This window comes from Cajanus cajan, chromosome 1 (assembly GCF_000230855.2).
Source record: "Cajanus cajan strain Asha chromosome 1, NIPB_CcT2T_4, whole genome shotgun sequence".
In the NCBI taxonomy this organism is placed as follows: domain Eukaryota; kingdom Viridiplantae; phylum Streptophyta; class Magnoliopsida; order Fabales; family Fabaceae; genus Cajanus; species Cajanus cajan.
The window spans coordinates 38,842,189-38,905,980 of NC_138517.1; the positions used below are offsets into that span (position 1 = coordinate 38,842,189).

Consider the following 63,792-nt stretch of genomic DNA (forward strand, 5'->3'; position numbering starts at 1 on the left):
TGTGGGTTAAAAACAGCAGTGAAATAGTAAAACTCATGATAACAGAAAACACGAAACCCTAATGGGCATCCCTATTCAGGCGGTCTTTCAACAGCACCGTTTCACGACCTTTAATCTTCATGCTTGGGGAGCGGCTGCTTATCGATACTGGGCGTGTCCATGTCAAATTTTAACCACACGGCATCAATCAGGCCTTGGACACGAAGCTTCAAGGCCTTACACCGCTCCACAGAATGTCCTAGGGAGCCAGAGTGATAATCGCAATGTTCCTCGGGGTTGTACCATGGAGGGAAAGGGGGGCTAAATTGCTTCGACGGCGGGACTCGTACCAACATGGAAGCCTTTAAGAGTTGAGGTAACAGTGCCACATAAGTGGTAGGAATTTTATCTACCGTCTTCTCTTTCCACGACTTGGTTTGTGTCGCGCCTCTACTCTTTGGAGGGGTGGTGGCTATGGTGACTGCATTGATCCCATCCTCCTTCTTTCCATAGGATTTCTTGTAGTCATAGCTCCCTAGAGCCTTTCCTATTTTACCGCTCTTCAAACCCTGCTCCACCCTTTCACCTATGGTGACTATGTCGGAAAAAAGGGTCGAGGTATTCCCTATCATCTTATCATAATAGGGGCCAGTTAAAGAGTTGATGAACAAGGTCACCATCTCCTTATCGGAAAGCGAGGGCTCTACTTGTGCAGCCAGCTCCCTCCACCTCTGTGCATAAGCTTTGAAAGGTTCATCCCCCTTCTTGCTTAACCCTTGCAAATCAGACCTGTCGGGGATAAGATCAATATTGTACTTGTATCGCTGCAAGAAACCATCAGCGAGCTGCTTCCATGTTTGGATCTTTCCTCCCTCCAGCTGCATGTACCAGTTGAGGGTCGCATCCGATAAGCTTTCTTGAAAGCAGTGTATCAGGAGCTTCTCGTTGTCCACATGGGCAGCCATCTTTCGGTAGTACATCGTCAGATGCATTTTGGGGCAACTGGATCCTATATACTTTTGGAAGTCAGGACTTTTAAACTTGGGCAGAAATTGGATATCTTGTACCAAGCACATTTTAGCGGCCTCCTGAATGTCAAAGCTATGACCTTCCACCGCTCTTAACCTCTCTTCAAAGCATTTAGGTGATCCTTGGATGCGTCTCCTAAGTGACTAGCGCTGTTGTCATCATGTTGGAGCTTGCTCATGGTTTCGCACATTCGAGCCATTTGCTCCTTGAGTTGCCTAAGCTCTTCATTCAGCTCGCGGTTCCTTTCCATTAGTGCCTCCATAGCCTTTCTTTTTTGGGTTCTCGTGAGTACGGAGCGTTGAGAAGCCACCTTCGAGGGATAACAATGGATTTCTATTACGCTTATTTATAGACTTATTGAAGGAAATTCCTGACAGGATGATGCTTGCCCTTATGAAGGTAGGTGTCCCTTTTCGTAATATTTTACGATATGACAAAGGTTACCTTGATCCTTAGAAGGTTGGTCATCATCGGTGCCCCTTTTCGTAATATTTTATGATATGACAAAGGTTGCACTGATTTTTGTCGGGTATTCCTACCGTATATGTATAGCATATAAGCGCTTCACTATATTTTTGTTTATATTTTTAGACAAAAGAAAGGGATTATGACAAAAGGCAGGCAAACTTTTTATAGAAACAAATATGCAACAATCATATGCTCAAACAATTATACATCCACGAGCAGTATGAACCCACGGTCTGTGGTCCCTGTCGAGAAAAGTGCATTGTATAGGACGGTTCTAATCTCATTGGTCTTAAGGCCCCCAAGGTGCCCCCTTTATAGGGACCCAGTATCTCTATCACCGTCACCTGGCAAACTCTAAGGTCTGTCGTAGTATTTCGGGCTAGAGTAACCGGTTATCACCTTGAGTGTGATTTCCGACAACGCTCGCAGGCTCCAAGGCCAAACTTGGGCCGGTCGTACGTCAACCACTCCCTATGTTTATTACCCTCATGCCCCCGGGTATAGGGAGAACTGTTGTGTGCAAAGGATTGTGTACAGTTTTATTCAAATAGGTGCAGAATTTAAACAAACAAACATATATTAAAGCCAAACAAATAAAACAAACAAAATAAAGGGGAAAAATATTTAAATTATTATTTTTTATAATGCTAATTTCATCATTTATATGGATCTGACCCTCTTAAAACGTCCCGAGTGGAGTCCCCATCTGTCGCAACCCGAAAATTTTCGATCTTGCGACCTATGGGTTAGACATCCTTTTAAAAGTCTCATCAATTAAGGAATGCCCGGACACCAGACTAATCCTTAATTAATGATTTTGAAAAATGCGTTCATGGAGTCGTCACCAATGTTTTACTCAAAACATTGGAAAAAGAAAAGGTTTTTAAAAATTCTAATAATGGCCTTGATAACCAGAATTGGGTTCGGGGATCGGTTACGTGTAGGGAATATATTAAGCACCCTACAACGCCCTTAATTGGTACCTTATGGTGAAGTTAACATTATAAATGATAATAATAGAAATATTAAATCCCCTTTTATTAATAATTATTTACATGCTTGAAATTTAAATTATACAATTAACCCTAAAATGTCTACATGATTATTTTTATTATAACAATATTTATTATAGATAAAAAAGGAGAGAAAAGAGATTAACTGAAATACCTCTTGAATGAGCTCTATTGAATCTTCAAAATAGGAAGATTTTAGGTGTTTTGTGGTAACCTTTCACACTACAATGCCTCACAAAATCTCAAGAAATACAAAAGAGGGAAAGAGGAAAAAGAGAGAAATTTCGAACTCTAAGGAGTCTGGACGAAATTTTGGAGTCCTGAGAACTGTGCCCAAGCTGTCTATTTATAGGCATCAGAAGGGTTTCCAGAACAGCCCGTTCCAAAATCGGAACGGCTCGTTCTGGATCCGAACGTTGTGGGTTAAATTTGTAACTGGAACGGACCGTTCTGAAATTGGAACAGCCCGTTCTAGAGACAAGATTAACACACACTTGGCTAGGCTGGAACGGGCGTTCCAAACCAGGATTTTTAGGGCCTTTTAATAATTTGGAACGGCCCGTTCTCATTTGGGAACGACCCATTCCAGTGTAGGTTTTAATCCTTTTTTAGGAGTTTGGAACGGTCCGTTCCAATCTTGGAATGGCCCGTTCCACTCTTGGAACGACCTGTTCCAATCTTAGAACGGCCCGTTCAAAATTAGGGTTTTAGGCCCTTTTAGAAACTTGGAACGACCCGTTCCAAATCTAGAACGGCCCATTCCAGACCTAGGAACGGCCCGTTCTGATTTTGGAACGGCCTGTTCCGGGCCACTAAAAACAATTGTTTTGGGCTTTTGGGCCCTCTGATGTCCTACCCTGTTGTTTGCATGTTTCGGGAGCTCCTTCCCTTCATAATAGAGGTTCATTTCCTTGTTCGGATGCCCCCAGACGAAATTGAGTGTCTACATTGGGCTTTGAGTCTTCAAATAATTTGTGAAAATCAGGGTGTTACACTTAAAATGAGAAAAGTCATCTCCTTTCTCTCTTTCATGCTTTCTAAACCATTTCTCCTTTCTAAGTATTTGTTTTCCAAACCTCTTTCACCACTCTCACCTTCCAAACCCTAACCAAAGAAACAATGACCCATGAGAAAGTTGAACCTACTAAATGTTGGGGTTTCATGAGTAGTTTTCAAAAGAATTTTCATAAAATAATCCCATGAGTGAAATAAATCCTTTTCCCATGGATCATACTTTGTCTAGATTTATGCTAAAGGTTTCAATGTTTTACCTTTGTAGGGCGTTATATGCCTTTCTGGAGACTTCTCTATGTGATTAAATGATGAACACCTTCTTCCTTCTAATCACCAAACACTAAAGGGTATGGTGCCTCTATTTATTTCATGTAAGAAACATTAGAGGGAGTTTTGGTGTTAGCCATAGGTGGACAAGATTAGGGTTTTGCACGTCTCACAAAACCCTCAAAGAATCCTTTGTTTTTCTCTCTTAGAAAGATACATAAGCAAGGCTAGGTTTACTTGTTTATTAATAGATTATTATTGACCTAATTTTCCTCCTTATTGGGTTTATCCAATACAAGTCCAATATTCTCTCATTTAATTAAATTAATTATCAATTAATTAATTAAATCATAATTAATTAATTAACCATTAAATTAAAAGTTTGCCCCAAAATGTTTACCCTATGCTTGTGACCATATAGGTTCTCACTTAATTGAAAATAATATTTAATATCTTCATATTAAATATTATATACATAGATTGATATCTAGCAATGCATCATAACTACCCAATGAAAGAAAATAAATTAGTGATCTAATTTCATCCTTTATGCAACCATAATTATTGTAGGGTAATCTATCTTTTTGTTTGTATGTCTTTGATTGAACACAAGACATAAATGTATCATTCTTGTATGACTACACATATTTCACACCTCACTCTACCGTGATATCCAATGCACATGTCCTATTATGCAGGAGGGACAAATCCTCTCTACATTACTCACATCCCTCACATGATTCATCATAGACTCAAATAACTACCTTTAGAATCATCTTGTTACATATAATGTTTGATAGCATCAAAGCCTATAACTCCATATGCTAGAATTTTAGTAACTACTCTACTATGGTTGTCATAAGAAGCACTTTTGACACTTTCATAACTTATTATGAAGCCTTATCACTATGGATCCATACAGTATAAATATCTACCTCCAATTTTTATACCTATATGTATGAATTGATATCACCATATCCATGATTAAATCTCATACAATAATTTTAATGTATTAGTGTTGTTCTAGTTAACAATAATACTTGTATGTGGATACTTTGAGAATAACATTCTTTTGTTTAAAGAATTTCATAATTATTTACACCTAATATATCTTTGAACGAACTAATTATTTTAAAGATGTTATTATGCTTATTAAACACCAACAACAATTAGATAATAACTAAAATGTCTCTATCAAAGCCATGATACAAAGAAAGGATTTTCATTAGGGCTAACTTCAACACTAAAAAGCCAAAAACTCCTATGGAAGAATTCCTTATAACAAAGTTTCTACATCGGAAGTGGCTCAATCTGAATGGGTTGGAAGAGGATGAATTCCTTGTGAAGCATTTTCTAGAGAGAGTTGGTTAGTTTCCATATGCCAAGATGTAGTGGATGTGGTACCATGGCCTTGTGCTTCCCTTAGGGATAATGCCTACATGAAGGAGAACATTTCCAATTCGATACATGGTGTCTAATTGAAGTTGGAGGAGGAGAAGACCATTTCCATAACATCTAGTTGTGAGCATAAGGGACTTATCTACAAGGAGGATTGGGAAGATGTAATGACAATAAAGAATATGGACGTAATGTTTATCGTCAAATAGAAAAGGAAGCTCTAAGGAAAATCTTGAAGGCCTCAAATATGAAACCTATCTACAGGTTACTTCATAACTTGCTTTGTAATATCTTTGCTCTTAGGTTTGACTTTAGATATAATGTATCAGATTTAAATTTTAGAGTTTAAGGGGGGAAGACATATTAGAAGAGATGAGTATCATTCTCAAGTAAAAGCATTTATCATTTAGTATTTGAGAGAACGATTCTAAACTAGTTTTTGACTAATTCAAGATACAAAATGTATCATATTAAATTCATCTACATGAAACATATGGAACTCAATTAATACATGAGCCAAAAAAGGTTCATAAACATCATGAAACTTGGGTAAAAATTGAGTCCTACAAATAATTAGAAAAGAATCTAACATTAAAATTTTCATTTTTTTTATTGCTCATGAGACTCACTTTTCAAACAATTTATAACACGTATATAAATCTTTGTGGTTTGAATATTAATTGAGTTTCATAGTTTTCATGTAGGTAAATATATTAAAAAAGGTTCAAAATTGCATTCTAAAATTGAAATCGATCAATGTTGTGGAATGACAACATTAACTCAAAATTAAAAGTTAAAAACCAAAATGAATCTTTTAAAAATAAAAACTAAAACAATTTTTTAAAAAAAATAAAGAACCAATCTATATATTTAGCCTTAACTTTTCCATTTCTTTGATTTTAAGAATAAAGCTAATTGTAAAATTCAGTCCTTTTAAAATCTTATTTTCAAATACATTTTTTTTAACTCTTATTTTCAAAATCCATTCTTCCAAACACATTTTAAGATATTTGATAATATATATTTTTAGATAAATAATAGAAATATTATCATATTAACAAAATATCATTTATTAAATCTCTTTAAGTTGAATTGGGTTAATAAAACATATTGAATTATAAACATTTCTACTATATATACTAATGTGCCATATCAAATAAGTTGTTAAAGTAGATGTCACCATTCTATCACACTAAACAACGTCAATATATTATATCTACAAATATCATAAGGAAAAAAGAAAAATATTAAAGAAACAAAAAGTTTAACAATTTTTTTTTATAAAGAATATAAACAAAATAAAGAATGGTGAAGAGAGAAAAAGTAAATTGTGAGGAAATTACAAAGATAAAACTGTCGAAAATAATATGTATATGAAATGAGATAATACTTTTTATTATTAGTAAGAATATAGAAGTATGAATTAAAAATATGTTTAAGTCTAAACTATATTTAGTGTATGCTTGGAAATGTGTTGATGTAATTAATTTTGAATCGATGTAAATTTGTGAAAATGATTGTAAATATATGAGTTAAAAGTAACATAATTTTTGTTTAGATGACAGAGAATATGAATGTGATTCTCATATTAAATGTTGTTTGAAAACTTGTTATCAAAATTGATTTTGAGTATATAATTACTAAAATGGGTATTCATGTTTATATATTATTTACATATAGACATATTTTGCTTAGAATAATAAAATAAAGTTTGAATATGTTTGTAATACTAGTTTGAATAAAAGAAAAAATATGTTTGCAATACTAAAAAAATAAAGTAAATATAATTTAATATATATATGTTTAATAATAAGAAGTAGCAATTAAAATATACAAATAAGTTATAACACAATTTTTAACATTAAATTTTTACGTAGTTTATGGAAAATATGTTTTTCCATACAAAATATCTCATAATAATGAATAAGATGACCTTGTAAAATTTCATACACCCATGAATGACATGTATGTTTAATAGTTATACATAACTCTTTACATAAATATTTTACTACATACTCACCTACGAGTGCACTCACATAAGTTTCTTTTTCCATAATATCATCATCTTCATCAATATTAGTTTTAAAACCTCCATACCAATGATTCATATTATTCATTTTCACATATACAAATATAATAAAAAAATTTATGAACAAGTGTGAAATGATGCAAACATAATTTTCATATGGGGTTATAGTCATACCTCAATATAAAATAATTCAGTGTTCAATAATCATAAAACAAACCCATGATGGTAGTCATTCTACTATTACACAAACATAACAATAATTCAGAGTTCAATATACATAAAACAAACACAAGAAAATAAGTTGATCCATCAAGGCATCCAAAATTTCCTAAATTAGTGTTCTTTACACAATAATCGCTTCGTTGAGTCATTTGAGTTATCTACTACAATCATAAGTCAATCCATCAAGGAATCCATATTTTTTTTAAATCAAGGTTTATTATAAAACAATCATTATGTTAAGCCATTTGGGTTATCTATTATAATCATAAGTCAATCCATATCATCTTCCAATGCAAGGAACATGTCTTTGTTTGACTTGGGCACCATCAATTGAACACACTTGCCTGGAAAAATACAACCACATTTATTTCATGGATTTTTTGAAGTTCTGCCACTACATCACCAATGGATGTACTAGTTGTAGCATCAACATTTGATTTACATGATTTAACTAGTACACCAATCCTATCAACTATTCTTGGTTAGGCATTTTCCTTTTTGTTACCTTTCATAACAATATTATTATTTCTTTTTCTCGTCTCCCCGTTATTTTGAGTTCATAATCCTTGGGAAGCAATTTCTTAAGAAAACATTGAAATTAAGGCCTTTAAATTCATTTACTATACCAACACTACCATCTTCATTGTCACTTGAACCTTCCTCCAAATTAAGGCTAATGCCCTCAAGACTTGGATGGTACACATCATTGACATCATTGTTAAAACCAATAGGCAACACCTTAGTTAAGGGAGTCTATTCTGAAGTTAGACATGAAACACATAGAAGGGGGGTTGAATATGTGTGTGTGTGAACAAGGATATCTTAAAAGCCATTTTCGCAAGAGTAATATTTTTCATCTATTGCACTTTTAAATACCAGACGGTTATGCAGAATTTGCTTAACACAAGGGCACTGCGTCTGAACTATTTATCGATTGCTGAGGGAAAATGTTTCATATAACAGTAATGAGTACGGTTCATGAATTTTCCTTTTCAAAATAGTTTCAATTAAAGATAGGCAGTAGATAAAGCTTTTCAATGTACTATGTTTGCTAACCAAAATCTGCGTCTTCATCTGGAAAAATAGTTTCAATGAAGAATAAATAACAGACGAGGTTTTCAACATGATTTATCAATTACGAAGAGTTTGCGTCTGAAATATAAATAAAACAATGCAATCATATTTATACTGGTTCGCTCAACTGAGCTACGTCTAGTCTCCTTCAACTGAAGGGTTCCACTAGATAATCAATTAAGTACAAAAGTATTGTCGACCACTTCTGGCCCGTTGACTTCACTCATCAACGTTAGTATCTTCTTTTCAACCTCTTCAGGCTAGCATTGAGTATTATCGTCCACTCTTGGACTAGAGTATTCTCGACCACTCCTGGCCCGTCAACTTTACTCATCAACGCTAGTATTCTTAAACCACTTCTGGTTCCCCAAGTATTCTCGACCACTCCTGGCCCGTCGGCTTCACTCACCAACGCTAGTATTCTTAAACCACTTCTGGTTCCCTAAGTATTCTCGACCACTCCTGGCCCGTCGGCTTCACTCACCAACGCTAATATATTCTTTTCAGTCTCTTCAGGCTAGCATTGAGTATTCTTTGACAAGCCCCTCTGGGCTTTACAAGTATTTTTTTTCTTAGCCTCGTCTGGCTTTACAATGTTAGACATATAATCAGGTTTGAGTGTTTGGTTTACTCTTCTAGAGAGGATACATAAGTTGGTACACTCACTAAGGTTTTGTTCCTAAGTTACACATGTTTGGAACTCCTTAGTTTACAAAGATGAATACACTATGGCATATTTGACTCTATATGCTCTATCTCTACTTTCGTTGCATCATGGGTTGGATATCACTCTTTTTTCTTGCTTGAACCATTTTGGGCCAAACAGCCAACCTTTTAAGGTTTGATGTTGAGACCTATATATAGTCTTGTGAAATCTGCCCATTGCAAGTGTTCGTTGAAGCAGATATAGTCGTTCACGACTAGTTTGATCCTCTCATTTAATGCTCAGATTCTTGCATTAAATGTTGTCTCTTGTGATAGACCTTGCGTGAAATATTCTTTGTCTTGGTAGCAGCAGTGTCTAAGTTTAGTAGAGACCTAGGAACCTTTTTTTCCTTTTTCTAGTCTCATAGCTGTGGAATTTTGTCCTTGTCTGAAAAAGTAATGTACTTTTTCTGACACATGCATGCTTTTAGTTTTGTGCTTGATTTTCTCCTTTCTTCTTTTCTTCTTACAATTTAGATGACTTCGTGTGTTCTCCTATGAGTGTGGACGACATTCAAATTGTCTTTTGAAGCTTGATTCTTCAGGTGATTGCGTGACAATTTTCGTTTGCATCTGCTAGTCTATATGTGGCTCATGCCTTGACCTTTGCCTGAGCATTTGTCATTAACGTATTGACTTTTCCTTTTGTCTGGTCAACTTGTATATGGTCAGACTTTCTATTTTTTCTGGATTTTCTTTTTGGTCGTTGACCACCTTCCGTCTGAGTTCTTTTGCTTTGACTTGTATTTGTCTATATGAAGCTTCCGACTGTCGTCTTGTATCGTCTGATGCATATGCTTGTTCTTCATCTTACATGTTCTTATATTTTTCTGAAACACTAACACACTTGTTAGAAATAACAACATGTATTATATTTATCGCATTCAAAACCTTGTTGGGAGGTTCTTCGTATGACTTAACATATTCATACTCTCCATTAACCACAACATCCTTAAAAAGTGTGGTCAACTACTAAGCAAATGCATGCCTATAGCGCCTAAATTTTGCATATTGAGGGTTTTCTTCCATGTTTACAACCTAATATCATCATGATAGCAACACTAAACATAAGCCTAATCCTTATCAAAATGCACACTTATTTAGCACATACCAATATTTTCCTTTCCCACCAATCATTTGGTACCTCAATGATATTCTTTGTATTGTCCCATCCCAAGCCCGTTTCTTTACTAAATAATTTATACCATGCTCATCAATCTCTTCTAAGGTTATCATACCTATTCTTAAACTTCGACTTTAGATAGTCTCTTCTAGTTAACTCCTTAAATTTGATTGAAATTCTAAGCCACCCGTTCTTGCTAAAACTAGTACTAAGGTGTTCTGTATTAGTCAGGTGCTCTAAGCATGCTATAATGAAACTCTCATTTGCTTCCCAAACAACCTTGTCTATTTTGGTATTTGTAATTCTAAACATGAACATAAACTCAATCATATTAACAAACATAAAGTTTGGATAACAAAGAAAATAATGTGTTTTAAGAAGCATAGATTCATAATCAATATATCTTCTTGTTAAATGTGAAAAACAATCAATAAGTAGAATATAAATTATGCAGTAAGAACAACAAACATATTTAGAGAGATTAAAAGAACAAAGAGAACTGCAACTTACTTTGAAAATTAGAAAGATCAAGAGTAGATTTAGTGAGAATAAAAAGAACAAAAACAATGAACGTATATTAAGCTTCCTTCAGCATAACCCATAAAATTTGATAGTAGAAATGAATTAATAAAATATTAATAATTGTCAACAACCAAACCTCAATATTTAATGTTTGTACGACTAGAAAAGAAACAAGATTAAAAGTTAAGTCTAAGAGTAACTTTAAGCTTTATAAAATATGGTAAGAAGAGGAAGAAGCTATATGGTAAGTGACAAAAAAAAATGATTTGAAACATAAATACGGGGGTTAGTTCCATAATATAACCAATCTAAAACTCTTTTAACTTCATAAATACATTTGGATGGTGGTTGCTTCCTAAGCTCTAATCAATTTTGTTTGATGGAGAAAATATTATAAGTTGCTTCTTGGAGGACATGAATTTTTGGCAGCTTAAAATCTTTATTTTTTTGTCAAACAACCAAACATGCAATGACAACATTCCAAGAATTTCAAACCCAACAAAACTAATTTTGGGTATATGGAACATGAAACCAAATGTTCCCTTATTTTATTCAATAAATAAGATTTATAAGTTGGTATATAAAATAAATTGACTTAAATTAATTTTGGAAATTATGTAATTTTGATCTCTTAAAAAGATTTTATTACAAATTTTGCCTCTTACTTTTTAAAATTAAATAATATTGGTTCATTCCTAACATATTATTCAAAATTAATATATATATATTTCTTTCATTTTTTTATTGTTGTTTAAGGTTATGTACAAGAATTAAGAAAATGATTGATATTTTAGTTTTTCAAAGTATTTATTATCTATTTTCCTGTTATACCCTTTAGATGGTTGAAGAAGAAATAAGTATATTAGAAAATGAATAGACACATTATTCAGTAAACATATATTAATTATCAAGAATAAAAATACATAAAAAAAATTAATAAATCATTAGTTTTAGAAAAATAACAATAAAAAAATAATAAAATACTAACAAAACAATTAAAAAAAAAATAAAGAAAGTATATATTAATAATGTCCATAATGGTGCTGCATTGTTGGTCATCATTAACATGTTACTATGTTTAATATTAGATGACATGCTTAAAATAGCTAATATTATTTAATTTTAAAATTAGAAATTTGATTTGCAGATTTACACAGTGTAGTAACAAAAAAAAAATGTAAGTCAAACAAATTTAAAATTATTAATGACAACGTAGGTAGTAGTCAGTTGTTACCTTCCTCGGTCATTGTGTGCATATTTTGTTTCAGACTTTTACAATTTCTTGATTTCAGTTTTACCACAGAGAAAGAGTTTATAGCCCCTAAGATTCCTTTACCATGGCATCACACAGAAATTAAGAGAGAGAGAGAGAGGCACTGTCTCAGCACAGAAACAGCATTTTCTTCACATTCGTTCCTAACCTTTTCCTAATTTCCCTCTGTTTGACGCATGCTTTCTGTGGCCACCTTCTATATTCTTCATTCTCCCCATCTCTCCACTTCCAATTTTGCCTCTCTTCTCTTCCTTTCAACTTCCCATCACTTCTGATGCAAACATCTTTCACCCTTCAAAACACATGTGACATTGAGCTCTTGGCCCGTGTGAAATGATGCTGCAAGGTTGGATTTTGCAATTCTGGGTTGCTTCCCCTTGATTTCAGTGTTGATTCTGCCCTCCTTGCTGGTTTTGGGTATGCAGCTGTTGTTTGGATCCGTGTGGGGTTTATTGTTCTTGTTATTTGGTGTTACTGGGTGAATAAAGCTAGTGTTTATGGTGGTAGGGTTTTAAGTCTGGGTGTTTTTGCTGTGATTTCTCCAATTGGGTGTTGTGTTCTGGTGGATTTGGAATCTGGGTGTTTGTGATTTTGCTGATTTTTTTTTATTGTGGAGGTCTTGATTCATGGAGGCTCAATTAGAGGGGAAAAGTCCATATTTTTATGGACCTGTGGTGCCGGAGATGAAGAGTGTTGGAAAGAGAAGTTTAGAATGGGATTTGAATGATTGGAAATGGGATGGGGATCTTTTCACTGCTAGGCAACTGAATTCAGTGCCATCAGATTGTGGGAGTCGTCAATTGTTCCCTACTGATCCTGAAATTCTTGCAACTGCTGATGGTACTAACAATTTGTCTCCTGCATATGATGGTGTTAACCTTGGGGAAGAAAAGAGAGAATTGGAGAAGAGGAGGAGAGGTGTTATTGAAGAAGCAGGGGTGGAAATGAATGATGGAACTGGTTCTGGTTCTCTTAATTTGAACCTTGGGGGTCAAGTATACCCTATCATAGAAGGGGAGGAAAAAAGTGGAAAGAAGACAAAGATAGCTGCGAGTAGTTCGAATCGGGCTGTTTGTCAGGTGGAAGATTGTAGGACTGATCTTAGTAATGCGAAGGATTACCACCGTCGCCACAAAGTTTGTGATATGCATTCCAAGGCAAGCCAGGCTCTAGTTGGAAATGTTATGCAGAGATTCTGTCAACAGTGTAGCAGGTTAGTTAGGTTATGAAATGATAGTTTCATGGAGAGCTCATTTTGTATTTATGTATTGTTCATCACATTAATATTTTGGAACATATTCTAAAGAGGAAGATGAAAAATCCAGGGTCTGTGTGGTGTGAAGTTATTAATCCCTAGCCCTCCATGTTACTTGTCGTTGTAGTTGATTGCTTAAAGCCTGCTCTATGTGCATTTTTAGTTTCCAGAACATTTTCTTCAGCACCCCAAGTTGGTGGTATAACTTGTTAAAATTATGGCAGGTTTCATGTCCTTGAAGAATTTGATGAAGGGAAGAGAAGTTGTCGAAGGCGTCTGGCAGGCCACAATAAGAGGAGGAGGAAAACACATCCTGATGCTACTGTAGTTAATGGAGGCTCTGTGAATGAAGAAAAGGGCAGTACCTATCTGTTAATGAGTCTGCTGAGGATACTATCCAATATGCATTGTGAGTTTGCGTCTGTTCAGAAGTTTATCTGCATGGCATTCTTCATAACCATAACTTATTTATTTGGCTATTTATTGTCTTGTTTTTGTCTGTATATCCTCTCTGTATGGGTAATGGACTACACCTAACTGACAGGATTTAATTGATATCTTTGAACTTGTGATTTATGCTTTCATGTCGAAACTTTTGTACCATAAATAAATTTTCCGAGGAGGTAACTTGAAAATAAATAATTATTATCTTCAAGAAATGGTATCTATAATATGTATAACTAACAATTATTAACTTCCGAGTTTGATGGGAATTGATTCTCAAAACTCCTGTAATTTTCTTGTGCTTTTGGGTGGATAATTCTGGAAAAAGATTCTCTCCAGATTAGAAAAAACCGGACGCAATCTCAGCCCTTGCTTAATTTTAATATTTAATAAAGTTAATATATAAAGTATAAACAAAGTATGTATGAATGGTGAGATTATTAAACTGGACACTCTCCAGTTTTTATTTTAACTGGAGAGATATGTGTCTGGATAATTCTCTAGAAATATTTCTAGGTGTCCCTTTGATAATGTTAAGAGGTTGAACCTTAACCGAAATTTTAATATCCTTTGGCATGGCTAATCTGATATGTTACACTGAGCACTTGTAACATTTTACCTAAGTTATGTCATTGAGACTGCAGAAGTTTGCACTTAATCTTAATACCTGGGATTTTCCCCCCAAAGATATATATCTGTGGAAACTTCTCTTTTTCCATTGTTTGTTGCATTGTCTGGGTGATATTTCCTCCTTGAAGAATAGGATGATTTGGTGTTCTTAATAGTAGAAGTGAAAGGGCAGTCCTTTGCTTGGGTAAAATAATCTCTTGTGCACCATTTATCCACCTACTAACAACTTTGGTTAGTTCCCTAGTGATTCTCATAACAGGGTAACATCCACCCTATGGACAACATAATGGTAATATTTGTAGAGGCATGTTTTCAGGGAGGCAAATCAGGTTGTGGATTTGTTGGCTAAGCATGGGATGCAAATCAATTGTCAGAGACATGTTTATGATGTTGTGCCAGAGTTTATTTGTAATGCCTTGAGGACAGATTTTACTAGGACTAGTTTTCCTAGAGGTTTTTAGTTTTGTTATTCTGTATTTCACCAAAACAAAAATACCCACCAAATCACTATTGATGTTTGGAATTATAATTCTTTTAATTTTAATTTGAACTTTATGATTGCATTGCACAATGAATTGGGTTGCCTGGTGTGTGGGATACTATTCTGAGGTGTGGGGAGAGTCAAATGTATGCAGCCTTACTCTCACAGGTGGAGAGGTGATTTCAGTCCCTGGAACCCACGACCACCAGGTCGCATGGGTAGTACCTTGCCGTTGTGCCAAATGGCCCAAATCACAATGAATTATGAAATAAAATTATAGTCTGATTTTAGTTCTAATGTTCTTGTTTGATATATATGTATGTATGTATGTTGCCAACACATTTAAATTAATTAATAATACTGTGACAGTAGATTATATAGCGGTGGTGCAAGTAGCCAAGTAGTGGTGGCAAATTGGAATGGCGGCTGTGGAGGTGATGGTTGTTGAAGTATTAAACCTAGGTGGCTGGAGTTGTTATATTCATATATGTATTGTGGGATGTAGAGTGCATCTTATTTATTCTTGTTTCTTGGAATTAGAATTGGTGAGTTGAGAAGGGCTATAGTAGATAGTTGTTTTTCAAGTCTTAGAAATTATCATTCAGAATTAGAACTCTAATTCTTAAATTGAAAAGCATACCAAATATGAAATTTAGTACTGGCCCCACTTTAATTCTAAGCACCAATGCGATTTTTTAGGTTGGCTGTCTCATTGATTGTTTTCCTAATTCAGGTTGCTGGAATTATTACTAGTATTTGTACAAAAAACCAGAAAAATTTAACATAACATAATGCTGGATATTTATAAAGTTCCTTTTATTGTTTGATATAATTGGCCCTTTTTTGTTACTCCAGCATATGATCTTGGTGCTTGGATCTCTTTATTTCGTAGTAATTTAGTATTATAGTAGCTAGTGAGTTTACATGCCCAACATTCATGACTTGAAGGTGGATTAGTAAAGTCTTAAAAGGTAATTCAGTGCTGAATTGATAATGCTAACATGGATGATTTGGGATGTGTTATCTTATGGTATGGATTAAATGTGTGTCCTGATTGTAATGATGATTTAGTGATGCTAATAGGCATTATTTAAATGAATGTCTTGCTTAGTTGCTATGGTGATTTTATGAATCTATTTTTCTCCAATGGTATTTAAGAATTTCTTCACCGTTAGGTTAACTCTACTTGAAACCTTGGTGGTTGTCTTGAACAATTTAGCTCGACTCCTATTCTCTACCATGGATTTTCAATAGCCAAAAGGATGGGAAAATCATTTGGGTAATGGAAGTTACCCTGGACTGATCATTAGAATAGTGATTTTGTTTTGTTGTCTTTCTTGGCTGTACTATCATATTATCATTTCATTTTTTTATTCATATTCCTTCCAAGTTTTGGGCACATAAATATTGGATCACTAGAAAGCTCGAAGCCTTACCCTTATAGTGAGAACGTGTTCTGCTGAAACATTTGTTGAAAAAGGATGAAAGCTGCCTTTGAGCTTATTCTAATTACCTATGGTTTTTTGTAGTTTTATGTCTATCTATCATAGTGTTGCATTTCATTATTGGCATACTTATTTGGCACATATTTTACCTTCTACAAATTGCAGCAAATGGCTCAGATAATATGAGAAACCAGGATGTTCTATCTCATCTGTTGAGAAACCTGGCAAATCTAGCTGGTACAATTAATGGAAGAAATATTGCGTCTTTATTGGATGGATCTCAAGATTTGTTAAAAGCTGGGACATCTGGAACTATGCATAATGTTCCAAACACAAATTCAAATGGTCCCGAACCATCCAGACCTTACAGTTCTTCTATCAAGATGGATGATGGTCTAATCCATCACGACCCTCAAGAGTCTACGTTACAATGTCAGATGACTCCTGCTCATGATATGGCTAAAAAATGTATAGCTTCAGGCAGTGATGGAGTAGTAAAGCTAAAATCTCTATCTCCTTCAGGACCACAGTCCTCAAATGTACTTCTGTCAAGAGATAGCCTTCCAACCCAATCAGTTGCAGCAGGGACTACAGTTGGAAGAATTGGGTTAAGTAATATTGACTTGAATAGTGTATATGATGATGTACAGGATTATGTTGAGAACCCAAGGAATTCTCATCCGCCGTTGCCTTCAGGGCTTGGATCTCATGATCACCCTTTATGGGTTCAGTGTGACTCTCTCAGGTCAAGTCCACCACAGACAAGTAGAAACTCAGATTCAACCTCTACCCAGTCACCATCTAGTTCTAGTGGAGAAGCTCAGGTATATTATTTTAGTATTTTGATTTCATTTCCTTATTCCGTATAATTTGATAATGTTCCTATTTCTTTTATATCAAAGAACAGATAAGGCACTTGTTAATTCATTTGTTATCATATAGACTATAAAGCATGCTTGGATGAGTATATTATGTTAGATTGTTAGTTAGCAAACAATCTTTTAATTCATTTGTTTCTTTTTAGTTTTAATTTGTCTATCAGCTAAGCCAAATATTCTTGTATTGTAGATTTCTCAGCCATAGCAAATCCATGGAATTGGTTACCTGATGTAAATTTTTGAAACTTGTGCTTTTGTATTTCTCAACTCGTGTATATAATTGATTTATTTCTTACTAATTGATAAAGTAATATACTTTGGTGTTCATAAAAGTCATAATCTATGTAGAGATAGAGCATCCATCCTCCTCCTCCATAGTTTAATAACTTTTTACTTATTTGAGTGTAATGGTGGCTGTCAGAGGATTGTATTTATTGACATGTTATTTGTTTCCTTTCTTCAGAGTCGCACGGATCGAATTGTATTCAAACTATTTGGTAAGGCACCAAATGATTTCCCCCATGCTCTCCGATCACAGGTACTTTATCGCTGCCTTGAAATTGCTATAAACAATTTCACCGCACTGTTTTGTTGTAACTTGTAAGGTGTTTGATTTATGTTTTTCTTTACACCAGATCCTTAACTGGTTATCCCACAGCCCCACAGAGATAGAGAGCTATATAAGGCCAGGCTGTATCATATTAACTATATATCTCCGTCTAGAAAATTCTGCATGGGAAGAGGTATAATTTGATATATTATCATATGTTGGTTGCATACTGCAACCATGGGAACAATCAAAGAAAATCTAAATGTTCTTATTTATTACTATTTCATAATGCAGCTATGCTATAATCTTGGATCCAGCTTGAAAAAGCTTGCCGCGTCAACTGATTCTTTCTGGAGAACAGGATGGATCTATACAAGAGTGCAGCACTCTGTAGCTTTTCTGTATAATGGTTTGTTCTCTCTCACTCTGTTGTCTGCATTCTTCCCATGTGATTGTATTTCAATTATCACTAGAATCTTCTATCATCTTACTTAGGTAACTAACATATTTATTTTGTATTTTGTAATTTTCTACCGCAGGTCAGGTGGTCTTGGATGTACCGTTGCGCCTCAAAAGCCCACAAAATTGTCAGATTTTGTGCATTAAACCACTTGCTGTTTCTGCAAGTGCTAGTGCTCAATTTATTGTGAAAGGATTCAATCTTTTGCAGTCCAACACGAGGTAAATAGCTGTACACCTGATGACTTCATTTTGTTTAGTTGAGACTTGAGAGATTCTTGCTCTAGAAGAGCACATAGGTAGAGTCGCAGAGGCATGTGTTGAGCTGTACTTATTTCAGTTATTATACTGGTGGACATATTCATAAGAAATTTAAGGAAAAAACAAAAACATATGATGTTTGTGTTGCTTGTTGAAGATGTTTATATGCCTTCCTTGGGCAATATGATTGGATAGGATTGTCAAAGAAAATATAACTTCACATGGTTAATGTTATGCATTACTTCTCCAGGCACTGAAACAGTTTCTAAAAATGGATGATAGAGAGACACACACTATCAAAATGTCCTGGTATACCCGTGTGTTGCAACTAGCATGGTAAAATTAAATTTAAAAAAAAAAAACTAAAAATATAAAATATGTCAGATTATATGTTTTTAAAATTTAATGAAGATAATATTGTATAAAAAAATTAATCAAACATAAGATATAAGCATAATAGCATACTTGTAATTAGAAAATAATTTATCTATAAATAATATAAAGCATTAAGGTAAAGTGTAACAAATAAGAATATTAATAATTATAACACAATAATTTATTGAAATTATTGATTACTTTAGAATGAATATTTTATACCATATTTTAAGATAATTTATAACATGACCTTTAAACTCCTATTACAAGGTTTTGTATGAATAAACTTCTTTATAGGCATTTATTGAGGAACAAAATAAGAATGTAAATTGACTTGAGCTTTTCTCATAAGTTAAAATCAACTTATACATCTCAAATTTTAGAAAAGTTGGATGAGAAAGTTTCTATGAAAGATAAGATGATTTTAATTTGTGGAAGAAACTCTATACATTTTACCTTCTTATTTTCTTTTTCTATATATTCTTATGGAAAAGTTTATCGAAATAGAAGTTCAAGTGATTTTCATTTCTGACATGGACTAACTTTATTAAAAATAAATTATCTTATATGTCAATTGTATAGGTTAAGTAGATACAAATATAATTTTATTGAACAAATATTTAATATGTATTTTACAAATAATTAAAAGTTTTAAGAATGTCTATTCAGATGTACTTTAACTTTCGGACCAACTATATAGGATAAAAGAATTATGGATTAGATTAGATTAATTAGATTTTTATCCAAATATCCAATAAACATTTTTCTCTTTTCACATATTCAATTATTGGTGATATTTAAAATCATATTTGTGTACTCAAAATTAATTTCTCTAATAATTTCACTTGATTAATTTTTAAAATAAAATTAGTCATGCATGGTTTTCGATTTGAATTATATTTTTATAACAAAATCCATTTGACACGTTTATACTTCTAAGTTATATGTTATGAATAATTGCTTTTTAACATTGGTAGTTAATTAAATCTATTATTTACAACCATATAGTTAAATTACCTTTTAATATTAAAATAATTCAACCTTAATTAATTAAAGGATTAAAATTATCTCCTCATATATATACTACATAAGATTTCTATTAGGAAAATTACATTTATATATTTATAAAAATGAAAAAATTATAATATATTATTAATCAAACTCAAAAGTCAAAACTTTGAAAATTTAAAAGCATAAAACTTGTAAATATCGTACTGTAATAAAAAATTAGATTATCTCTTTAAGGAATGGTGTGATTCTTTCTTTTTGAAACCTTCATAAGTAAGCATATAATTTTTATTATTTAATTTCATAATATTTTCAAAAATGCATTGCTAAAAAGGTTGAGAAAAAAACCCCATGAATTGACATAGTGGTTAGACAATTTGCACTCACATGTTGTCAAGATGATCTATTTATTGGTGAACTTGTGTTTGATCCCCGTCGTGTGTAAAAACCCATTCGGCTAGTGCAGTCACAGTACTGCTGGTGAGTTAGTTTTTGGTCCAGTGAGTTGGGAATACCCATAGTAGGACCAAAAAAATAAAGATTGAGAAAAACTAATGTATCTAATTTAAATATTAAATGGAAATGAAAAAATAAATATTAATATTTCTTTGTGACCAATATTTATTTTAATTTAAGATAATTTTTTTAAAATTCTTAATTTGTCATTTTAATCATTTAAATGTGAATTTACTGTTATAGAAATATATATAAATATGATTGTCAATGATTGATTGTTAAAGAAAAATGAAATCTTAAGTAAATTTTTGAATGATGTTTTTTTTTTTCTTACATTTTTTTGAAGTGTATATATTTTAAGAGAAGAAAAACATAGGAAGAGGAAAAAAATACAAAATTTGATGGGTAATTTGCTGAAAAGAAAAAAAAAGAGAGGGATAAACTTTAAGCATTTTAAAAGTGATAGATATTGGTTTTGAAAATTAAAAAGTATTAATAATACAATTAAAAAGTGTATCAGTTCTTGCCAAATGGCAGATTCAAAATCCACATGGCAAAAGATTAGAGTCCACGTGGTAAAAAGGCTAGACAATTCCTTTTATATAGACAGAAATACTAGCAACACTTTCTGATACTTTTTTTTGAACATTTTTTACTATTGAAACTTATCGTAAATCACAAAATTTTATATCTCAATGCTTATTTTTAATGAGTTTTACTCATGATTTTGTAGTTTTCAATAAATTTTAACCAATAATAATGAGTGTTGCCAGCACTCCTCTTCAATATAATATAAATTTGGGAATGGAGGAAGATCAGTGCTCTGGATTTTATATACTACAATTGGACCAGAATTTTAATCCCTTCCTCTTGATTTCAGGTTGCTCTGTGCTCTTGAAGGGAAATATTTGGTACAAGATAGTTGTTATAATTTGATTGACGGTGCTGATGTAGCCAATGAGCACCATGAGCTTCAGCATTTCAGCTTCTCATGTCACATACCGAATGTGACTGGAAGAGGGTTTATTGAGGTGGTACCCACTTATACTCAATTTTATTTTTCTTATTTTTGCACAGGCCTTCTCTTCAGAAAAGTTCGTGAAATAATTTTTTATTCTTCAATGGGGACTTCTTTATGTTGGCTGAAGCTCAGAAGGAACTGCAGCATACTTTTGAAACTTCCTTCATCAATTTATCTTTGATTGGATATATACTGTTATTGATGCCTGCCATTTGGTGACTTTAATAAACTTTGAAGGTCGTTTGTAGTTTTTGACATCACCCCTCCCCCTTTTTTCATGTATTGAGACACATATTAATATGCAACTATGTGGTTTTTTCTTAGGCAAAACTAGTTTTGTAAAACTGATGATTTATTTCTGACACCAAACAATAACTTTTCAAATTTCTTAGAAAATGGTTTAAGAAATTGCTGAATGGAGACAAGTAACCTATCCATACAAAGCATGTAGATAGATAGTTTCTGCTAATGAATCAGAGAATTGTCTAGTGTTAGAATCAGATAAAAGATATTCTGAACAAATGGAATTTCTTTTTCTCTAGATTTTAAAGCCATATTTAATATCAGATTTGATAATCTATATTCAGGTGGAAGATAATGGTCTTAGCAGCTGTTCCTTTCCATTCATAGTAGCAGAAAAAGAAATTTGTTCAGAGATATGTAAGCTGGAGAATGTCATTGAGGTTGCTGAGACTGCTGATGACATCCAGATAAAATCCAAACTAATGGAAGAGAAGACTCGAGCATTGCATTTCATACAAGAAATGGGTTGGCTCCTTCATCGAAATCGTGTGAAAGTTAGGCTAGGGTCCATGGCGCCTGTCCAAGATCGATTCCATTTTAATCGGTTCATGTGGCTTGTCGGCTTCGCTATGGACCATGACTGGTGTGCTGTGATGAAGAAACTCTTGGACATTATCTTTGAGGGCACTGTTGATACAGGAGATCATGCCTCTGTTGAGTTTGCATTGTTAGAGATGGGTCTTCTGCACAATGCTGTAAAAAGAAATTGCAGGCCTATGGTGGAACTACTGTTAAAATTTGTGCCACTTAAAGCTTCAGATGATGGAGATGGTAAAGAGAATCAAGTCAAGAAGTCCCCTGACAGGTTCTTATTCAGACCTGATACTATTGGGCCTGCTGGGTTGACTCCCCTTCATGTTGCAGCAAGTATGCATGGCTCAGAGAATGTATTGGATGCATTAACTGATGATCCAGGAATGGTAATTCCTTTCTCTTCTGTATGCAACATATGGGTCTGTTTTGAATAAATTTCTCCAAAATAACTTGAAAGAAAAGAAAATAAATATGAAGGAAAAATGAAATAACTTTCTCCATAAGATAAAATTAGCTTATGCATTAATTGAAACTATGTTTTTGGAGAAGCTAATATGAATGAGCTTTTATAAATTAGCTTATGTTTTAGAGAAGCTAATTTCATGTTTTTCTTATTTTCTTCTCTTATAAGTTTTTTTGAAGAAGTTTATCCAAACAAATCCTATAGATCTTTTTAACTATTACCATAAATAGGGGTGGGAAAGGTGGGTATAAAGACTACAGTTAAACAACTATTATTTAGGGAACATTTGGGCGAACAACTTAATCACTTAAACCATATCATATGAGCTTATCTATATTAAGTTTCACATGAAATTTATTGTAATTAGTTGAAAAGTACTTACAGAAGGAGTATAAGAGTCTATTTGGGTATAAGTTAGAAATGTTTTTAAAAGTTTCTCTACTGGAAAAAGTTCTTTATTTTCATTAAATAAGTTCTCAAAAGTCTTTTTAAGTTTATATCCAAACAAGTTCTACGTATAACTCTCATAACGTCACTTTTGTAAGCTCAAATATGCACCAAGTTCTTCCCAACACCCCTTTATTCTGTTAATTAAAAGCATTCTTCTTTCACACTTTTCACCTTCTTGGGCAAGTTCCTGTGCACGTTGCAGTTCAATGTGTATTGTTAATGTTTTACTCCTATGTGAATTACATGCGTAAGGATTTAGTACAAAATGTTTTACTCCTATGTTTGCCATGTTCAGGTGGCAACTGAAGCATGGAAAGGTGCTAAGGACACGACAGGTTTGACACCCTATGACTATGCATCCTTGCGGGGCTACTACTCCTACATTCAACTTGTCCAGAGGAAAACAAGCAAGACATGCAGAAGTCAGCATGTTCTTGATATCCCAGGTACCCTTGTTGATAGTAACACAAAGCAGAAGCAATCAGAAGGGCATCGGTCATCAAAAGTTTCAAGTTTGCAGACTGAGAAGATTGAAACAACAGCAACGCCACACCATTGTGGGCTATGCCAGCACAAGCTGGCGTATGGTGGTGTGAGAAGAACTACACTTGTTTATAGGCCGGCAATGCTGTCGATGGTGGCCATTGCAGCCGTGTGTGTCTGTGTGGCATTGCTCTTTAAAAGCTCACCCAAAGTCTATTATGTTTTCCAGCCCTTCAGCTGGGAATCATTGGAGTATGGGTCAATCTAATGTTGTATATCAGATATTCTTTGCAGTAGGCCTGTGCTTTTTTCTTTTTTTTTAATTGAAGAGTGAAAGTCTTGGTTCTGAGTATGTACATCTGTGATAGAAGCTGTCATCAAAATATGTGGGGGAGGTTTAACTTCACATCAGATGTTCAGCACAAAATGTTCACTATGCTATCTATCAAATGGTAGGTAGTTCATGTATATGCAAAGATAATAGGGTAAGCTTGCCGGCATTTAGGAGGGTACTTTGTATCAATCAATAAATATAATTTACTACAGGTGAGCATACTTTGAAGTTATCTTGATTATTGATGTTGTTCTGTAAATTATATAAGCAACTAGATGTAGTTGACTAGTGACTACAGAATTATGTAACTCGCAGGCAACATTAGGTTGAATTTTGGTGTCATTATGTGCCCTTGGTTTCAACCATTGGACTGTGTATTGAGATTTATGTAATAATTTTTCTCTCTTGAATATTGTGAAATTGGACTTCTCCTTGGTACTTATCCCGCTATCGCACAAATTTTCCTCATTGTACATCTATTTATAATGAAGGATTATAATCTCAATCTCTCACATTCAAATAATTTTATCAAAATTTGTACAAAAAAATGCAATATATAATAGGACAAAGCTTTGATACAGTAACATAGGTATTGTTGATATTGATAGAGATCAAACATTGATTAGTGATAAGATCATAATAATATATTTAAGTGAAGAGTAATATTCACTTGACAAGTCGATTTTATAAGATTGAATTAGGTTTAATAACTCACATTCTAAGATGATATCAAAGGGTATCCTACGAAGTTTTTGTTAGGAATGTCTAGTCTAGTGTGTGACGGGATGTGTTGGAAAACTCACATCAACTAGTGAAATGATCATACTAGTATTTATAAGTAGAAGTAATTCTCATCTTACAAATCGATTTCGTAAAGTTGAGTTAGGTTTTAAATTCACTTTCTTAAGAGATACCACTTTCCAATCACAATTAGAGTTTCACCTTAGTAATGTGTTTACATTTAATACAAACTTCAATAATATCCATTTATGCATATTACTAGGGTGAAATTTCAATTTTAATTGGAGAACAATATCAATCGTAACTATGATACTGAACATAAGTTTTGTTTTGTATAACATTCACTCTCATTAGTTTTGTACATGAGAGTTATAGTAAGAAATTACAATATAATAAAGTGATACTTGGAGAGAGCTTGAGTACTCATTTTAGAGACTTGGTCATGGATTTTAAAGTTAAACAAAAATAATGAAATGAAGTGATATTTGAGAAGAAGAGCTTGAATACTCAGCACAGAGACTTTATCATGGAAGTAAGAGTTGATAAGATAGGAAAGAGCAAACTTCAGGATGGAATTTTAAGGATCGAGTGGAGGCAATTAAAAGGAGAAAGCAAATTAGTTTCAAGGAAGAGTTAGCAAGAAAGGTCTTCAAAGACACAAGGAAATGATATGTAGACCTCTCGGGGGAGTGAAGAGACTATGAATTTAAGAATAAAGAAGGGATACAAGTGTGCAAAATAAAGCTTTGAAGGGCAATTTATTACACATGAAATTGAAGAAATTCATACAAAGAGAAAATATGTAAGTGAATAGTAACTGTATTGATTATGTTAAGATAATTACAAAAGATAGAATTCACCTATATATAGTTTGATACAACAGTCAATGAGTCAGCAACATATTGGGCCCAACCCATTTAACAAAGAAAAGAAAAGTACATTGTAAAATATAAGCAAAAAATGCTTTTTATTTCTTATACCCTAATACCCCCTACAAACTCATGTTGGGTGAAAAATAGCACAATTACCCAAACTGAGTTTGGATTGAAGCAAGCAAAATCGAGAGGGGGCAAAAGCTTTAGTAAGAATATTAGCATGCTGTTTTGAAGTTGGAACATGAACAACTTTAAGTTGCTTGGTCAAAACCTTTTCTCTAACAAAGAAAAAATCTAACTCAAGATGTTTTGTACAAGCAAGAAGAACATAGTTGGGGCTAAGGCAAATGTATTGAGATTATCACAATAAATTATTGGTCTATTATGATCAACAAGTTTAGACAATAAGGTCTGAATCCAAAGAACCTCTGTAGTAGCTAGAGTAAGACTACGATACTTAGCCTCAGTGCTAGATCAAGCCACTACAACTTGCTTCTTGGACCACCGTGAGATGAGATTTGGACCAAGAAGAACACATGCACCAAAAGTGGATCTACGATCATCTGGATCTACAACCCAATTAACATCACAAAATGTTGTCAAAGAAAAGGGAGCAGATGTAGGAGTAGGTAGTAGATGCAATCCCCAAGTAATGATGCCTTTTAGATAACGTAATATGCATTTGACAAATGACCAATGATCTTTAAGAGGAGAAGACATAAACTAGCAGACTTTATTAATATCAAAGTTGATTTCTAAATGAGTAATTGTTGTTGAGCTTAGGGGAGCTGAAGACTTTAAGAGTTTTGATGATCACAACAACTTGGAGACAACAAGTGTACAACAACAACATTGAACACAAAAACAAAGTCAAGGAAGATTCAAGAAAAATACCTTGAAGTATAGCTATGTAATAGAGCTTAGGAAGCAAATTGTTATAAATGAATTGTTATATTTGTGTCTGTGTGTGCTTTGTGCATTGAGCAAATCTTGTCTAGAATCAAGTAGGGAGTAGATGATGATGAGTTAAACATTGGAAAATTATTTTGAGACTTAAAATGAAGTTTTAAGAACTGACTCAAAATAATCGATTATTGTTAAATATAATCGATTATTTCAGCAAGTGGGCTAAGTGGAATGCCTTGCTGTAATAATCGATTATTTGCCAAAATAATCGATTATTTCAAGAACAACTCTCTGGAATAATCGATTATCCAGCTAAATAATCGATTAAATTGTTCTTGATTGATTTCCAGAAATCTGAAGAACAAAATAATCGATTATTCTTTAAAATAATCGATTATCTGGGTTTGAATTTTTATAAATAGTTTGAACTCTTTTGAAACTTCATAACATTGAGTAAGAACTGATAATCAACTGGTAAAAACGTTTTAGAGAGTCTGTGTGACATCTTGGAGAGTTTTCTTTGTGAAATCCAAGAGAAAAACGTTTGTGAAAAGCTTGTGAGGAAATCATCATCATCATCATACACTTGAAAGAGGAAGACAAAGATTTGTTCAAGAATTCCAGGTGAATTCGTTTCATTTTATTCTTTGTGAATCTTTGTGAAAAATCTTGAGAAGGGTTTCTCAAGTGGTGAAGTTTCTTGTAGTGGGTTCTACAAGGGTTACTTTCTTGGGGTCAAGAAAGTGGTTATCTTTTTGTAGTGAAGTATATGCATGTGTGTGTGCTTGTAAACCTTCTTGCTAAAAGATAGTGGATCAAATCTTAATCAGGTGGTGATTAAGGACTGGATGTAGGTCACATGTGGAGTGGCTGAATCAGTATAAAAGACTTGTGCAATCTTCTTCAACCTTATCTCTTATTTTGTAATTTCTTGGTTGTGCTTTAAAGAAGATAAAACTTGATTAACATGTGTATGTGAATTTTGATGGTTTAAATCTATAATTGGATATTATATTTGAACCTCATTGTCTTGTAATCAAGTTGCACATTGCATTCATATCATTGTAACAAGTCTTTAAGAGTGCTTCATTTGAAAATTCTGTCATAGAAAAGTTTTGATTGAATTTAAGATCCAAAAACTCTGATAAATTTTTTAAAGGGTCATTGAATCCAATTCACCCCCTCTTGGATTGGGCCATTCTTTTCTAACAATTGTTGCATATTGAAGAACTCCAATAATAGATCTGTATAGAGATGCATCAGACAAAACTTTTGAACCAGTTTTAGTTAGTTTACAACCATTGGTGAAGAAATAGGTTTGGCCTTCAACATACTGGTTTTTGAAAGAATATCCCTAATATACTTGGATTGAGTAAGATAAAGCGAACCATCAAGTTTAAAGCGAACTTCAATCCCTAGAAAATAATCCAAGTCACCTAGTCCCTTGAGAGAAAATTTAGAGTTGAGTTGTTGGATAAAAGTCTAAATGAGTGATGAGTTACTGGTTGTAATTATAATGTCATCCACATAAACCAAAACATATATTTTAGAACCATTTTTGGAATATATGAACAACGAAGGATCACATTTACTAGTAGTAAAATGAAGTTGGAATAATGTAGCTTGCAATCTTTCAAACCAAGCATGTGGTTCCTATTTTAGACGGTAGATGACCTTGTCCAGTTTACAGACCAATGATTTGTTAGCAACCTCAAACCCCAGTGGTTGACACATATATACTTCTTCTGCAAGAAATCCATTTAAGAATGCATTATTGACATTAATTTGCTTTAAAGGCCAGCTATGAGTAAGAGCCAAAATCAAAACAAGATGAACTGCTATTGGTTTGATTACTGGAGTAAACATTTTATTATAATCAAAACCAAATTGTTGATGAAAACCCTTTTCCATAAGACGAGCTTTATATTTATTAATTGTGCCATCCAAATTTTCCTTAACTTGACACACCCACTTACAACCAATAGGATGTTGTCCAACAAGAAAAGATGTTAGAGTCCATGTATTTTGAGTGAAAAAAGAAGAATATTTGGTTTGCATAGCAGCCAACCAAGTGGGATCAACAAGGGCTTGTTTGTGAGATTTTGGTTCAACATGAGTAAGTAAGAGAGTTGGATGAATACATCTTTGAACAATATCAGACTTAGCTCAAGTATGCATGGGGTGAACATTTTAAGGACATACATTAGTAGGAAACAAAGGTGAAGCTGATAGTAAACTATCATAGGAAACCTCTTAAGTAGGTAAGGAAACAAAATGAGAAATATCTTGTAAAGATGAGGTATTATGATGAGAAGAGACAATTAGTGATGTGATAGACTGTGAGGATGAAGTGGAAATAATATAGGGATATCTTATGGGTATTGATGGAAGGGAAATAAAACTAGGATGTGAAACTGTAGGAGTAGGAAAAAAAAGTAGAATAGAGAAGTTGATGCTCATTAAATGTAACATCTTTGGAAACAAAAATTTGACCAATGGAAGAAAGAGATTTATAACCTTTGTGATAAATAGAGTAACCTAAGGAACATACTTTTGATAATTGAATGAAAATTTGTGTTTGTTGTATTGCCTAATTAAGTAAGGTAAAGTAAGAACAACCAAAGACTCTTAAGAAATGGTAGTTAGGTTGCTTATAAAAAGTTTTATAAAAGGAATTTCAAAATTTAAAGATGAAGTTGGAAGTCTATTAATAAGATATACTCTAGTTAGAAAAGCATGATCCTAAAATTTGCACGACAATTGAGATTGAGCTAGAAGTGTAAGTCCAAGCTCAACAATGTGTCTATGTCTCCTCTCAACCACACCATTTTGATGATGTGTGTGAGGATAAACTAATCTATGAATGATGCCTTGTTGAGAAAGATACTGAGTGAAACCTCTAAATTCTCCTCCCTAGTTAGTTTGCAAGGCTTTAATGGAAGTATTAAACTATTTTTTAACCATAGTTTGAAATTGTTTAAAAACATTTAAGGCTTCAAATTTTTGTTTAAGCAAATAAATCCATGTGAACCTAGTATATGCATCTAATGTATGAAAAACCAGAGGTTGGTTTTAAAGGAGCAAGACCCCATAGATCATTGAAAATCAATTCAAAAGGGCGGAATGTGTAAATAATAGTAGAAAGAGAGGAAGGAAGCCTATAAGTTTTTCCCAAACAATAAGATGTATAAGATTTAGTAGCGCTTTTATTCATGGATTGTATATTACAATTTTTAAGCTCTAAATTTTGTATTGCAGCACTAGGATGTCCTAGTTGTAAGTGCCATAAAGAAAAAACATCATAAAAAATAGTGGTGTGTAAAAAAAGGAGTGATAGAACCTTTAACGAAATTTGAAAATGAAGAAAAACTAGGTGTAGTTTGATAACGTTGCAACAGTAAGGGAAATTGGTATAAACCATTCACTCTTACTAAACCTTGAAGCAGAACTTCATGTGTTGTTTGTGATTTAACCACACAAGAGGTTGGATGAAATTCAAAAAATATAGATTTTGTTGAGTTGCATCAATTGTCCTGTGGTGAAGGCCTGAGTGGGTCAAGTCACAATCAAGACACATGGCACTTGGCCTGCTATGGTTAAGTAGAAAGAGTTATGCCCTGACTATTAACTATAACTTTTGGTCTAGTGGTAAGCACTCGATCTAACAAGTGGTATCAGAGCCAAGATCATTTGTTCTATTCCCAACGGGAGCAATTGTTGAGGCGGAGATGGTTGATGGGTTGCATCAATTGTCCTGTGGTGAAGGCTTGAGTGCGTCAAGTTACAATCGAGACACATGGCGCTTGGGCTGCTACGATTAAGTAGAAAGAGTTGTGCCTTGATTATCAATTATAGCTTTTGGCCTAGTAGTAAGTGCTCAATCCAACAATAGAGTTATCACAAGCCAACTGACTAACACTTATAAGATTCTTTGTAATAGAAGGAACATATGATAAGTTAATAAGAGATAAAAGGACTTTGGAATTTATTGGTGAAGGAATGATAGTTGAACTTGTAGATGTGATATTTAAACCTTAGTCGTTCCTAATGATCATTTGGTTAAAACCTTCAAACAGAATATGCTAATGTATGTTCTAGATATTTGAAGTAACATGATGGGATGCAATTGAATCAGGATACCAAACAACATTGGAGCCATGAGAAACTCCAACAATCATGGCATGAGGACGAGGTGAGAGAGAATCACCAACAGTACCTTGTGGCAAAGGAGGTTCTCGTTCTGGAGAACTGACCAGTAGGTGGTTGAAAAGGCTAGTAATATTTAGGAGCACTTCCCCCAAATAGCTAGTGAATCAGACATGTAAGGCCATGGTTGTGTGTAATAGAAGGATTGTTGTGGTGATAAAAAATTTGGATCAAAACCAGTGACGGATCCATAAATTTTAGGTAGTGGGGACAATACTTACTCATATATTTGTAGTATTAAAAATTTTACATATAATTTTTAAAAGTATAAATATATATCATAATTATTTTTACAATTTTTTATATCTATAATTATGATTAAGGATGAAAATAAATCGAGTAAGACTAAATTATATTATAATTTAATAGATTTGAACCTAACTTTTTTTAAAATTACATGTCTTTAATATGACTTATTTATCTGTCATAGATATTTTTTAAGTGTTTTGTTAGAACTACAATCTTAAAAACCTACTTTATAATAATTTAACACTAATAAAACCATAAAAATAAATATGTTAAATTTTAATAAAAAAAACAAGTTTAATTTATTTATGATATAAAATGTTTTTAATATCTAATATAAATTTTTAGATGATAATTTATTTTAAAATATATTTTATAATACAAATTCAAAATAGAATATAAATCTTCCAACCTTTCCTATTTTGATTTTTTTAATCAACGTATACAATAAATAGAAAGTATAAAAGGTAAACATGCATAGTGCAAATTTGATTTTATCAAAAGTTAATTTTTTTTAACATATTACTTTATATAAGTGAACATTAATATATATATATATATATATATATATATATATATTATATAATTAAACTTTTTTTAAAAAACTAATTCATTATTAATGGGTATTTTTTATTACATATGAGAACAATCTCCTTCAAAAATTTTAAAAATATTAAATAAATGAACACCTCCATCAAATTTATATTTTATACATATGATAATTTATATATATATATGTATATATATATATATATATATTTTTTATTAGAATATAAATTTTATTTTTTAAAATATTATTTTTTGGATAAAAAAAATATATGCATAAAATGGTAGTGGGGGCAAGTGCCCCCACTATCTCCTATGTAGTTTCGTCCCTGATCAAAACGATGATAATAAAACATGTCAGCATGATCAAATTTACCACAAAGTTGGCACTACATGGATCCATGATCACCACGACCTTTACCTTGACCACGACAACCACCATTTTGACCACCATATCCTCCTTGAAAATTAGGAATATCAACAAGTTGAGAATTATTAAAGGCAACATTATGAATCGTATTTGCCTGAGGTTGAGATAGAGAAGATGAATGTGAAGAAGGAACCTTAGTGAGATTTACAAAAACTAGGGTTTTCTTGCGAAATCTCTCAAGGCATGATTCATGTACTAAGAGAAGCGTCTCAACTTCTTCAATGGTAAGTAGATCAAACTTACTATTGATAAAAGCCACTGTGGACTCATAATCCTCAAGTAAACCTTCAAGAACAATATCAAGATGTTCTTTTGCAAAAATTGGTTCATCGATAGTAGAAAATGCATCATCAAGGCACTAGATTCAAAGAAAGTACTCATGCATTGAATAACCTTTAATTGTAGTTTTACAAAGTTCATTACGAAGCTGTCATGCATGAGCGTTTGTATGAGAGTGAAAGAATGCATGTATTTTCTCCCATAAACTCTATGCAATCTTGCAATTGATGACTCTGAGCAATATTTCATCGGAAATAGAAGATTAGAGCCAAGATAATAGAAATTGGTATTACTACTCCCAAGTTAAGAATTCTTTATATACAAGTCTAGCATCGCGATCTTCATCTATATGAAACTTTGGAGGAATTACAGGATTCACCAGAAAATTAACCAATCATTGTCCTCTGATGATTGGTTCCACTAACTGATACCATAACAAATAATTCTTGGTGTCAAGCTTTTTCAAGATAGAATACGAAAATGCAATTGCAACATTTGACGAAGTTGCCATAGAATTAAAGAGAAAAACCTCAAAGAGAAGGGAAGAAGACGAAGTGGAAACGTAGGGGACAAAAAAAAATTAGGGTTCAAACCCTGCTCTAGATACCATAAAGAAATTCACAGAGATAGAAAATATGTAATTGAATATTAGTTGTATAATTATGTTAAGATGATTACAAAAGATAGAATTCACCTATATATAGTTTGATACAACAGTCAATGGGCCAGCAATAGATTAGGCTCAACCCAATTAACAAAGAGAAAAAAAAGTACTATGTAAAATATAAGCAAGAGAGGCTTTTTATTTCTTATACACTAATAGAAATCTTGTGTAAGAAATAAGATTGCTTCATATTAGGAAAATGTGGTAGCCAAGAAAAATACCAATAAGGTGGTAGCTTTTGATGGATTATATCAAACCTTGGTTTGGGCACCAAAAATGGAGAGACATCTACATGCTTCCTAAAAATAGAAATAAAGATGTTTCCTCAACTCATAATAACTACAGTTTTAACATTTATAAAATATTTTAAAATAAGTGATATTCTCACTTTTCAATGTAATATTAATTAGCTTTTTCTTCTTCTTCTTAATTTGTCTTCATAAATTATTCAAACTATTACAATTCAAAGTGATGCGTTTATTGGAAGAATATGCTATTTTACCGAAATTGTATAAAAAAGTGATACATTTATTATTATTTTTAATTTGTGTATTACGGTCAATGTGAGATGGAGGGAATATTATAAAGCTTGGATTATTGAATAAAATAAATTTAGATAGATTTACTCCTAAAGTAAACGGATCCCTTATATATATATATATATATATATATATATATATATATATATATATATATATAAAGGTGATTTCTTATTTTGATGTAAACATTATTTTTGACAATTTTATTTTATTGTAAAAGTTGCAAGATAATAATTAATAAAGGTAATAAAAAGTTTTTTATGTAAAAGTTTTATCTTTAAAACTATTATTGAGTTACAACAACTACACACTACCCCACTTAACATGTGTACGTTTAAAGGAAGGTACTACAGAGGCATGAAGTACCTTCTTTTGTACTAGTATATATACTTATATTTTATTTAAGTTAAATTAAGAAATAGTTATAATTTTATACATATAAAATATGATTTTTTTTAATCTTTGGTAGTTCCATTAAGGTGAAAAATCAAAATTTGTCCTGTATGTAATGAAGGTTGGTACACAGTTGGAGGGAATTGTGAAGTACTTTAATATTAATTAGTTAATTATTAAATTAATATAATAAATAAAAGTTACTTAATTGTCTTTTATTAATAAAAGAAAATATAAAATGTGACATCCTTTACCCCAATATTAATATACAATATATGTAAACTACAATTTTTCGAGTAAATAAAATCTTTCATAGTTGATAACATCTTTCATGAATAAAACAAGTGTCTCAAATATCATAAGGTAGAAGATTAAAATTCATAACTCATAAACCATAACTCCAATGTAGAAATTATGAAATAAAAGAAACTAAGGTTTTCAAAACAGTTTAATGGAAACAACATCCTAGGTTAGTCTTAATTATACCCCGATGTCACATGTCCTATCAGAGCATGCCCAATTGAAGCCTAAACTTTATCACTAACATCCTCATGTTGATGGTCACCTACAACACAATAAAAGACAAACATAGAGCAAACAGCGGACTGAGAAACATCTCACTCAAGTTCAGATGCAGAAATAAATATTAGACAACGCACACAACAAACATAATACAAGTTACAAGCACAATTCACATATAAACAATACATACACAATCAGTGTCACATGCACATTCATTATCATGCAATGATGTCATGGACTCGACTCATAAATGCATGCATGTAGCGTCATTCACGTGTCTTATAATCACATATCACGTGGTATGCTACCGAAGCAACATACCTGGAGTAGTCTAAGAGTACATGTCGACTCAATCGCACACTCTCAACTAGAAAGATGAATTGCTAGGGTCTTTTCAGAATAGTGAAGTCGCGCAAGATACGTCTCATGCACACAAACGGGAAAAATTGAGCCTTCCAAACCACGCTATCCCCTAGGACTCCTCCAAGATGTTTCACACATAGAGGGCCTTCCCTAACGATATACTCCATCACATAAATGCATATATCGTACCCCATCACATAAATGCATAAGATGCATGTCACACATTTACAACTCATGGACTCAACATTTCACTTATCATATCACATCAGGTCTCATGTCACTTGTTCACATTTCACATTTCTCATACTCATAGTCATAAGGTCACATATAAGAGATCCTCATCCTCATCATGCTCATACAAACACATCACTTGCATTAACACAATAATAAGGCAATTCTCACACACCATTAGCACCTTCAAACATGGCTTAAAACTTATATGTTTTTGAAATTAAACACATTCACACTCAGCAAACATCAATGAATACAACAGAAAACTCAAACATCAAAACAAAAAATATTCATATTTTATAGGATTTCCTATAGGAACCCATAAAGCACTTTAATCCCTATCAAAACATATTCAAACTCAAAATTAAATATACATTCACGCTCAATAATCATCAAGGAATACAACATAAAACTCAGAAACTAAAATAGAAAACATTCAAAATTTGTCTGTTTCTCATAGGATTTCCTATAGGAACCCATAGAGCACTCTAATCCATATCAAAACATATTTTAACTCAGAATTAAACATACATTCATGTTAGTAATCATCAGGGAATACAACAGAAAACTCAAAAGTCAAAACAGAAAACATTCAAAATTTGTCTGTTTCTCATAAGATTTCCGGTAGGAACTCATGGAACACTCTAATTTATATAAAAACATATTCAAACTTAAAATTAAGCATACATTCATACTTAGTAATCATTAAGGAATATAATAGAAAACTCAAAAGTCAAAACAGAAAATATTCAAAATTTGTTTGTTTCTCGTAGAATTTCTGTAAGGACTCATAGAACACTTTAATTTATATCAAAACTTATCTATTCTCAAAATTGAACACATATTCACACTCAAAATTATATAAGGAATGCAACAAAACAATCAGAAAGAAAAACAGAAAACTTTCATAAAGTGTTTGTTCTTATAGATATACACCAAACAAGGGATTGTGAGTTAATCCTGCTATCCAACAGTTATTCTCATATCCTCAAGTGAAGTTTCTCACTCCCCCTTTATCTTGATGAGTAGAAGACAAAATGCGTACAGTTCCCCGGTGACCTCGTCCTCATGATTCTCTTGAGTCTTAAAAATAACTCTTGACAACCTCCTTTCTTAAATATAATAAAAATAAATAATAATAATAATAATAATAATAATAATAATAATAATAATAACAATAATAATATTTAGCAAAAGATCACTACGTCCCTCCTTCCCTTCTCATAAAATAATTAAACATATTTTCTCATTTTAATAAATAACATAAATATAATTATTGATAAAACATATTTTCATAAAAATAGTTGTATATCAAATAATCCAAATATTAATTAAAAATTATTTTTATATTAAAATAGATCTCACATAAAATAAATAAATAATATAAAATATATTTCTCCCTTTTAGTAACAATAACATACGTTTTATATAAAAATACAATTCATATCAAATAACTAAATAATATTAAAAATCTTTTTAATAAACACATTAAAACATTAACATAAATTCTACATATTATTAATATAATTTTATAAAAATCGTGGTGTTACATAAAAGATAACATGATAAAAAAGATAAAAAAAAGGCATAATGAAATGAATACACGAAAATATCATATCGACTTTATATATTGTTATAGATTATAGGTTATAGATAATGAGAAAAATATATTGTTACTAGAAATGAGAGGATTAAATAACATTAGATTATAAATACAATAATTAATGATTTAGATTAAAACTTGTGATAAACACCCACTTATAATATCATTGTTTTTGATACCTTTATAATAGTCACCTCAATCACCGTCACTATTATTATCACTATAATCACTACTATGTAGTGATATAAATAAAAATGAAAATAATTCAGGTTGGATCAGACTTGAATATATAAATTGAGTCTATTTTACAAAATTAAAGTCTAAGTTTGACTTATTATCTGTCATAGGCTATTTTTATAGGTTTGGCTTGAATTTTTTAAAGTCTAACGTGACCTATTAACCTATTTAAAAATTTATTTATATTAATAATATTAATTAGGTCAATAAATTTAATCTTTAAAAAGTCAATAAATTTATTTTTAAAATATAATTTACTTGATATTATTAAAATTTAAATTTTAAAAAAAATATAAGAGAAAAAGTGAATCATTTTCCGTTGAAGGGATAATTTATGTGTAATCATGTATGTTGGTTGTTGATGTATACTCATGCACACATCTTAAGCTTATAAATTTATAATGAAAAAGAAAATTGTATAAAAAATATTTTAAATATTGATAATTTGTTTTTACTTTATAAATTTATTTGTTTATTTATATTTTTAATACATGTATATTAATTTTTTTATTATATTATATAAATAAATTTATTTTTAAAATATAATTTATCCAATATCATCAAAATTAAAATTTTAAATAAAATATAGGAGAAAAGATGAATCATTTTTTATTGGAGAGATAATATATAGTTAATCAAGACCATTAGGGTTAGCCTAGTGGTTGAGTGAGGAGAGGTTGAGGTAATTAGAAGCATGATAACCTAAATTCAATCCTCATTGCGACCATCTTTATAATCTTTTCTATCTTTACTAAAAAATATATACTTAATCATGTATGTTAATGTATGTTGTAATTTATAAGCCTATAATAAAAAAATATAATTATATAAAAATATTTTAAATATTGATCATTTGTTTTTATTTTATAAATTTATTTATTTATTTATATTTTTAATAATATATAAAAATAATATAAGGATATACAAAATTTTATAAAGATAAATTATTAAAAATACTAAATTAGAATAAAAACATCATGGAACCATAGTAAAAAAAAGTTGAACTATTTTGATATTTCCCAATTATCAAATTCAAATGTAGAGTGAAGTAAAAACAGACAAAAATCAAATTCAACGAGAAAAAAAATAATAAATAGGTAAACTATAAGGGGGGTGTATTGGATTAGGATTTCAAAGGACTTTTTTAGTTAAAAAAAATCCTGCGGATTTTAAAAGACTTTGCAGGATTTTCATGACTTTTAAGATTTTGCAAGATTCTACAAGACTTAAAATCAGGATTTTAATGGATTCTGCAAGACTTTTAAATTAGGATTTTAATGGATTCTGTGGGATTTTGTGGAGTTTTGACATTTGATAAGATTTTAAAAAAATTATACATTCAAATTTAAAAAGAGTCAAAGATAAAAATAATAAATAAAAAAAAATAATGTCTAGATAAATAATAATAATAATTCTCTATACTATTCTATCCTCTTTTTATAGCATTCACTATCAATTGTAACAATTCATCGGAATCATCCTTAATCCAAGCTTCATAGTTTTCTTTCTCTTTTCATTTTTCTTTATTATTTCCTTGTGAATCTCCCATTTGAATTACTAAAACAATATATGTTAAAAAATAGTTATATAAATAATTACGGATAATAGACAAAATCAATAAAATTATATTATTATTTTTAGAAGCACACCATCATACAAGATCGAATATATTTTTGCTATCCAAATGGATCAAATACCTCAGTTATTATAAAAAAAATGTAAAAACGAAAATATAGAAACATAAGATAATTTTTTATATAAAAAAATTAGTATATTCGATACTGAAAAAATATTTAGATATATAATTTTTTTATATAAACAGAAGTATTTAGATATAGAGAATATATATATATATATATATATATATATATATATATATATATGATAATTTTTAACGATATTTATAAATATAAATTATTCTAACAAATATTTTAACAATATTTTCTTTTTTAAAAAATAAGTTAATGAAGGCATAAATCCTAAATCCTAAAAAATTAGATATTGCAATGTCTTATGTTAATTTTCTTTTTTAAAATATAAAAAATCTTAATTTCATAATATAAAAATAAAAAAGAAAAATTCATAGTAAAAAAAATAAAATAATTGTTGAGTCATAAAAGGAGGAGGGATAAGAGTAACAAATTCAAGGGAAATAGAGAATTCGCAATTTTTATGCTAAGAGGGTTCTTCCCCCTACTAAGATCCATTTTTATCTCATTCTACTCACAAAAACCCTAACAAATTCATCTTTTATATATATATATATATATATATATATATATATATATATATATTGTTGAGATTATGATATCAATTTCACCTTTCACCTTTTTCTTTTCTTAACGTGTGTCATAAAAAAAATTATCACTTAAAAGTTAAAATTTCAAGTATTTTTTTGTGTTATATAAAGGAACAAATTCAACTACATAGAATAAAATAAAGTAAGTCAATTAAAGAGAACGAACAGAAAAATAAAACAAGTCAATGACACTATCATTTACATATTAGAGTTTCACAAAATAGGAGAATGGTATGAGAATAGTATTATATATGAGCAATGAACAATAGTGTAGTATTATTAGTAGAGAAAAAATGGAGAAGACAGGAGCATAGAAAAAAAAGATGAAAAACTCACTTGAAAATTCTTAAAACACTTGAAAAATCATTTCAAACAATCCTTCAAAATCCGATGGGTTTGGATGAGATTGTTTTATGAATCTGGTATTTATAGATAACACTAGAAAGTCTTTCAAAATCCCTCTCACACAACAATCCTTTAAAATCCTTAAATTTTTGAATACCAATGGATTGTTTTTAAGTTGTAAAAAATCTCAAATGAATACCAGTGGATTTTAATGGACTCTTTAAAAAATCCTAAAAATCCAGATTGAATACCACTGGATTGTTTTTAAGTGACATAAAATCCTGATTGAATACCAATGAATTTTTTTACTCAAAAAAAATCTTTTAAAATCCTACGAAATCCTAAACCAATACACCCCCCTAAGAGATAAAGTTATATCTTTAAGCAAAACTTCAAACCAACAATTTTGTTACCTCCACAGTTGTCAGTCATCTGTCTCTGTTTCCATGGCTCCAATGTCACTCTCCTTTTCTTCTTCCATTCTTCCTTCTCCCATTTCCCATACCAAATCCAACACAAACCCCATTACCCAAGACCCCATTTTTCGGGTCACTCGCGTCTCAAAAACCGCTGTCTCTGCCTCTTCTACCCGAAGACCAGTTCCAGCGACGAAAATCAGACCTCCGAAAGAAATTCCGGAAGAATTGTTTTTCGAGAGTACGGAGAAGAAGACACTCAAGAAGAAGAAGAAAAAGGAGAAAAAGAAGAGCAGTAAGGTCTGGGTCCACTCTCTCCCCGAAGTCTTATCCCATAGGATTCACAAGAAGCACTGGGTTATAGCCCTCGAGGTCAGTCTTATCCTTCAAAAAAATTTACCCTTTTCTTTTTCTTTTAGTTTTTTCTGCGTGATAAACTCGTGTGTATACGTTTTTTTAATGGTTGGATTTTGATATTCTTATGTCAGATTAATGGTCTTTTGTTTTTGTTGATTTCACTTTGGTAATTGTTAGGAGTTCAACATCGGATAAAATAAGAAATTTGATGTGTTACTTAAGATATGAAATTCTCCAACATGATTGACTAGGCTTTTGAATTAGACTCTCCTTATATTTACTGCAAAAGTCCTAACAATCGGTGTTGAGAGTTGATTATGGAAATATAAACTGAATTAAGGTGTAATACTAAATACTGATAAATGAGTGAAGTCGGTATCATTGAGTCAGGATTGATAGAGTAAAAGTGGTGGAGAGTTGGTTATTAAGGGAGGGACAATGTTAAGAGTCTTATGTGTTGACTAAAACAAGAAATTTGATGTTGTAATTAAGTAGTGAATTTTACTACTACCTTCATTAGTTTTCAAGTTCAAAAAATCATCTATGAAGGCCTAATGTTCATATACGCCTAGAGAGAGAAGTGTAGGTGAGCTGGGTAATATGATGTGACAAGAGGACAAAATAAAAGAGTGCTAACAACGCATCTGACACACACTTTACTATTGGTTAAAACTATAGAAACAGTAGACTCATTAAGTGCACGTTTGGTTAAAATTTAAGAACGCGGGAGTGGCTGCATCAAGTCACATCCGACCCAAAGCTATTATTTGTAGCTTTTAAAATTTACATAAAAAACGCAAGTATGAGGGAGAAGACGTAGAACCAACACGGAAACAAACAGGCTCTAAATGAGTAGTAGAATCTACTAAAAATTATGATTTCTAATAAATTTTAACCAATGATAAAGAGACTATTAGCAAGAGAATGTCAGAAAAAGAGTTTCCTCTTGGTCCCTTTTGGTTCCCACAAATTTTTGTTGGTTGTTTCGCATTTTTTCTCTAAATGGTTTGTTTCACCATCAGACATCAGGGATGTTGTGACATGCATCTATGTATACAAGCGGTCATTCTAAGATAACATGTAACGTCACTTATTTAGATGCATGCTATCTCATAATAGAGATCATTTTCAAAACTTATAAAGTTAATCAAGAGCAAAAACACCAAAATAATTTGCAGGAGCTAAAGCTAAGAAATTTGTGTTATTCCAAAGTATTGTGACTGGTCTACAGAAATTACAACATATGGACAGAAACACCACACCTATTGTTGTATTAAATTTAAAATATCATTTACTAAAATTTAGATCAAATTTCAACAGTTGGGTAGCTCTTGGAGTACATAAGAGTAAATGTATATTGTTTTCTTATGAGTATTATACTCAATTAGTATTTTTAATGTACAGTTGTTTGACATGCTTAGAGACCAACCCTATTACCAACCCAGAGAAGATACTTACATGAAACTCATTGTATTGCTTGGAAAATCTGGCCAACCCCATCGCGCCCATCAGCTTTTTAAATCTATACATGAAGATGGTTGTGAAAGTACTGAGCTTTACACAGCCTTAATTGCAGCATATTGTCAGAACAAACTGGTTGATGAAGTGTTTTCGATTCTTGATGAGATGAGGAATCTCCCTTGTTGCCAGCCTGATATTTTCACTTACAGTACCTTGATAAAAGCTCTTGTGGAGGCCTTGCAATTTGAAATGGTTGAGTTGCTGTATGATGAAATGGCTAAAAGATCTATCATGCCAAACACTCTCACCCAGAACATCGTTGTAAGTGGTTATGGTAAGGCTGGGAGGTTTGATCAGATAGAGAAAATAGTGTCAAGTATGATAGAGAGCACCACGTGCAAGCCTGATGTTTGGACAATGAATGCAGTCATCAGTTCCTTTCGTGATAAGGGTCAAATTGATATGATGGAGAAATGGTATGAGAAATTTTGTAGTTTTGGAATACAACCACAAAGGAGCACTTTTAACATTTTAATTGCAGCTTATGGTAATAAAAGAATGTATGACAAAATGTCATCAGTTATGCAGTCTATGCGCAAGGCAAACTGTCCATGGACGACCTCAACTTATAACAATGTGATTGAGGCATTTGCGGCCGTAGGTGATGCTAAAAACATGGAAAATGCATTTGATCAAATGTGTGCTGAGGGTTTGAAAGCAGACACCAAGACTTTCTGCTGCCTTATCAATGGCTATGCTAATGCAGGTATCTTCCACAAAGTAATTAGCAGTGTTAGTTTGGCTGAGAAGCGTCAGATACATGTGCATACTTCCTTTTACAATGCAGTCATATCTGCATGTGCAAAGGAAGATGCTTTGATGGAAATGGAAAGATTTTTCAACCGTATGAAAGAAAAAGAATGTCAACCAGATAACACAACATACTCTGTCATGATTGAAGCATACAGAAAAGAAAGTATGAACGACAAAATACACTATTTGGAGCAGGAAAAACAGACGATGATATCTGATGACAAAAAATTGAATGAGCCTGAGGAGACAATTGGTTGATTTGTGGTTTAGAAGTCTGAGTAGTTTTGAAGCAGCAGTTGGTAGTTTTTTAGTTTGACATGAAAGAATCAACCAGTTGGGCAGTAATGCTTCTTTTATCATGACAAATGATGACTCCTTCATAACTTGATGCAAGTTTATAGCAAGTATTGTTGGCATCATTTTGTGCGTTTTTATGCCTATAGCAGCTATATTGTCCTACAAAGTTACAAAGGAATTTTTAACACCTCAAAGTGACAATAAATCAATAATATTTTGGTGACATTAAAATTTCTGCTGAAAGCAGACATTTCACAGCAAATAGATTACTTGAAGGTTTTCTATTCATGAATTTGAAAATTCACTTTTTGCATTAGTAAAAGGCTATGAAATTCCTGCATTTTGATATACTAATATTTTAGCCTGCATTTTTCACATTAAATATTTATTATATATAACTAAAATTTATGATAAATTACAAATAAATTGCATATTTTAAAATTACATATATATTCTATAAATAGATATTTTAAAAAATATGAATTATATTTTTAGATTTAAGATAAATAATTTATACTGTAACTCAATTATTTTTATCTATTGATAGATTATTTTAGAAACCTTATAATTTAATTCATAAATAAACATGAAATTAAATTAGATAAAAAGTTAGGGGAATTCTTAAAAATCTTCCCATCAAAAAATAGTCTCTAAAAACATTATTGTGTAAGATAATTGTTTGTGTTTAATATATGAGTTAATTTCTTTTAGCTATAGTAGAAGATTGTTTATGAAGAAATTCTAATAACATTATATTGTCTTATTGTTATATTGATGTATTTCACTTGTAGTTAACCTAGATTATTACTTATTAATATATATGAGTATTTTACATATATTATCTAGATTTTTATTAGTGAAAATATATTTTTATTTCTTTTCCCCTATCTAAATTCTAATCCATAAAACTTCAACGTATTATTAGAGTATCATCTGAAGTGTGTACTGTCATTGCTAGCTTCTAGAGTTTTCAAAATATAGTACCCATATTTCCTCCTTTGTTTTTGAGTTAGATTTGTTCAAATTCCACAATATTCTATTTGTTGATAATATGAAATACATACCAATATAGAGCACCCAATGATACCCTAAGAATAATCCTGTGGTTAAAATCTTCGTCAATTCCTAACCTAATATTGTGTTTAGGCATGGCAACAAGGCATGGTTTAAAATTTTTAATCCAATCCCTTTCCTGTCGAGTTTTATTTGACTTTTTCACAATTTTAATTTGCTTATAAATTTTTAAACTCAACCGCATCCCTGAGTACTTTTGTTGAAGAAGATAATCATAGAGATGGCAAAGTGGGCCATGGCCCGCGGGCCGGCCCGTTGGCCCTCCAAAAATTGGCGGGCCGGGCCAAGCATTTCAACCCGCCAACCCGCCAAACCCGCCCCGCCAAGCCCGCCAACCTGCCGGGCCAAATAGCGGGCCGGCCCGCCACAACCCGCCGGCCCGCATATATATATATATTTTTTAATTTAATTATTTTTATGTTTATTTTATTTTGATGTAGAAGATGAGGATGAAGATGATTAAGAAAAAAAGTAGAGACATCTTTCAAGAGAGCTTCTAATATTCTTAAAATAAAAATTTAAAGTTAATTAATTGTATTTAAACTTGTTTGTGGACTATCAAAAAATTTAGTGTATAAATAATTTGTAAGTTTATAATTTAGTTTTGATTTTGGTGTAAATGGACTAATTTCTATTTGATTTTGTTTTAAGTTTGTAATTTATTTTTGTTGAATATATATTAAGTACAATATGTATGCATTTTTAATTTCATATGATTATATTTATTTATTTGTAGCAAAAAAAATTTTATTTAACCATAAAATAAATTTTTTTTCCATTTTTTTTTATTTTTTATTTTTGTAAGCGGGTTGGCGGGCCAACCCGCCAGCCCACCCTTAGGCGGGGCGGGCCAGCATCTCCTGTGACACCCTCTACCCCAACATCATTAATAAACATAAGCTATATTTATAAAAGATTTTCATAGATTGATATAAAACAATAAGTATCATAAGGTAGAAGATGCACATTCATAAATTCATTAACATATATATATAACTTAAGAAGTCATAATAAAACAAATATTATAAATCAATCCCAGTAAAGGTGGCAGTGCCTCCTAGTTAGGAATCAACTTATAATTTATTTAAATTACACAAGAAAAGAAAATGTTTTTAGAATAAGAAAAACATGAGATAAATCCTAGCTAAACCCGATGTCACATCCTATCAGAGCATGCCCCAAGAAACCTTTAGGCCTCATCACCAACATCCTCATGATGATGAACACCTGCAACATAAATTTAAACATATACAGAAAAAACAACAAGGGAGTGAGAAACATCTCACTCAGTTGTAGATGAAGAAATAAAAGTTAAATAGCACACACACATAATCATTATCATATATAATTATTTATCATGCAATGATGTCGTAGACTCAACTCTTAAATATATGCATGTGGCGCCATACGGAAGTTCACATATCATCATTGGTGACCCTAAGGCACACCTTGTTAGCATATCGTGGGTGACCCAAAGGTACACCTGGTTACATCATTGGTGACCCAAAGGCACACCTTGTTAGCATATCATGGGTGACCCAAAGGTACACCTTGTTAGTCGTGGGTATGCGGCCTCAGCGGCACACCTGGAGTATATATGCATATGATGCATGTCATACATTCACAGACTCAACCTTTAGCATGTTACACATATCATATTCATATTTTATATATTAAGAATTATTTCAATAATCCAATTTAATAGTCCAATAGTCCAACAGTCCAACAATTCAATAATCCAACAGTCCAATAGTCCAACAGTCCAACAGTCCAACAATCCAACAGTCCAGAGGTTGCTTAGGTATCATATTTTTCAAAAATAATATATTAAGATCTTTTAAGTAAAGTAGGAAGCTTAAAAGGTAATATAAGATAATAAGGAGGCTCAGCCTTCCATTTAAATAATAGATTACAAATTTATAAATACTTAGGAGGCTTAGCCTTCCATTCAAATAACAGATTCTGATATGTAAATAAATAAGATATAAAACAAAACACATCAATAATACATATTCAAAGAAATAAACAACAGGCAAGGGATCGGGAGCCAATCCAACAAACAAACTATTTAACAATTATTCCCACACCCCCAAGCGAGGTTTCCCACTCCCCCCTTACCTGGATAAGTAGGAGTTGGAACTAGCGCAATAACTCTCTAAAAACTTGGGCAGAATCTCCTCTTCTCTTTCCTTAAAAAGGAATCGGAATTAGGGCAGAATCTCTTCCTCTTTCTCCTTAAACACGGCACTGGAGCAGAACCTCCTTTTCTTTCTCCTTCTCTCTCTTACTTTCTCTCTCTATTTCTCCAGAATTTCCTTCTCTCTAGAATTCTAAATTTTCAAAACCTTAGGCCCCTATTTATAGAATTTTTGAAGTTACTATGCACTATGCACTATTCATTAAAATAATATTATAAATTACTATGCACTATGCACTATTCATTATTATATTCAAATTAATTAAAATTTTGAAACGTAAAGAATCCGCAGCCCACGTTTCAGCCGCCCTTCACTGTGCAATTGCATAGTAAAATACTATTCATACATACGTATTCGTAAATAGTAAAATACGTATACATAAATAGTAAAAATATGTATACATAAATAGTAAAATACGTATACGTAAATAGTAAAATACATAAATAAAATACTTATTCACATAATAAATACATAAAAAAATATTTCTTTTCATTAAATAAAATTTGGGATGTTACAATTCTCCCCTCCTTTAGAAATTTCGTCCCCGAAATTTTTGCAATGGTAAACTCTTTGCATTCTTACTTCTAATTCTTATGCAACATCACTACCTTGTTGATGTACAACTCTATCAATTTCATCAAATGATTTCTAAGGGTAAGACAAATAACCTTAACAAGCCTATCCATATAAACAAAATCAATCTCTTAAGTGTCTCAGACAAATCTATCACTAAAGTCTTATCCATTCACCATTTTACTTCCAACATGGAGCGTCCAAGTGCTACAAAATTCTTAAAGACTTATAGTATGCTAATCACAAGTATACAATTGCTTCACTCCTCTCTTCATCATAGGTCACAATACTTCCGCTGCGCTACTCTGATACATCGTAGTAGTTCTTAAATAAAAGAGTACTCTTATATTCTTCCTCTAAAATCATTTTTCTTAATTCAAAATTACTAAGCGCCCAAATTTATTCTTGCATCTCAAAACAACATCAATTTCTATTTAGAAAAGGTTAATCATATTCCTACTAATATTTTCCACTAGGTTCACTAGGAAAGGCTCTAACCCCTGAGCTTCTATAATCTTATTCACTAATTCACTAGTTATTTTCAATCATACTCAATTCAATATTCCTAGAGGTAATCTCACACATCAATCATAAGTCTCTAAATTCTTCAATCAAATCCAATTCTTAAATAATCAAAAATAATATATTAGTGATCATCGTAATCAAGGGATCTATCACAATATTGATATTACTTCTATAATCATCTATAAAGATCAAACACCTAAGCATGTTAACTAGATACACATATCAAATCACTAATTTTACTATTCCATCTACAACCAAGTCAAACCTCTATCCATCACCTTATTCTATATCCTCATATCTTGTTACCAATATGAATCAACTAATTGTATTTCTCCAATTTCTCTCAATGATCCACTTGTTATTCGAGTCATACCTAATTTTTCACCACTAGGAGTAATCTCACAAGTCAGACTTAAATTCTTAAAAAGATCCATCTTTCTAATCATAAGGAAAATATAAAGGTTTTCTAATCAAAACATCAATTACCACAATGGCTTTGGCCAAATAACTAATAAGATCAAAATCTTATTTCTTAAGAAGTTTCTAACTATCTCTTTTGGTCAATAGATATTTAAAACTGAATACCTCAAGCTTAGAATCATATAGGTAATGTCTCCAATTCAAGGTCATGGGTAAGGTAATTCCTCTCATGAATTCTCAATTTTCTAGAAGTATAAGCTATTATTTGATCCATTTTGCATTCACATTCTATCCAAACCTACCTTAGGAACATAAATATATACCACAAAAGACTTACTAAAATCTAGTAGTATTAACATTAGTCAATCTTGCCTTAAGAGTTGGAACTACTCTCATACCTACTATCCCACATAAAGACAATACCCCTCTTAGTGAATATAGTTAAGGGCAATGCTATCTTAAAAATTCCTTTAATAAATCTCCAATAATAATAAACTAATATCATAAAACTCTTATCTTCACTAACTGGATTAGATATCTCCCCACTTAAACACAACTTCTACAAGAGTCATATCCATGTTTACCTCAACTGGAATTTATAGGGACAAGAAAACTTATCTCATACAATAAAAATAAATTAATCAATTAAACAAGCAATCACTCAATCAATAAAAATAAGATAAAATAAAATAATAATACTTTGATAACTCAACATACATCCGTCTTGAATATATCTCCACCCTTAACTACAATATGATCATATCATACCCTAAGATCACTTTTACTAACCACACTACATTCACCAATTGATCCCTAAGGTCATCTATCCACATATCAACCTACCTGCATATTAAATCATATTCGAATACCTACTTTAAACCTTCATATATACCATCCATATGAACAACCTTTACCACATAGCATCATACAACCTTAAACAACCTCTTAATCCATATGATAACGCACCGAAATATTTTAACAAAGTCAATTCTTATCCTTGCATTGCCTACTAACCCAAAAACATTATTATACAGCCTAACTTCTCTTTTAAACAACTACCAAAGAAAACAACACATCCCACGTGATCTCAACCTATCACCAAAGAAAGCTAAGTGATTAAACTACAACTCTTATGAAGACATCAGAATTTAAAAGGATCATCTTCTTAGCTAAAAATTCAAAAATCACCACAGATATATTCAATGCTTACAACTAGACCTTTGCTCATCAAAGTAACTATAACGGGAGTGCAAACATCCCCTACACACTAATGCATCAACATCTAAGCCACAAAATACCTCAATCCTTCCAAACTTACTTCTTACCACCTCAAATTTAAATCAAATTTTCTCACCACAAATTTAAACCAACGATTCACATATTCGTATAAAAAAGACTTAGAAAATATGCGGCTATCAAATTCTAGAAATCATCAATTCTTCAATTTCTCCTTAAAAAAAAAAAATACCAAAACCCCATTTCTCGACATATGTCATCCTTGAATTCAATCGCTACAACTATAGCTTTCAAAAATTTCACTAATCGTAAACTCTTAGTACACTTAAAATAAATCCATGTCTTATTCAAATCTAAGGCCTCAATAATTCCTATAATATTAGCACAGTATCTCGTCTATTATTCACACATATGCTTTCAACACAAGCGATATCACTAAACCACTACCTCTTACGTAAGCAAGAAATATCAAACAAATAAGCGATTATCAAAGAAGCAATCAAAAATAGCATTCATCAAAATCTATCATACAAATCCTGAGAACACATTGCACACAAATAACAACATAATCAATCATCACATTAGCACATCAATCAACTCATCACATTATTAATCTACCAAACAAGCATAGTAGACTCATAACTCACGGCCGATTGGATCGGCTTGCTTTGATACCACTACTAAATGTGACACCCTCTACCCCAACATCATTAATAAACATAAGCTATATTTATAAAAGATTTTCATAGATTGATATAAAACAATAAGTATCATAAGGTAGAAGATGCACATTCATAAATTCATTAACATATATATATAACTTAAGAAGTCATAATAAAACAAATATTATAAATCAATCCCAGTAAAGGTGGCAGTGCCTCCTAGTTAGGAATCAACTTATAATTTATTTAAATTACACAAGAAAAGAAAATGTTTTTAGAATAAGAAAAACATGAGATAAATCCTAGCTAAACCCGATGTCACATCCTATCAGAGCATGCCCCAAGAAACCTTTAGGCCTCATCACCAACATCCTCATGATGATGAACACCTGCAACATAAATTTAAACATATACAGAAAAAACAACAAGGGAGTGAGAAACATCTCACTCAGTTGTAGATGAAGAAATAAAAGTTAAATAGCACACACACATAATCATTATCATATATAATTATTTATCATGCAATGATGTCGTAGACTCAACTCTTAAATATATGCATGTGGCGCCATACGGAAGTTCACATATCATCATTGGTGACCCTAAGGCACACCTTGTTAGCATATCGTGGGTGACCCAAAGGTACACCTGGTTACATCATTGGTGACCCAAAGGCACACCTTGTTAGCATATCATGGGTGACCCAAAGGTACACCTTGTTAGTCGTGGGTATGCGGCCTCAGCGGCACACCTGGAGTATATATGCATATGATGCATGTCATACATTCACAGACTCAACCTTTAGCATGTTACACATATCATATTCATATTTTATATATTAAGAATTATTTCAATAATCCAATTTAATAGTCCAATAGTCCAACAGTCCAACAATTCAATAATCCAACAGTCCAATAGTCCAACAGTCCAACAGTCCAACAATCCAACAGTCCAGAGGTTGCTTAGGTATCATATTTTTCAAAAATAATATATTAAGATCTTTTAAGTAAAGTAGGAAGCTTAAAAGGTAATATAAGATAATAAGGAGGCTCAGCCTTCCATTTAAATAATAGATTACAAATTTATAAATACTTAGGAGGCTTAGCCTTCCATTCAAATAACAGATTCTGATATGTAAATAAATAAGATATAAAACAAAACACATCAATAATACATATTCAAAGAAATAAACAACAGGCAAGGGATCGGGAGCCAATCCAACAAACAAACTATTTAACAATTATTCCCACACCCCCAAGCGAGGTTTCCCACTCCCCCCTTACCTGGATAAGTAGGAGTTGGAACTAGCGCAATAACTCTCTAAAAACTTGGGCAGAATCTCCTCTTCTCTTTCCTTAAAAAGGAATCGGAATTAGGGCAGAATCTCTTCCTCTTTCTCCTTAAACACGGCACTGGAGCAGAACCTCCTTTTCTTTCTCCTTCTCTCTCTTACTTTCTCTCTCTATTTCTCCAGAATTTCCTTCTCTCTAGAATTCTAAATTTTCAAAACCTTAGGCCCCTATTTATAGAATTTTTGAAGTTACTATGCACTATGCACTATTCATTAAAATAATATTATAAATTACTATGCACTATGCACTATTCATTATTATATTCAAATTAATTAAAATTTTGAAACGTAAAGAATCCGCAGCCCACGTTTCAGCCGCCCTTCACTGTGCAATTGCATAGTAAAATACTATTCATACATACGTATTCGTAAATAGTAAAATACGTATACATAAATAGTAAAAATATGTATACATAAATAGTAAAATACGTATACGTAAATAGTAAAATACATAAATAAAATACTTATTCACATAATAAATACATAAAAAAATATTTCTTTTCATTAAATAAAATTTGGGATGTTACATCTCCAGCCCGTTTTACATTGGCGGGCCGGGCCGGCCCGCCCCGTTTTTGGCGGGCCAATGGCGGGCCGGGCCAAAACGGGCCGGGCTGGCCCGTTTTGCCATCCCTAGATAATCATGATGGGAACTGTACCTGTCTGAGGATACACTCGTAGTCTTCTGGGGTGAAGGAGGGCTGAACAGGAGATTCAGGTGGATTCTTCAGGGAGGGGGAGGTACCTGCAAAAGGCATTCCAACGCTCAAGTCAAGACAAGCACGATTTTCTAGGATAATAAATGAACAGTGACATACCTCGTTACGTGTAACCTATTTATAATACCTGACATGGGCCTGAGCATGGTGGGCCTTCTGTGGTACTTACAAAATTAGGTAATATGGTGCTAATCAGCGGGTTATATCTTAATTATGCTTTGTCCCTTGTTAATCATAATCGTCATTCGAATTATTCAATGCTGACTTTTGGCCGAGCCGAGACAGAACGGCCGAAACGTTCTCTTTCGGCTACTGGCCGAGCCGATAGGGGAAGAGCACAGTTCTTAGTTCCCTATCGAACCGAAGTAGTATTCGAGTAGTGTCATCTGATAGGACGTGACGTGTCGGTCTACGTGGCCGATCCACGTAGCCGAGCCGAAATGATATCTGAGCTGCGTCAACATCTGATAGGACATGACGTGCCGGTCCACGTGGCCGATAGGGTCCTTCCGGTACACAAGCCCCCCAGCCTTGAGGAGTGCAAGGACGTAAAGGGTAAAAGTGACTTTACAGTTGTAGTGGTTGAGGTGGAATGGGGAATTGTAACCGTCGGGCATTAATCGTGGGGCATTAATCATGGGAACGTGAAGGGTTATAACCGTTGGGTTGGTAACCATGAAGTGATGATGAGAGGGATTTGAAAAGTTGGAGCCCGTGGATCGTTGGATCATATTGATCTAACGGTCCCTAGAGGAGTAGCAGTTACGATTTGTATTTTGAAAACACTATAAATAGGGGTGGTGGGGACCAAATCCTAGTGTGTTTACTTGGTGGTAGCGAGCAATTGTTCCGAGCCGACGTAAAGATCAACCTTGAGTGCAAGTTTTCGACCGAAGCCGACTTTTGAATAAGGTACGTTTCGATGGCTGATTTGAATATAGATGTAGAGGGTAGGGTTTCCGAGACGGGGTCGACTGGGAGTAGTAGAGCTGTTTCTGTTAGTGTTGGTTCACGTGGGTCTTCTCGCCGAGAAGAAGCTTCAGATTCGGCAGCGCAAAAGTCAGTTAGTGTAGAAATTGTCGAAGGGTTTGAGCAATCGCGAAGCGTGGAGGAAGCTTCGTCTCTCGAGATGATTGAGGGCCGACCGAACACACGGCAAGTCGGTCCGGCTTCGCGTCGGTTCGGCCCTATAGAAGTTCTTGGCTATAGGTGGGTACATGGGGAGGTGGGCAGTGTGTTTTCTCGGTATACTGATAAGGGTTCGATTGCTTCGCTGTTCGACTCGGAGAACTTTGTTACTCTTTCTGAAAGGGAGGTGCCATCCGGTTTCTTTTTTGAAGCATGCCGGAACGACGGGTCGTGGGAATCGGATTTTGTTTTTCTTGGTCGAGGGCAATGTAAATATAACTTCTTTTTTGTGTATGATTACTTGTTCCGTGATCTAGGAGTAACCCTTCCTTTTGACAAGTTTTTTATGGGTGTGCTCCGTTTGCTCAATGTTGCGCCGACCCAGTTGCATCCGAACAGCTGGGCCGCGATGCAAGGGTTTCGACAATTGTGTTTGACACTTGGTATCGAGCCGGCTCCCCATCTATTCTTGTATTTTTACTCGTCTCGGCCTACGAAGAAGGCAAAATGGTTGTCGTTGGTTCGGACGGAGCATTGTTTACTTCAGCCGTTCACGACCTCCTATAAAGGATTCAAAGTGGGATTCTTTAAGGTGCTGATTCGGCCAGGAAACGGTAACAAGTACTTTTTCGACGATGCAGGAAACGCCTTATTTCCTTTGTATTGGACTCGGGCGCCGAGAAAATATGACGTGGTGTCGAAGTCCAAGATGTCTACCGAGGAGAAAGCTGACTTGGAGGTGCTGGAGGCGCTGCCACGGCCGTTGCCGTGCCGAGATCTTGTTTTCCTTAAGAAATCGGCCCAACCTGTTGATGATTTAATTGGTATAGTGTCTGTCCTTTATGTGAATTCTTGCGTTGCCATTGATTTTGACTAGTGTTTGTGCAGGTATTATATCCAAGGCCGAGTCGCAAATCAATCGGCTCCACATGGAGAGAGCCGGACTCTGGCCCGTGAACCGGTTCGGCCTCAACAATAGCCGAAGGAGAAGAGCAACCAGGATGCTCACAGGGCGAAGAACAAAAGAAGGGTCGAGGCCGAGGCCGAGGCGTGCCGGCAAAAGCAATAGAGGCTGCCTGCGCTTGTGGCCCCTCAGGGGCTTGTGAGTCCCAGCTTCTTGGCCTCTAATGCTAGTGCCCAAGATTACCTGAGTCAGGATTTGACTTCGGAGATGGGGCAGTCCATACTGGGGCAGATGACCGCGTCCCACAAATGGACTTTTTTCTGCGAGTTGCAGGCTCGGGCTCTGGCTTTGGCTCAAAGCATTATGATGCAACCAAACGCCGAGGTCGACGGGCTGCATCGATAGCTGGCCGAGTCGGAGAAGTCCGTGCAGGAGACCTTGGCGGCTCTATCCGAGGCTCAAGGTCATGGCAAGAAATGCGAGGCGGAGCTGGACCGTCGGAGTCGTCAGAATGATGACCTGACCTTGAAGGTTCAAAGGTTGGAGCATCTGCTGAAGACCGAGGCTGAGAAGTCGGCTTTGCTGCTGAAGGAGCTAGAAGCCGAGAGGAAGGAGTTCGGCGCATACCGGGAGAGGGCTAGGAGCAAGGTGCTCTCTCAGCATGAAACTGGTTTCGCCCAAGCGGCTCGGCAATCCCGGTATTTTGGAAGCCTGCCTGTGGACTTCCAATTTGATATGACCATGGACTTCTATCGGGAGAAATTTGTCAATCTGACCGAAATCCCGCCGAACGAACAACCGGACACTGAAGTTCCTGTTCGCAATGAGGCTGAACCGAGTGGCGACGGCCATGTGCGGGAGGAAGTAGCCAAGCCGGAGCCTTCGAACCAAGGGGAGCCCGAGGCATAGGCTTAGGATTATTATGTCTTTTTGATTTTGTATGCTGGGGCTGATAGTGCCCCGTTTAATCTCTTGTAATTCCGGGCCGTTAGAGCCCTTTTGTTTTGTTAATGCAATTTCCTGCTTTTATCAAAGTGTTTCTGAGCGAACATCAATATAATAAATTTGCCGAACGTAGTTTAGTTTATATTTAACGCGTGGAAGACTTGAAATAGTCATACCCTTAACCGAGAGGACTTCTCAAGAGGGAATGCTTGTAAAAGTCACATCCTTGGCTGAGAGCCGTCTCGGGAGGGAAGACTTATAACTTGAAGTCACATCCTTGGCCGAGAGACATCTCGGGAGGGAAGACTTGTAATTTGAAGTCACATCCTTGGCCGAGAGACATCTCGGGAGGGAAGACTTGTAACTTGAAGTCACATCCTTGGCCGAGAGACATCTCGGGAGGGAAGACTGGTAAATTGAAACGAAAGCCACATCCTTGACCGAGAGACATCTCGGGAGGGAAGACTTGTAATGAAAGCCACGTCCTTGGCCGAGAGATGTCTCGGGAGGGAAGACTTGTAAATTTTGCATAAATATGAAGCAAGACATAAATATCTGAATTGTATTGTTATTGATGATTGGATGCCTCGTTAAAAACCTTGCCGGCCAAAAACCTCTTTTCACAATTTTTTAAGAGGAAAAAAGACCGGTTCAAGGAAAAGAGTGCACCATAAGACATTTACATGAATGAAATTCTAACTGTAATAGGTCTTGAGATGGGTGGAGTTCCATGTCCGAGGAATGACCTTGCCGGACAATTCTTCCAACTTGTACGCGCCGTTTTGGAGGGCGTGTCGGACGCGGAAGGGGCCGTCCCAATTTGCCGCCAACTTTCCTTCGGTTGGGTTGCGTCGTGCCGAACCGGATGCCCTCCAAACGAGATCACCTTCTCGGAAATGTCGTGGTTTTAATTTGGAGTTAAACCGTCGAGACATTCTCTGCTTGCACGCTTCGGCTACGATTTGGGATCTATCCCGGACTTCATCAATAACATCCAGTTCGGCCCGAATTGCGCCATCGTTGGATTCTTCATGAAAATGTGTGCGTCGGAACGAGGGTTCGCCCACTTCGACTGGTATCATGGCATCTGTGCCGTATGCCAATCGGAACGGAGTTTCTCTTGTGCTTGATTGGGGCGTGCACCTGTATGCCCAGAGAACTTCGGGAAGTTCTTCAGCCCAGGATCCTTTAGCAGAGCCGAGGCGCTTTTTCAATTCGGAGAGGACCACCTTGTTGGCTGCTTCGGCCTGACCATTTGACTGGGGGTGTTCGACGGATGTGAATCTGTGCCGGATGCCGAGGTTTTCCAAGAAGGTATTGAATTTTTTATCCGTGAACTGAAGCCCGTTGTCGGAAATGATAGCGTATGGGATGCTGAATCGGGTGATGATGTTCTTCCATACAAATTTTTGGACATTGGCGGCCGTAATGGTAGCAAGCGACTCGAATTCGATCCACTTGGTAAAATAATCAACGGCTACTATTAGGAATTTGCACTGACCCTTGGCGAGTGGGAAAGGGCCGAGAATGTCAATGCCCCATAAGGCAAACGGCCAAGGGGCGCTAACCGTGTGGAGCTGCTCGGCCGAGGCGTGTATTAGGTTGCCGTGTTGTTGGCATTGCTTGCATTTCTTCACATATTCGGCGCAATCGGTTTTAAGGGTCGGCCAATAGTAGCCGGCCCTCAATACCTTGGCAGCTAACGTCCTTCCTCCCGAGTGGAATCCACAGATTCCTTCGTGAACTTCTCGGATGACATAGTCGGCTTGCTGCTGGTCAAGGCATTTCAGTAAGGGTGTGGAGAACCCTCGCCGATACAACTCTCCTGCCACCATGGAATAACGTGCCGCTTTTGTTTGGATCTTTTTAGCGTCGATTGGATCAGCCGGCTCTGAGCCGTTAACAATGAAATTCATGATGCCAGTCATCCAAGAGTTTGAAGGTTCCTCGATCGGCATGCATTCTTGTGGGATGCTGGATGTGGGTAATTCCAAGTGGATGGTTGACCGGAGTTGTCCTGGCTTTTGACTGCTAGCGAGTCGGGCTAGCTGATAGGCTCTTTCATTGTTGCAACGCGGTGTGTGTCGGACTTGTACATCCCGAAACTGATCCTTCATCCCTTTGAACAGATGGTAATACTTCAACAAGTTCTCGTCCTTAACTTGAAAATTATCATTGACCTGTTCGGCCACCACTTTCGAGTCGGTCCAACATACGATTTGTGTGGCTCCCATCTCGGCAGCTAGCCTCATGCCGGCAAGCAAAACTTCATATTCTGCTTGATTGTTTGACGTTTTGAAGCTGAAGCGTAGTGATTGCTCAAGGGTAATACCGGATGGGCTTTCCAAAATTATGTCGGCGCCGCTTCCTTGTTGGTTGGATGATCCATCGACGTGCATGGTCCAAGCATTATCTTCGAAGTGGCCAAGTGGTGATAGTTCGTTGATGAAATCGGCCAGACTTTGTGCTCTTATGGTTCCCCGAGGTTCGAAACGGATGTCGAATTCGGATAGTTCGATCGACCATGCCATCATTTGGCCGGCTAGTTGATAGACTATGGCCAAGGCCAAGGAATCCAAGAGGTGATATACTGAAAGAACCAAGAGGAATGAGATGATATTAAAGACCTTTTTCATATATTTTGTAAATAGTCTCTTGTATAGGTTATTTTTGCCTTTGTATTTGTGAGGCACTTTACTTGCTTTTTCCTAGTGATTGTATATTGTTTTTAAGGTAGGCTACTTGGAGAGTTTAGCTCCATTTAACCTCCCTAGTTGATACATTCATTTTGTATTTTTTTTCAGTAGGGAAAAGGGGGTGACATTTAGCAATGCTTGAGGGTGTGCTTAGAAATTGGGCCTGAGTTGGGCCTAGGCAAAAATTTGCATATAGGACTCATTTTGCTCCTAATTTTTCATAGATTTGATTTAGCTAGGTCTCATCATCATATGATGAACCTAACTAAACCAAATCAAGGATTTTCAAATTAAATCATGGAGCATTTTGAGCCAAAGGCCGCCTAGCCCTTCCTTTCCTCTTTGGCCGAAATTTTAAGCATTCCTTCTTGAGTTTTGAAGCTTGTCTTGCAAGCTTCTAAACTCAAGCAAGGTAAGCTTACCTTACCATGGTTCTTAAGTGAACCATGGTCAAGGTTAGCTTCTCCTGCAAGCTAGCTAAACCGTAGGGAGTTAAGTACATCTTACCATGGTTCCTAGTGAACCATGGTTAAGGTTAACTTCTCCTAGAAGCTACCTCTACCCTATATATTTGTAACTCCTTCATTTGTAATCACTTTTGAACATTTGAGAAATAAAATTCTGATTTCTCTCTCAAGAGTCCCTTACCAAAACCGAAGAGAATTCTCTCTCAAGGTTTCTCACCAAAGTTTCTTCAAAACTTTGCATTGGTTCCTCAAGCTTCTACAACAAGCTAGGAGTAACCGAATCACTTCCATGACTTCTACTCCATTGGAGATTGCTTCAAGGAGTTTCAGATCTCATTCTAAGGTTTCCTCAAGAGTTGCTTCGGTCCTTGCATGGAGAACTTGAAGATTCATCAATCTTCTCCAAGTAGCTCCATCATTTTTTGTATCAGAGCCTAGTGCTCTTGAGGTTTTTTGTTCTAACTTTTCCTACTTGAATCCGTGTTGTTTCTTCCTTGTCTATGTCTAAATCTATGTTTGCTGCAAGGATCTAGTTCTAATATGATTTTTGATGGATCCTATATGTCATATATGAAGTGATTGATTCTTGTTTGCTTGTTCCTATTCTTCTTGAATCAATTGTTGTTGTGTGCCTAGGTTCTTGTACTTGTGCATTTTATTTTGCTTGAGTCTCTCCATTCTATAACATGTATCCGTGATTGGACAACATTCATATTGCATAGATTTTGTTTTTGAATCACTTGTTTTGTCTTAGAATGTCATGTGTAGTTCTTTTACATGTTGAAAATTCCTAGACTAGCTTGTTTGACCTAATTTTGTTTTGTGTTTGTTGAGTCCGTTTTTTTTGTTAGTCTTTTCCTTATTAAATCTGAACCTACCTAAATGTGCTTTTGATTTACATGTTTGAGTTCCTAATTTGCTATTAGTTCTAGCAAATTTCCTAGAGTTAGGTTTCCTTTATGTCATATTAAAAGTTTTGTCAAGAAAAGTTCATAAACACTCTCCTATTAGGTTCCTTTGTGATTTGTTGTGTGGCTGAAACTTATTGAAATTTTTGAGCTATAAAACAGAGGCAAAACAGAGGTGTATGTGTCCTAATTGCATGAGAAAAACAAAGAAAAATAGTGCTTAAAATTGTTACCTAAAATTCCTACAAAATAGTGAAGCACTAGTGAAAACATGCTTGTTGACATCTCTTGTTTTGTGTAAAATTTTTACTGCAGTTTTTCTATATTAAATCCGAGACATATAAGTGTGTAAAAGGCATTGAAACTCCTGAACATTAAAAGAAAAAGAAGTGAAAAATATTTTGCTAAAAAGAAAAGAAAGAAAAAGCCAAAGAAAAAGCTAAAAAGGAGTGAAAATTTGTGATGTATAGCCCTCGGTTTTGGTATGGTTTTTGCATGTAAATCTTTGTGACCAGCCACATTTTTGAGTCTTATTTTGTTTTCTAATCTTAGCTTTTGATTTGGTAATCCATTCTAGTGCCATTCATAGGTTATTCTTTTGTGTGCTAGCTTTCTAAACTTGCCTTAATTTTTTGCTTGTCAATTTTGTGGAACTCTTTCTAGTCTTGTCTTATTTCTCTTCTACCAATTGGTGTAGCTTTCCTAAATTGTTCTTTTTCAGTTTTTAGCACTAATATTCAGTCTTGAAGGTGGTTGAGTGCTTCTTAAAAGGTGTAGGAGGCCAAGGCAAAGGACATCCACTTGAAGGCTTTGGTGATTGCTTAGGGAGTTTGTTCTCTCTTGGTGGCTAGGCTCTTGGAAACACCTAGAAGTGACTAACATCAAGGTTGCTTCTGAGAGGAGTGAAACACCTTGTGAGGCTGCAGTTGGTGGCTGAATTGGAGCAAGAAGGAGTGAAGCTAATTGTGAAAACTTTTTGTGAAAATTTAGAACCAAATTTAGTGACGGAAATTTTGGTTACTAAAACTAGTTTTTCCTTACAAAAATCCGTCTCTAAATTTGTTCTAAATTAGTGGCTAATTTGTTTTCTTTGAAATTAAGTGCAGCCACTAATTTCATTTGAAAGTGAATTTACATTTTATTTGGAGTGTGAATTTGCATTTCATTTGAAGCAAATTTGAATTTCATTTTCCTTGTAATTTTTGTTTTCTAAATTTTTGTACAAGGCCTTTATTAAGGAGTGTCTTGGAGTGCCTTTGGTGTATCTCCATCTCTCCTTAAGAGTTATTATAAGTAAATTTCGTGTAGTACTTGTGAGAGTGGTCCTTGAAGGTCTTTGGTACCTCTCAAGCTCTCACTTAGGTTTAAATTGCTTTCCACGCCTAGTTTATGTTTTCAGTCATTTAAGTTTTTAAGCAATTTATGTTTTCTTGCTCTTTATGATTTCAAGCATCATATAAATTGTACATTTAGGCACTTGCTTGTTATTTTTCTTTGAAAAATATTTTTGTGAAAATTGTTTTGGTGCAAGGCAAAAGTACAAGGGGGTTTAGAGATTTTTACTTGAAGAGGCTTGGTTATTAAGTGGCTCTTTAGTAGCTCACCTCCCTCCAAAGTTCAATTTGTACTCTTAGACCTCCAAGTGCCAAGTCTAAAGCACTTCAAAAATCTTATTTTCATAAAAACTATTTTTGTGTGGAAAAATCTTTTTGTCTTAAAATGTCTCAAGATTCCTTCCCTAGTGAAAGTGATGGCTCTCCAAAAAGTCTTTCATATATCACTAAAGAGCTCAAATCACTTAAACTATGGAAAAAGCAAGAGTCCATTCAAAGAGAGAAGGAAAAGATTGAAAGAGAAGGACAACTTGCTTATTTAGAGGAAGAATTGAGGATTTTAAAACAAGAAGAAGAAAAATTGAAAGAAAATATGAGAAAACATAGAAAAAAGAGTAGGAGTTCACATTCACAATACACATCTCCTAATGAAAGCCTTAATGTGGGTAACCATTATCAACCTTCCCCCAAAAGAACTATTAAATCTAGGGAATCCAAGGTGGATCTCCCTCAATTTTTTGGGAAGGATGATGTGGAGGCCTACCTTGATTGGGAGATGAAGGTAGAACAACTCTTTGCTTGCCATAGGGTAAGTGAAGAAAGGAAAGTTCCTCTTGCAACCCTTAGCTTTCAAGGGCATGCAATGTATTGGTGGACCTCTTTGGAAAGAGAAAGACGTCTCCACAATGATCCTCCTATCCAATATTGGAATGATCTTAGGAGTGCATTGAGGAGGAGACACATTCCCTCTTACTATGGCAGGGAGCTTATGAATAAGCTCCAAAGGCTCCAACAAAAAGATATGACTGTTGAACAATATAGGCAACAAATGGAGCTATACATGATGAGGGCATGTATTAGGGAAGAGGAAGCCACCACTGTAGCTAGATTCCTAAGTGGTCTTGACTTAGAGATTAGAGACCAAGTGGAGCTACTACCCTACAGGGACTTAAATGATTTAGTCCAACTTTGTGTAAGGGTAGAACAACAAATGTTGAGAAAATCTTCTTCTAAAAGAGAAGGCTCCCACTCTAGATCTCTTAAGAAAGACTACATGGAGGAGGAAAAATCTTTTGAAAAGAAAAATATTTTAGAACCCTCCAAGGAATTAGCTAAGAATAAGGATAAGAACAAAGAGAAGGGTAAAGGTACCCACACTCCACACACTAGCACAAAGACTAGTGATATTAAATGTTTCAAGTGTTTAGGGAAAGGCCACATTGCTTCTCAATGCCCTACAAAGAAAGTCATGATCTTAAGGGGGCATGACACTTATAGTAGTCAAGAAGAAACTACTACCTCCTCTTCTAGTGAGAGTGAGGTTGAAACAAAGCTTCAAAGGACCAAAGTGGAGCCAGTTTATCCTTATGAAGGAGAGCTCCTAATGCTTAGGAGAATCCTTCATAATCAACCTAGTGGTACCCTATCACAAAGAGAGAACATCTTTCATACAAGATGTAATATTTTAAATAATGCTTGTTCTCTTATTGTTGATAGTGGTTCATGGTGCAATTGTTGTAGCACTAGGTTGGTTAAAAAGATGAGTTTAATTACTATGCCACATCCTCAACCTTATCATTTGCAATGACTTAATAAGGATGGCGACATAGTAGTTGACCAACAAGTGAAGGTCAAGTTTTCCATTGGGAAGTATGAGGACCAAATTTTATGTGATATGGTACCAATGGAAGCTTGTCATATTTTGTTAGGAAGACCATGGCAATTTGAAAAGAAAACTATACATAATGGTCTTACTAATGAAATTTCCTTCACTCACAAGGAAAAGAAATTTGTACTTTATCCTCTTTCACCTCAACAAGTGGCTGAGGATCAAGCACAAATGAAAAACAAAAGAAAAAGAGAAAAGGTAGGGAAGAGTAAAGAGGAAGAAATATCCTCTAAGGGAATTATGTCTAAAGAGAATTGTTTTATCACTAAAGAATCTATGAAAACTATTCTCTTTATTCATAAAGACCTTAACTCTTACCCTCACGTTGCCACTAGTCTTGAAGAAGAGATTCACAAATCCATTATTTTTAAAGAAAAAGAATCTCAACTTCAAGATTTTGTGAAGGAGAAGTGGACTTCATTTAGTTCTACTTCTCATGCTACTTCCTTGGTGGTGCCCAAGGTAGATAGCCTTCCTTTTTGTAGGACTTGTCCTACCTTAGTTGTGTCAATAATGCACCCAATTTATGGAATATATTATTTGTTGGATATAACATATGAACCTTCAAGGTTCCTTGTGACAAATTCTTTTCATAACCATCCAACAAATAATATAATCCAAAATTGTTCAGGAAATTTCTTAGTAGTATTTTCCTTATTTTCTAGGAAATGCCTAGGTTACCACATAGGGTACTTTAGGCAAGATATTTTAGTTTTTGGGATTAAGTCTTTAGTGTGCTATAGTTTTAGCTTTAGCACATTTTTAGGATTTAATAATATACCTAGTCTATGTTTAGGAGAGGATCCTATTCATTATATTAGTAGGTCTAGTGTCATTGATTTCATTAGGTTCCATGAAAGGATTCCTTCTAGGATATTCCTTTCACATTTATTTGTTGAAAATATCACCTCTAATGAATTTTATTATATATTTGTAGGTATGGCCAATAATCATGAGGACCTTCGAGATTTGAGGTCAAATCCTTTTCAAGAGGGAGGGGATGATAGACTATGGCCAAGGCCAAGGAATCCAAGAGGTGATATACTGAAAGAACCAAGAGGAATGGGATGATATTAAAGACCTTTTTCATATATTTTGTAAATAGTCTCTTGTATAGGTTATTTTTGCCTTTGTATTTGTGAGGCACTTTACTTGCTTTTTCCTAGTGATTGTATATTGTTTTTAAGGTAGGCTACTTGGAGAGTTTAGCTCCATTTAACCTCCCTAGTTGATACATTCATTTTGTATTTTTTTTCAGTAGGGAAAAGGGGGTGACATTTAGCAATGCTTGAGGGTGTGCTTAGAAATTGGGCCTGAGTTGGGCCTAGGCAAAAATTTGCATATTGGACTCATTTTGCTTCTAATTTTTCATAGATTTGATTTAGCTAGGTCTCATCATCATATGATGAACCTAACTAAACCAAATCAAGGATTTTCAAATTAAATCATGGAGCATTTTGAGCCAAAGGCCGCCTAGCCCTTCCTTTCCTCTTTGGCCGAAATTTCAAGCATTCCTTCTTGAGTTTTGAAGCTTGTCTTGCAAGCTTCTAAACTCAAGCAAGGTAAGTTTACCTTACCATGGTTCTTAAGTGAACCATGGTCAAGGTTAGCTTCTCCTGCAAGCTAGCTAAACCGTAGGGAGTTAAGTACACCTTACCATGGTTCCTAGTGAACCATGGTTAAGGTTAACTTCTCCTAGAAGCTACCTCTACCCTATATATTTGTAACTCCTTCATTTGTAATCACTTTTGAACATTTGAGAAATAAAATTCTGATTTCTCTCTCAAGAGTCCCTTACCAAAACCGAAGAGAATTCTCTCTCAAGGTTTCTCACCAAAGTTTCTTCAAAACTTTGCATTGGTTCCTCAAGCTTCTACAACAAGCTAGGAGTAACCGAATCACTTCCATGACTTCTACTCCATTGGAGATTGCTTCAAGGAGTTTCAGATCTCATTCTAAGGTTTCCTCAAGAGTTGCTTCGGTCCTTGCATGGAGAACTTGAAGATTCATCAATCTTCTCCAAGTAGCTCCATCACTAGTTCTGGCTTTCAA

General features: G+C 33.9%; 2 protein-coding genes across 2 annotated transcripts; both read left to right on the forward strand.

Moving 5' to 3' along the window:
• Window positions 1–12,135: 12,135 nt before the first annotated feature.
• LOC109814864 (squamosa promoter-binding-like protein 1) lies at window positions 12,136–24,388 on the forward strand. The gene is made up of 10 exons (XM_020379380.3): window positions 12,136–13,329; window positions 13,596–13,780; window positions 16,537–17,195; window positions 17,713–17,787; window positions 17,885–17,992; window positions 18,094–18,208; window positions 18,339–18,480; window positions 21,239–21,389; window positions 21,967–22,602; window positions 23,425–24,388. Exons 1-10 carry the CDS (start codon window positions 12,743–12,745, stop codon window positions 23,878–23,880), a joined length of 3,114 nt encoding a protein of 1,037 aa, XP_020234969.1. The 5' UTR covers window positions 12,136–12,742; the 3' UTR covers window positions 23,881–24,388.
• A 15,381-nt stretch (window positions 24,389–39,769) lies between these two features.
• LOC109814872 (pentatricopeptide repeat-containing protein At3g06430, chloroplastic) lies at window positions 39,770–42,837 on the forward strand. Its single transcript, XM_020379390.3, has 2 exons — window positions 39,770–40,159; window positions 41,549–42,837. The coding sequence occupies exons 1-2, from the start codon at window positions 39,818–39,820 to the stop codon at window positions 42,674–42,676; spliced, it is 1,470 nt and encodes a 489-aa protein (XP_020234979.1). The 5' UTR covers window positions 39,770–39,817; the 3' UTR covers window positions 42,677–42,837.
• The last annotated feature ends 20,955 nt before the right edge of the window (window positions 42,838–63,792 follow it).

Coding starts and splice junctions, on each gene's coding strand:
- LOC109814864 (XM_020379380.3), top strand. CDS start 12,743: ATGGAGGCTCAATTAGAGGGGAAAAGTCCATATTTTTATGGACCTGTG. Junction 17,196..17,712: donor GTTCTAGTGGAGAAGCTCAG/GTATATTATTTT, acceptor TCCTTTCTTCAG/AGTCGCACGGATCGAATTGT. Junction 17,788..17,884: donor CCCATGCTCTCCGATCACAG/GTACTTTATCGC, acceptor TCTTTACACCAG/ATCCTTAACTGGTTATCCCA.
- LOC109814872 (XM_020379390.3), top strand. CDS start 39,818: ATGGCTCCAATGTCACTCTCCTTTTCTTCTTCCATTCTTCCTTCTCCC. Junction 40,160..41,548: donor ACTGGGTTATAGCCCTCGAG/GTCAGTCTTATC, acceptor TTTAATGTACAG/TTGTTTGACATGCTTAGAGA.